The sequence below is a fragment of the Pleurodeles waltl genome, chromosome 3_1, assembly GCF_031143425.1.
Source record: "Pleurodeles waltl isolate 20211129_DDA chromosome 3_1, aPleWal1.hap1.20221129, whole genome shotgun sequence".
Lineage (NCBI taxonomy): Eukaryota > Metazoa > Chordata > Amphibia > Caudata > Salamandridae > Pleurodeles > Pleurodeles waltl.
Genome location: NC_090440.1, coordinates 1,661,979,205 through 1,662,051,293, shown reverse-complemented (window position 1 = coordinate 1,662,051,293; position 72,089 = coordinate 1,661,979,205).

Here is a 72,089-nt window from a genome sequence, read left to right as displayed (position 1 = left end):
AGTGGCAGTGTGGGTCTGTCAGAGGATGGGTAAGTGGCTGTGGGTGTGTGAGTGGATGTGTAAGTGAGTATGTGGTGGGTGTGTGGGTGTGTGAGTGCATGTGTTACTGGCTATCCGGGTCCACGGGAAGGGGTGACAGTAGCTGTGTGGGTCTGTGAGTGACTGTATGGGTGTGTACATGGGGGTGTGAGTTGGTGAGTAGGTGTGGGAGTGCCTTTGTGGGTCTGTGAGTGGATGCCTGAGTGGTTTTTTTGGGTCTCTGAGTGGGTGTGTGAGTGGTTGTTTGGGTGTGTGTGAGTGGTGTCCTGGGTCTCTGAGTGGGTGTGTGATGGCTGTATTTATGTGTGACTGGGTGTGTGAGTGGTTGTGGGGGGTGCAAGTGGGTGTGTGAGAGAGTGTGTGAATGGGTCTGTGAGTGGGTGCATTTTGTTTTGATTAGGGTTTGAATCCACAGATCTGCTGCAGATTCACACAAATCCACAAATCCTTACATGCACAATAAAACATTTTTATTGATATCTGTACCCATGAGGGATCCCTCACAGACCCCTCCATCAGTCCCATGGGACAAGGATGATCTATCCTGACTCCTTATATCCTATTTCTACTTTATTCACCCCCACATGGGGAACCGTGCTACTGATTGACAAAATGGTGGCAGCAACTTCTCTCACAGGTTGCAGCCAGCCAATCATGGCAATGTTGTTGGCACGTGGATCCACCGACTGTGAATCTGCTTCGCTAGATTTACATAAATCTTTTTTCTTTCATAACTCCAAAGCTACTGAACAGATTTACACCAAATTACAAAAAGCACTGTTTCTGGGCCAAGATCTAGCTTTCTGACAAATTTGGTGTTATTCCGTCCAGCAGTGCAGGCTATAATCTTGTCTACTATCCCTATGGGAAATTGAATGGAGAAAATGCATTTTGGGGCTCCACTTTTTTGTCGGCTGACCTTGACAAATCACCTAGAAACTTTCTGGACAGCAGCGGAAGTGAGTGGCAAACTAGTCATGTCATGAAAATGTGTCAAACAGCACCAAAGTTAATAGAAAAAAAAACGCTTTTCCTGTAGAAACTAACTTCTAACTTTAACTTACCCAACTACTGGCCAGTAGGTAATATATATACATACACACATATATATGTATATATATATATATATACATGTATATATTCTCACTTAAAAAAACAAAGGTTACAGGGATGTTATAGTTTTTTAAAGAATGTATGTATTTATTGAACATTAAGGTCCTCATTACAACCCTGGTGGGAAATACCGCTTTCCGCCGTGGTGAAGACTGCCAACATACCGTTGCGGCGGCGGAATTGTGCTACAGGTATTACAACTCACAGCTCGGAATCCACCACAACACAGGCACCCACACAAGTCCGCCACACCAAAGGTCAGTGATAAATTGGCGATACCAAAACCCACACCATCATGCCGACAAGAATACGCCCACACCATCACGACCCACGAATCAACGCAGTGGTCTTTCAACCATGGTAATCCCTTGGCGGTACACACCGCCACGCTCTAAATACACACACATTTACAAAGCACAACCACATTGGACAATTCAAAATACACTCACCTGATACACATACACACACTACACCCACATACCCAATCCAATATAAAGCACACCACCCACATCACCCACAAACCCTTACAACCAAAAGTTTGAAAGAAGGCCAGAGAGAGAGATTAGCTAACACAACACCAGCATCCACAGACACACAACACCATCACTTATACAACATCCACGCACCTCAAACAACACACACCAACACATCCCCTCACACATCACAACAAACAGCACCTCCCACATCATGGTACCTCAAAGACATCCCACGTTTTCAGAGGAGAAGCTCAGGGTCATGGTGGAGGAAATCGTCCGGGTAGAGCCACAGCCACAGCAGGGCACAGGTGCAGCAGACATCCATTGCTAGAAAGATGGAGCTATGGCGGAGAATCGTCGACAGGGTCAAAGCAGTGGGACAGCATCCAAGAACACGGGATGACATCAGAAAGAGGTGGAATCACCTACGGGGGAAGGTACATTCCATGGTATCCAGACACCAGATTGCTGTACAGAGGACTGGCGGTGGACCCCCACCTCCTCCCCCACAACTAACAACATGGGAGGAGCAAGTCTTGGCAATACTGCATCCTGAGTGCCTCGCAGGAGTAGCAGGAGGACTGGACTCTGGTAAGGCAAAGCTTTACTACTATATCCCCCACCCTACCTGCATGCCATCACACACTCCCACCCTCACCCTCACACCCATCACCCTAACACCCCACAGATACCCCACTACCACAACCCACACATCCCAAAACCAAGCCCTGCATGTAACACCAATGCATGGACACGCATCACCAAAGCATGTCCAGTAGAGAGACTCACTCATGCCCCAAAATCACCAATCACGCAAGGGCCACAGCAATAATGCAAGCACAGGAGTAGAGGTTAATTCACCCATTCCACAAGATGGCACACACAGATAATAAGATTATGCATTCACACCCCAACAGGACCCATACCCAACGTCACCGGACAGGAGGTGCCAGACATATCCAGTCCTCCCACAGAAGAGGCCCACAGTGATGACAGCAGCTCTGCACGCCTAGATCAAGATGACCAGCCCGGCCCATCAGGGACCTCGGGACAGTCGGTTTCCCTGACACAGTCACAAACCACCACTGAACCTCCCACTCGGGAAACACTGCCACAGCACCCACCCAGCGTGCCCATCCCTATGTCCCCAGGACACGTCAATCAGCAGGGTGTCCACTGCTACAGGGACCCCAGGCAAACCCACAAACACAGGACGGTCAGGGACCTGGGGGCAGGGGGCATATGGTTCAGGGGACAGAGGCACAGGATAACAGGGAAGCTGGGAGGACTGCTGCGTGACAGGGGGAGGACAGGCCCAGGGAACCCACTCTCCACGAGGCACTCTCTAACATCATGGGAGCTTACCACCATTCCCAGGAGACCATGGGCACGGTACTGGCCAAGTTTCAGGAGACCCAGCGGCTGCATGAGGAACACTACCTGGGGATCAGGGAGGACTTGAAGTCCATCAACACCACCCTGGTCACCATTGCAGGGGTGCTGGCAGACCTTGTCAACACCAGGAGGGACACAGTGGCACACCAACGGGCCCCTGACACTAGCGTAGACGATGAACAGCCCTCCACCTCTGCCGGCGCTAGTGGACAGGAGGCACCACCACGGGAACACCAGGCCACCAGCACCCCACCCCCTGCAGAAGGTCCCTGAGATCCAGGAACAAGACAGAGAACATTGCCAAGACCCCCACCAGGAAATAAGACCCCCCTAAATGTCACCCTTCTGTCCCACTTTGACACCCTGTCCAGCTTAAACTGCCATTGCTCCACTTCCTATGCCCCATTGGACAATGCACCTGTGAGACCAAGAGACTGGACTCTGCCATGGACATTCCTCCACCATCACCCCAGCCCATTTCACAACCCCCTCCACCTATTTGCACAGAAATAAACACCCTTAAATCACAAAACAATCTGGAGTCAGTCTGTGCTTTCACAAATATGTCATTGCCAAACCTCTGGAATATAGCAATGTCAATGTACTTGTTCACATACCAATGTAACACAGCTGTAGGCTAGCAGTAAACATAGCAGAGGGCACAAAGTGGGACCCAGATCTGTGAAATGGAAAGGCAAAGTAACAAGTCAGGGTCCATACACTGAGTGAAAATGGCAGACTTATGCTAGCTCCAACAATAGTATGAGATGTGGGAAGCAGTTACATCTTCTTACCTGTGTCTCACTGGAAGTATTGCATGATGATGTTGTTTCAGTTGTCTACATCTTCTTCTTCTGCCTCCTCTTGTTCACTGTCCACAGGCTCCACAGCTACCACAAGACCACCATCTGGCCCATCCACCTGCAGAAAAGGCACCTGGCGTCGCAAAGCCAGGTTGTGCAACATACAGCAGGCCACGATTATCTGGCACACCTTCTTCAGTGAGTAGTATAGGGAGCCACCTGGAGGCACCGGAATCTGGCCTTCAGGAGGCCGAAGGTGCATTCTATATTCCTCCCAGTTCACCCATGTGCCTCATTGTAGCGTTCCTCTGCCCTTGTCCTGGGATTCCTCACTAGGGTCAGTAGCCATGACAGGTTGGGGTAACCAGAGTCACCTGCAAATGTCGAGGGACAACTGTTAGACAGACACTAACCCTTAGGGACAACCCCATACCCAGACACCTATGTCAACTGTGTTGGGACCTTGGGCTCACTTATTAGCCACACACAGTGCCTCTGGAGTTGACCCATCACATAAGGGATGCTGCTATCCCTCAAAATGTAAGTGTCATGCACAGAGCCAGGATACTTGGCATTCACATGGGAGATGTACTGGACTGCCAAACACACCATCTGCACATTCATTGAATGGTAGCTTTTCCGGTTTCTGTACACCTGTTCATTCCTGCGGGGGGACAAATGCCACATGTGTACCACCAATGGCACCAGTGATGTTGGGGATATGTCCAAGGGCATAGAAGCCACCTTTCACTCTGGGCAAATCCTCCACCTGAGGGAAAACGATGGAGCTGCGCATGTGTTTCAGCAGGGCAGACAACACTCTGGACAACAAGTTAGAGAACATTGGCTGGGACCCCTGATGCCATGGTCACTGTTGTTTGAAAAGACCCACTGGCCAGGAAATGGAGTACAGACAGAACCTGCACATGAGGGGGGATTCCTGTGGGTTGGCGGATAGCTGACATCAGGTCTGGCTCCATCTGGGCACACAGTTCCAGGATTGTTGCACGATCAAGTCTGTAAGTGAAAATGATGTGTCTCTCTTCCATTGTTGACCTGTCCACCAGGGGTCTGTACACCGGAGGATGCGCCATCTCATCACCTTCCCCAGCAGACGTGCCCTATGGAGGAGAACAGTGAGCAGAGGGTCATCCAACACTTAGGTATCTCAATGTGTTATTTGCTAAAACATTGGAAATTCGCAATGTGCCTTTATATGTCCATATTCCAGGCCTAAATAGGTGTGACGCAGTTTTTTCCCCTGCCATGTGGCCTCCTGAAATGGCGGCTGCCTGACCTGTAAGGTGGGACAAGGGGAAATGAGGTAACTGCGCTGGCGCAGTGCACCGTCGCGGTAGGCGGGCGAAGAATGCAGCGCAATTCAGCATTGGTTAACATTGGGCCCTATGGGTCCCAGGAGCCAATGACGATGTACGCCGGCGGTGACTGTACTCACCGCCGCGGATGTGGCCGCCATTTTCTAACTGTTCCCTCACTTGATACCTGACCTTCAACAGAAGAGGACCTACACTGCAAGTGCCGCTGTGATCTGTGTCTGGAAGCAACAATGGCTACAGTGTCTGGTGAAAGGGCCCCTGCTTCACTTCGGAGGAGTTGGAGAAACTGGTGGATGGGGTCCTCCCCCAGTACACAGAACTGTACGGTCCTCCAGCCAAACAGGTTAGTACACTGTGAGCATGGTGGATGGGCCATGATTGTATGGAGAGTCATGGATGGAAGAGGGTGGGGAGGGGGACAGGCCAGCATGTCAGGATTGTGTGTGTATGTATGTCTGGGCCAGGGTGGGAGGTGTTTGGCAATGCGTGAGATGAAATGTACGGGATAGAAACATCCATTCTAACTTCACTTTTCCTCTAGGTCAGCGCCCACCAGAAGAAGGGTATTTGGCGTGCCATCGCAAGGACGTCCGGACCCTGGGGGTCTACCATAGAAGGAGCACCCACTGCCATAAAAATGGGAGGACCTGCGCCGCTGGAGCAAGAAGACAGCGGAGTCCCAGCTGGGGATTGCCTCCCAATGTGGAAGGGGTGCCAGTCGCACCATGACACCCCTGATGTACCGGATCCTGGCCTATCCGGAGTTGGATGGGAGCTTGAGGGCATCACAGCAGCCACAAGGGGGTGAGTACACTCTAATTCAGCTGACTCGGTGCGCTTTACGAGGTGTCTGGGTGGGGGAAGAAGGCTGTGGGTTCCCCTAGGCCTGCACGAACTTGGTAGGCTAGGTCCCTTGTTAGGCAGGCTCTGTGGCACCCCAACCCCACTACTGATAATAGCCATCTACACCTAGTCAGGCTCCTGTGGCTTTGAGGTGTGCAGCAATTGGGATTAGGCCTCGTCGTCCCCCATGGGCATGTGAATTTGCTAAGAACTGTTAGTGCATGGCTTTGTGCATAGGGCTGCTCCCTGTGTGTTGTGTCCGCCAACGGTAGTGGTGTTGCATGCACTGAACATGTGTTTCTTCTGTCTTTCCCTCCCCTTTCTGTTTTGTCACCCTGTTCTTGCGTGCATTAGCATCATCTGGCAGAGGAGCAGTGGCACCGGAGCAGGAGGGAGCTGCATCCCACATGGCCCTGGAGGGTGAAGCAACGGAGTCTGAAGCCACCAGTGGGACAGAGGGCGAGGGGAGCTCCACGACGGGGACAGGAGCATACACCAGCAACAGCGACTCCTCCTCTGATGAGGGCTCTCTTGTGGTGGCGGGCACCTCTGTGCCCACTGCATCAACAGGTACAGCCGCCACCCCCCATACCAGCACCATCCTCCCAGAAGCCCCTCAGCGTGTGTCCCGTGCCCGCTCACCCAGAAGGGTGGGCATCTCCTTCGCCCCAGGCACCTCAGGCCCTGCCCCAGTCAGCCCTGCTGCCCTCAGTGAGGAGGCTATTGACCTCCTGAGATCCCTCACTTTTGGGCAATCTACCATTTTAAATGCCATCCAGGGTGTTGAGAGGCATTTGCAAAAAACAAGTGCATACCTGGAGGGCATTCATTCTGGGCAGGCGGCCCAACAGAGATCATTTCAGGCTCTGGCCTCAGCACTGATGGCAACCATTGTCCCTGTGTCCAGGCTCCCCCCTTCAACTTCCTCCACCCAGACCCAATCCCCTTTACCTCAGCCTATCCCAAGCACACCATCAGACCAGCATGCGCACTCATCAACACACAGGAGTGGACATGGCAAACATAAGCACCACACATCCCACAAGCACTCACACAAGCACCATCCCCATGCAGACACAGCAACATCCACTACCTCCACTGTGTCCCCCTCCTCCACGTCCTCCTCCTCCCTCCCAGTCTCGTCTCCACTCACACCTGCATGTACTACATCCTCAGCCACTACCTCCATCACAGCACGCCCATCACCACACACCGCTCACGTGCAATCACCACCCCCACTGCCATTCACACATCCCCATTGTCCTCTCCCAGTCCGTCTGTGAGCCCTCCTCCCAAAGTACACAAACGCAGGCACACACCCACCCAACAGCCATCCACCTCACAACAGCCTCCGGCCCCTGCACCTTCACCCAAATTCAGCAAACGTACACCTCCTACAACCACAACCTCTTCCTCCACTCCCAAACACCCTCCATCTTCCCGTCCCAGTGTGTCTAAAAATCTTTTCTTGGCTAACATTGACCTCTTCCCTACACCTCCCCCCCATCCTTCCCCTAGGGCCAGGCTATTCAGGTCCCAGCCCAGCACCTCAGCCACCAAATCCCCAGGCACAGTGGTGCCAGCAACTGCGGGTTCATCGAGTGCGCCACCCATCAGGGCTGCCAGTGTGCCACCTAGCGAGGCCAAGGACATTCCGCCACCTGCCAAGGTGAAGAAGGTGCCTACATCCCGTAGGGAGAAGCCGTACCTACCACCCCCCAAGGGCTCCTCCAAACCAAAAGGAGACAGTGGCAAGACACCTGCGGAAACATCAAAGGTGAGGAAGGGACACAAGCCGGAGAGCAGGTCAGGACAGGGCACGGTGGCTCCGACTGAGGGACTAGAGTCACCCCTTCTGTCAACCACTACACCAACCTGTATGGCGGCGGATAACACCACCTGCACCGCCACCAGCATGGCCACCTGCACCACCATCAGCACCGCCACCTGTACTGCCACCTGCACTGCCACCTGCACCACCACCTGCACGTCTACAGCCTCAGCAGCAGTCCCCAGCATCTTCCCCAGTGGGCAGTCATCCGAGGCTGCAGGAGACGTCCTGCTGTGTCCCTCAACAGATGCTGACACATGCACCACCGCCAGCACCTCCGCCACAGACACCGCCGCAAGCACCGCCAACAGCCCCATGACGTGCTCAGACAGTGCCAACACATCTCACACAGCTACCATCCCCAGTGGGAAGCCGTCCGAGGCTGGAGGAGACTTCCTGGACCCTGCCCAGCTTCCATGAGGCATGACTCTCATCACTGTTTGCACCTGCAGGTGCCAGGCAAAGCCACAGCAGGGTGGGGTATGTCTCGGCCTCCATGGCGTATCATGCTACCTGTTCCTAGGCAATCTCATGGCACACACACCCATGTGAGGTAATGGGACCAGCCACACTGCATGTGAAGCACTCTGGGCACCAAGCCCCCTCCAGAACCAGTGGAGAGATACATCCACTTCCTCAGTCCTTGGCAGGATGAAGCACTCTGGGCACAAAGCCCCCTCCAGAACCAGTGGAGAGATGCATCCACTTCCTCAGTCCTTGGCAGGATGAAGCACTCTGGGAAAAAAGGCCCCTCCAGAACCAGTGGAGACTGTTAGCCACTTGAGAGACTGTGGATTTGCACTCCCCAGGATAAAGCAGTGGGCAAACCACCCACTGGAAAGACTTGAGAGACTGTGGCTTTGCACTCCCCAGGATAAAGCAGTGGGCAAACCACTCACTGGAAAGACTTGAGAGACTGTGGCTTTGCACTCCTCAGGATAAAGCAGTGGGCAAACCACCCATTTGAAAGACAGGAGAGACTGTGGCTTTGCACTCCCCAGAATAAAGCAGTGGGCAAACCACCCACTGGAAAGACTTGAGAGACTGTGGGGGTCATTCCAACCTCGGCGGTAAAAGGCGCTTACCGCCGGTCAGAAGACCGCCATAACACCGCTGCGGTCGCGGTAACCCGCCACGGTCATTCTGACCTGCAACTGGCAAACCGCCAAAAACCCGACATCCACTAAAGTCCGCCACACCAACGGCCAGCGTAAAACTGGCGATGACCAAACCTCCACCGTCACGCCAACAGAAATACGCCCATGCCATTCCGACCCACGAATCCACGCGGCGGTCTTTCAAACGCGGTATTCCATTGGCGGTACACACCGCCGCGCTCAAATTACACACACCTTTACAAAACACAACCACATTGGACAATTTGAAATACACACACCTGAGACACATACACACAACACTCCCACACACCCAATACACTATAAAACACACACCCACATCACCCACAAACCCCTACGACCAGAAATCAGAGACAAAGCTCAGAGAGAGACAGCACAGAATAGAGAACACCATCACACAGAGGCACACTACACCATCACCCACACAATATCCACGCACAAAACACCACACACCACCACACTCACCACACTCATCAACACATACACCACCCCACACCTCATTCACACCACCCCATGGCACCCCAAAGACACCCCAGGTTTTCAGACGCTGAACTCAGGGTCATGGTGGAGGAAATAGTTTGGGTAGAGCCCCAGCTCTTCGGGACACAGGTGCAGCACACCAGCATTGCCAGGAAGATGGAGCTATGGCAAAGAATAGTGGACAGGGTCAACGCTGTGGGACAGCATCCACGAAATCGGGACGACATCAGGAAGCGGTGGAATGACCTACGGGGGAAGGTGCGTTCCATGGTATCAAGGCACAACATCGCGGTGCAGAAGACTGGCGGCGGACCCCCACCTACTCCCCCAGAATTTACAGCATGGGAGGAGCAAGTCTTGAACATCCTGCATCCTGAGGGCCTCGCAGGAGTAGCTGGAGGAATGGACTCTGGTAAGTTCCATCTTCACTACTTCATCCCCACCACCCCACCTGCATGCCAACTCATACCCCCACCCTCACCCACACCCCCATCACACCTACTCCTTGCAAATGTCTCACCATCACAACCCACCCATCCCAACACCTAGCCCTGCATGCGTCCACAAAGCATGGACACCCATCACCAAAGCATGCCCACTGCACATACCCATCTCCCCCACAAACCACCGTCACAACAGCCCCCACAAGGGTTTACCAGCACTGGGGTACATGGGCACCCACCCATTGCACGATATGGCACACACAGAAGCAATAATCATACTCTTATACCCCTGCAGGACCCGAACGCCACCACACCGCCCAGGAGGGTCCAGATATGTCCATCCCACCCCCAGAAGAGGCCCACAGTGATGACAGCAGCTCTGTCTCCCTGGACCCAGATGACCAGCCCGGCCCATCGGGGACCTCGGGACAGTCGGTTCCCCTCACACAGCCACAGGCCACAGCAGACCTACCCCCCTCTGGGAACACCAGCACAGCACCCACCCAGCGGGCCCATGCCTCTGTCTCCAGGACACGTCAATCAGCGGTGTGTCCACCACTACAGGGCACCCAGGTTAACCCACCACCCCAACAACAACAGGGACCTGGGGGCAGTGGTAGTGGGCACACGGTCCAGGGGACGAAGGCCCAGGAACACAGGGGACCTGGGAGGGCTGCTGTGCGACAGGGGGGGGACAGGCCCAGGGAACCCACTCTCCACGAGGCCCACTCCTCCATCATGGGAGCATACCACCACTCCCAGGAGACGATGGCTACGGTATTGGCCAGGTTCCAGGAGATCCAGGTACTGCAGGAGGAACAGTATTTGGGGTTCAGGGAAGAACTCAGAAACATTACTTCCGCAATGGGGACCATCGTTGTGGCTCTCAACCAGATTGTCAACACATTGCGGGACCATGTGGCACCACAAAGGGCCCCTGTCACTAGCATGGACCAAGAACAGGCTACCACCTCTGCCGGCGCTAGTGGACAGGAGGCCCCCACACAAGAACAACAGGCCACCAGTACCCCCCCCCCTGCAGAAGGAGAACCACCCCGCAAGCGGGGTCTGAGATCAAGGAAGAAGACAGAGTAGGATGCCAAGCACCCCGCCAGGAAAGGATACCACCTGATGTCATCCCACTGTCCCACATTGTCACCCTGTCCAACCTTAAATTGCACCTGCTCCATCCTTCCACAGGCATATGGACAATGCACCTGTGAGACTGAAATTCTGGACTCTGCCATGGACATTCCTCCACCATCACCCATCCCCGATTTTCAACCATGTCCCTAAATTGAGCACTTTAATAAAAACACTTATTGCACAAAAATAATCTGGAGTCTGCCTGTATTTTGAACAAATGTATTAGACATAAACGTGCCAAAATGTCTAGTTACATTGTGATGACAAGATACCACTGTCACACAGCTGTAGTCCATGGGCAAACAAAGCAGAGGTCACGGAGTGGGGCCCACATCTCTGAAATTGGAAGGGAAAGTCACAACTCAGTTAACATACACTGGGGGGAAACTCAGACAGTAGAGAGGCAGGAGACTGTAAGTAAATGTAAAATGCCGTTGTTGATTCTTACCTGTGTGTCATTGAAAATACTGCTGTATCACTGTGTCCCTGTTGTCTGTGTCGTCCTCGTCGTCTTCCTCCTCTTCACTATCCACAGGCTCCACAGCTGCCACAACACCACCCTCTGGACCATCCTCCTGCAGGAAAGGCACCTGGCGTCGCAAAGCCAGGTTGTGAAGCATACAGCAGGCCACGATGATCTGGCACACCTTCTTTGGTGAGTACATTAGGGACCCACCTGTCATATGCAGGCACCTAAATCTGGCCTTCAGGAGGCCGAACGTCCGCTCTATCACCCTCCTAGTCCGCCCATGGGCCTCATTGTACTGTTCCTCTGCCATGGTCCTGGGATTCCTCACTTGGGTTGAGGACAGGTTGGGGTAACCAGAGTCACCAATTAGCCACACACGGTGTCTCTGAAGTAGTCCCATCACGTAAGGGATGCTGCTATTTCGCATGATGTAGGCATCATGCACTGACCCACGGAACTTGGCATTTACATGGGAGATGTACTGGTCAGCCAAACAGACCACCTGGACATTCATCGAATGATAACTTTTTCTGTTCCTGTACACCTGTTCACTCCTGCTGGGGGGTACCAAAGCCACATGTGTCCCATCAATGGCACCAATGATGTTGGGAATATGTCCAAGTGCATAGAAATCAGCCTTCACTGTAGCCAAATCGCCCACCTCAGGGAAAACAATGTAGCTCTGCATGTATTTCATCAGGGCAGACAACACTCTGGACAACACCTTAGAAAACATAGGCTGAGACATCCCTGATGACATGGCCACTGTTGATTGAAATGACCCACTTGCCAAAAAATGGAGTACTGACAGAACCTGCACTAGAGGGGGAATCCCTGTGGGTTGGCGGATCGGTGACATCAGGTCTGCCTCCAGCTGGGCACACAGTTCCTGTATAGTGGCTCGGTCAAGCCTGTATGTCAATATGACATGTCTTTCTTCCATTGTCGACAGGTCCACCAGCGGTCTGTACATGGGAAGATTCCTCCATCTCCTCGCAAGTCCCAGCGGACGGTGCCTAGGAAGGACAACAGCGAGCACAGAGTCAATCAACCCACAGGTACGTTCCCACAGCTTGCACAGTACACGATTCTCTATGCAGTGAATGGCTTGTATGAGTGTCGATGCAAGACCTAGGCATGTGTGACGCAGTAGAAATTAAGCCATGTGGGCCCTTGAAATGGCGGCTGCCTGACCTGTGAAGTGCGACAATGGGATGTGAGGTCAATGCGCTGGCGTGGCACACCGTGGCGGTCGAAGACCGCGGTGCAAAGCCGCATTGGTTAACATTGAACCCTATGGCTTTCAGGAGCCAATGAGGATGTGCGCCGGCGGTCGCGGTACGCACCGCCGCGGTACGCACCGCCGCGGGCGTGACCGCCATTTTCTATCTGCTTAATCACTCGAGACCTGATCTTCCACAGGAGAGGACCTATACTGCAAGTGCTGCTGTGACCTCGGTCTGGAAGAGACAATGGCTGCTGCGACTGGGGAAAGGGCCCCTGCCTTCACTTCTGAAGAATTGGAGAAACTCGTGGATGGGGTCCACCCCCAGTATGCGCTACTCTACGGTCCTCCAGACCAACAGGTAAGTACACTGGGACCATGCTTTGTGGCCAATGCCTGGGTTGAGTGGGGTGAATGAACGATGGTGGGGAGGAGAGCGAATGAGGCATGCATCAAACGACAGATGAGAGCATGTGCCACATGGCAAGGGTGGGGATGGGGGGCCACTCACATCGAGCATGCAGAAAATGATGTTATTCTATTTTCTCCCCCTGTACATGTCACATAGGTCAGCGCCCATCAGAAGATCGACATTTGGCGTGCCATCGCCAAGGACATCCGGACCCTGGGGGTCCACAACAGACGGGGCACCCACTGCCACAAGAGTTGGGAGGACATCCGCCGCGGGAGCAGGAAGACCGCGGAGGGTCTGCTGGGGATGGCCTCCCAACGTAGGAGGGGTGCCACTCGTCAATTGACCCCCCTGATGTCCCGGATCCTGGCGGTGGCCTACCCCGATTTGGATGGGCGCGTGAGGACAACACAGCAGACACAAGGGGGTGAGTACAAGCACATTCAGCTATCTTAGCATGCAGTGTAGGTGTCTGGGTGGGGAAGGAGGGCTCTGGGTATCCCTAGGCCAGGGCGATTTCTGTAGGCTAGTCCCCTCCGTAAGGCATGGCCCTGTGCCCCCGCCCCCCACCTCTGTAGGGTGCCAAGTACAGCTATTCATGGGCCTGTGTCACCTATGTGTGCAGTTGTCGTCCATAGGCTTGTAGGCCAAGTCCCACTGATTGAGTAGTGTACCCCAAGTGCGCAGCGTAGTGCAGGGGGCTTCTGTGTCTGTCCTCTCCGCCAACTGTGCCGCCAATGCAGGCACTCAACATGTCTTTATTTCCCCCCCCCCCCCTTTTTTTGTTGGTCTTCCTGTTCATGTGTGCATTAGCATCATCAGGCGGAGGAGAAGTGGCATCGGAGCACGAGGGAGCTGCATCTCACATGGCCCTGGAGGGCCATGCAACCGAGTCGGAGTTCACCAGTGAGACGGAGGACGAGGGGAGCTCCACAACGGGGACACGTGGAGACACCAGCGACACAGACACGTCCTCGGAAGGGAGCTCCCTTGTGGTGGCGGCAACATCCGTGCCCACCGCAACAACAGGTACAGCCGCCACCCAGCGCACCAGCTCTGCCCTCCCAGCAGCCCCTCAGCGTTCGCCCTGTGCCCGCTCACACAGGCAGGTGGGCGTCTCCTTCGCCCCAGGCACCTCAGGCCCTGCCCCAGTTACCCCTGCTGCCCTCAGTGAGGAGGTCATTGACCTCCTCAGGACACTCATTGTTGGGCAGTCTACCATTTTGAATGCCATCCAGGGTGTAGAAAGGGAGGTGCACCGGAGCAATGCATACCTGGAGGGCATTCATTCGGGTCAGGCTGCCCATCAACGATCGTTCAACGCTCTGGCCTCAGCACTGACGGCAGCCATTGTCCCTGTCTCCTGCCTCCCTCCTCCAACTTCCTCAACCCAGTCCCACTCCCCTGTTTCTCTGCCTATCCCAGACACACCTACAGACCAGCCTGCACACACCTCAACACCCAAGGGAAGCTCATCCAGACATAAGCACCACACACCACACAAGCATTCACACAAGCAACATCCACATGCAGACATGCCAACAGCCACTGCCTCCTCTGTGTCCACCTCCTCCTCGTCTCCCTCCTCCCTCCCTGTGACGTCTCCACTCACACTTGCATGCACAACATCTTCAGCCACTACGTCCATCACCAGCACACCCACCAGAACACTCCGCACACGTGCAGTCACCACCCCCACTGCCATTTACACGTCCCCTGTGTCCTCTCCCAGTGTGTCTGTCACCCCCTCTTCCAAACCACACAAACGCAGGCAGCCACCCACCCAACAGCCATCCACCTCACGACAGCCTCCAGCACAAGCACCTGCACCCAAAGACACCAGACTTGACTCTCCTACAACCACATCCTCTTCCTCCACTCCCATACCCACTACACCTACCCTTCCCACTGCTCCTAAAAGGTTTTTCCTGTCCAAAATTAACCTCTTTCCATCACCTGACCCACCCCCTCCATCTCGTAAGAGTCCAATCAGCACCTCAGCCACCACAACCCCTGGACCTACAAGGACCGTAGTCCAAGGATATTGGAGTCCACCACCTTCAAGGGCAGCTACTTCGGCAAGCAGTAAAGGGACAGCCAGCCCACCCCCTGGGAAAAAATCAAAGAAAGGCAAGGCCCGGCGCGAGAGGCAAGAGACGTCAACCTCCAAAGGCACTACCCTGGCACCGTCAGGAAGTGGGGTGCCACCTGGCACATCGACAAAGGGAGGCAAGGGCCACAGAGGAGCAGGGAAGGATGGCAAGGGCAGCACGCCCGACAAGTCCGGCAGCAGGCGAGCTGCCCAGGAGGGCCCCACCAGCCCCATTCCAGGGGTGAAGGAGGACACCCATGGGCCCGGGACACCAGCACAGGAGGGCCCCGCAAGCGAGAAGACAGATGTGCACGAAGGGCCCGGCAGCCACATGTTGGGTGGCAAGTAAACTCCATATAATGGCCGGATCTGGTGCCCTGGAGACACATGTCAAGAACCGCTGAACAGGGCCCTTCATCTCAAGCACCGCTGAACAGGGCCCTTCATCTCAAGCACCGCTGAACAGGGCTCCGCCGTCTCAAGAACCGCTGAACAGGGCCCTTCAAGTCAAGCACCGCTGAACAGGGCACCGTCGTCTCAAGAACCGCTGAACAGGGCCCTTCAAGTCAAGCACCGCTGAACAGGGCCCTTCAAGTCAAGCACCGCTGAACAGGGCACCGCCGTCTCAAGAACCGCTGAACAGGGCCCTTCATCTCAAGCACCGCTGAAAAGGGCACCGCCGTCTCAAGAACCGCTGAACAGGGCCCTTCAAGTCAAGCACCGCTGAACAGGGCACCGCCGTCTCAAGAACCGCTGAACAGGGCCCTTCAAGTCAAGCACCGCTGAATAGGGCACCGCCGTCTCAAGAACCGCTGAACAGGGCCCTTCAAGTCAAGCACTGCTGAACAGGGCCCTTCAAGTCAAGCACCGCTGAACAGGGCACCGCCGTCTCAAGAACCACTGAACAGGGCCCTTCAAGTCAAGCACCGCTGAGCAGGGCACCGCCGTCTCAAGAACCGCTGAACAGGGCCCTTCAAGTCAAGCACCGCTGAACAGGGCACCGCCGTCTCAAGAACCGCTGAACAGGGCCCTTCAAGTCAAGCACCGCTGAACAGGGCCCTTCAAGTCAAGCACTGCTGAACAGGGCACCGCCATCTCAAGAACCGCTGAACAGGGCCCCTCATCTCAAGCACCGCTCCGCTGGGCCCTTCATCTCAAGCACCGCTCCGCTGGGCCCTTCATCTCAAGCACCGCTCCGCTGGGCCCTTCATCTCAAGCTCTGCTCCGCTGGGCATCGCCATCTCTGCACCGCTCCGCTGGGCCCTTCATCTCAAGCACCGCTCCGCTGGGCACCGCCGTCTCTGCACCGCTCCGCTGGGCCCTTCATCTCAAGCACCACTCCGCTGGGCCCTTCATCTCAAGCACCGCTCCGCTGGGCCCTTCATCTCAAGCACCGCTCCGCTGGGCACTGCCGTCTCTGCACCGCTCCGCTGGGCCCTTCATCTCATGCACCGCTCCGCTGGGCCCTTCATCTCAAGCACCGCTCCGCTGGGCCCTTCATCTCAAGCACCGCTCCGTTGGGCACCGCCGTCTCTGCACCGCTCCGTTGGGCCCTTCATCTCAAGCACCGCTCCGCTGAGCCCTTCATCTCAAGCACCGCTCCGCTGGGCCCTTCATCTCAAACACCGCTCCGCTGGGCCCTTCATCTCAAGCACCGCTGGCCCATTGGCAGAAGGGGCAGGCCTGGGTCTGCGTCGGCCAGGGCTGCACGATGCACTCTGGGCATCATGCCTCCTCCAGTACCAGTGGAGTCTGTAATCCACTTGAGAGACTGTGGCTTTGCACTCCCCAGGATGGCACAGTGGGCAACCCACCCACTGTAGAGACTTGAGAGACTGTGGCTTTGCACTCCCCAGGATGGGACAGTGGCCATGGAGGCCCCTCGTGGATCTGGCGTCGTGGACTCATGTGGCTGAGGTGCCCCCCCTTTCCTTCCCCCTGAGGTGCCTGTAGTTTTGCTATCTGATGCCCCTGCAGTGTTCTCTCCAATGGATTCGGGTCTCCTGTGTGGGCTTTGCCCATGTGTTTAGGCCCATTGGCCCACGTACAATGGCTGAAACCCAATTTGGACAGGACAATTTACATATGTATATATAGTTATAGATGTTCAAAATAATTTTTTACTTAGCCGTACAATATATTTGAATTTCATAATCATTTTATGTTGTCTTTGCATTCTTCTGGGGGGTTTGGGGGTGTCACTCTGAGTTGTTGCTCTGCATTGATGTCTATGTAGTTGTGGGTGAGGGTGAGGGTGGGTGTGTCGCGTATGTGTGTCCCCGTAATTTTTTGCCTCCCCTGTGTCGTAGGTGCAGTACTCACCGTTGTCTTCTGCGCCGGCGTTCGTGCTCCTGGTAGAGGAGCAGGAAGACAATAGCTGGGAGGATGTGTAGTTCTGGTTCCATGCTGTCCAGATTCCTCGTGGAAGGTGTAGAGGTGAGCGTTTTCCGTTCGTAATGTCTGTTTCCGCCGTGTTTTTATCGGCGGGGCTCCCGCCCCGGAAAAGGTGGCGGATTGGTGGGTTGTGATAGGGTGGGCGGTACATTGTCTCCCGCCTGTCTGTTGGTGGTGACCTCCGCGCTGTTTGTTTGTCCCGCCACATCGGTCGGAGTGTTAAAGTGGCGGTCTCTGTTGGCGGTTCCCGCCAGGGTCAGAATTCCATTTTTTTAACCGCCTGCTTTAACACCGACCGCCAGGGTTGGAATGACCCCCTGTGGCTTTTCAGTCCCCAGGATAAAGCAGTGGACAAGCCACCCACTGGAAAGACTTGAGAGACTGTGGCTTTGCACTCCCCAGGATACAGCAATGGGCATGGAGCCCCCTCGTGCAGCAGTGGTGTCGTGCGCTCATCCGGCTGAGGTGCCCCCCGTCCCCCTCCCCCTGAGGTGCCTGTTTAATTTCGATCTGATGCCCCTGCAGTGTTCTTTCTGTTTCGAGTCAGGTATCTTGGGCGGGTTTGCCCATGCATTTTGGGACCACTGGTCCACGGACGATGATTGGAACACTATCCGGACTTGTGTAGTTGGTGTACATATTTGTATATACTAATTTTAGAAGTTGCACTATCTGATTTTTCTTGATTACTCTCGTTACAATCATTTCCTTTTGTCCCTGCGTTCTTCCAGGGGATGAGGGGGTGTATATGTAATGTTGCTGCATGTATTTGTGTGTATGGTGTTGTGGGTGAGGCTGGGGGTGGGGGTATTGCGTGTTTCGTGTGTGTGTCACTCTGTTTTCCCTCTCCCCTCCCCTGTGTTTTAGGTGCAGTACTCACTATGGTCATCAACGGCGTCTATCCTGCTCCTGATACAGAAGGAGGAAGACCAGCATGGGTGGGAATTGTAACTCGGGCTCCATGGCGTCCTGGTTCCTCATTGGGTGTCAAGAGGTGAGTGGTTTCCCTTCTATGTACTGTTTCCGCCGTGCTTTTGATAGCGTTGGTTCCGCCCCGGAAAAGGTAGCGGATAGGCATGTTGTGATACAGTGGGCGGTACTTTGTCCTCCGCCTGTCTGTTGGCGGTGACCACCGCGGTGTTTGTTGCTACCGCCGTGGCGGTCGGAGTGTTAAAGTGGCTGTCTATGTTGGCAGTTTCCACCATGGTCGAGATTCCATTTTTTTTCCCGCCGGCCTGTTGGCAGTATTACCGCTTCTTTAACTTCGACCGCCAGGGTTGTAATGAGGGCCTAAATCAACTGGCTGCCAGGTCAGGTGGTAAACACCAGTATGCATTTACATAAAAGAATAACGATAAATAAATTTGACATGTTTGCCCACGGGGCTGCCTGCCTCATCCGTTAAACCAACATACAACAATAGCTACCTTTTTGCCCACCCCCTCCCACTCCCGTGAGATTCCAATTGGGGTGCCATCATCTTCCATCAATAGATACAAGATTGAGCCGTCCAGGCAGATATCACCTCGCAATCTAGTTTTGTTGTGTTATTCTATTCCTCCCTTTTGAGACTGTTGGGTGATGGATTGCATGACAGTATATTTAAGCAGTATTTTAGTCATCTCCACCCATGCCATTAATATTTCCTATGCTCTTTTGTCCTTTCTGGTCCTTCTCTGATGTACCTCTTCTGCTCTCGCCTTATTCTACCATATCTGACTCCCACAAAGCTCTCGTTGGGACCCTGGCCACCAATCAATGGATGAGACTGCACCATTTTGTGACCACTAGGCCCAACGTCATAAACCGACTGTTCAACTTTTTAGCTGGGTTTCTCTGGAGGATTTCCAGTAGACATTGTTCAATCTCGAATGGGACAGCCCAACTCGTTGCTGCCCTCAGCTGAACAAGTATCTCCCCCCAAATAATGTGTAGATCTGGGCAGTTCCATGACAGGTGAAGAAAGTGAGCATTTCCTACTCCACATTTCGGACAGTTGTGGTCTCGGGAGGGGTATATGGCATACATGTACTTGTGGGTTAAATATGACATATGTGTAAAATGGTATTGAATTAACTTTAAGCAGGTGCACACCACCACTTCCTTAACACCCTTATATATTTTGGTCTATTCCCTTGAGGTTAATTTATGGTTCATGTGTGAGTGCCAGCGACTTTCCAGAGTTAGGGGTTGTAGCGCTCTGTCAGAGTGCAGCGCCCGGTAAAGATGGGCTGTAAGCCAGTGCCCTCCTGACATCTCTCGTAGTGTGACCAGAGTTTGAATGGGTGTGGGTACTTTGGGAAATGTATGCTATAACTGTCTAGCTACTGCAAATTGCTAAAATTGACCTGCATCTTTATTAAACGAACCTTGAGCTTGTTAGAATGTAATAAATCTATCTTCAGGATAGAGATCCAAGATCATAATACAACCACCCTACTGCCACTTGGCCACCGACATTAACTGTTTTATCTGGATATATGGTGATTGGATCCAGATATCCAGATCTGGAGAATAAGGTGCCCTTGTAAAGACTCTCCTGACTGCCATCTCCCATATTCTACCAATTAACTGAATTAGAAGGGGAAATGTGGTGAATATTTGTGTGCTCTTCATCAGGAGTTCCCCTAATTGGTAGATCCCATGTGTTCCCTTCAACAGGTTTCTTTTCCAATTAGGCTCTCAATATAGCCAGTGTACAGCATGCTGTAGTTGGGTGGCTGGATATTACAGCTCAAAGTCTGGGACTTCTAGCCTGTCTTTCTCCCACTGTCTTCGAAGAGTGGCCAAACCCACCCAACAATGCTTGCCATTTTAGAGGAGGTCGACTATTAGGTGGTCTATCTCCCTGAAGACTGAGGTGGTCATTCTGAGTTTGGTGGTCATTACCAAAAACGACCATTAAAGCAGCTGCTGAAAGACCTCAAGTGGTGTGAAGACCGCCGCATTATGAGTCACCCACAGAACACTGCCCAAAATACATCCAAAAAATTACACAGTCGGCCGAAACGATGGCGTGAAGGAGGTGGCTGCACCACCAGCGCCGCCACCCTGAGAACATCCCACCCGCCAAATAAGGATTCACAAATCAGCACTGTGGTCCCAACACAGCGGGGATCCATTGGCGGTCCAAACCGCCACGGGAACAAAAAGGCACCACCACCAGAACAGTGCACCTCATTGGACAATACCATTGCCCAACACCTGAGACACATACACACACCTGTCCACAGCACTACAAAACATACCCCTTACATACCCAGAACCCTTTGGAACCAGAAACACTGACAGAGTGAGTTAGGAGCACACAGAAAGGAGGCAGTGCACTTAGATAACGCAGGCACCATCACACTGAACACGCATCACACAACACACCACTGCACATAAACACCACAGAGCACACACACATACCATTACCCAAATTCACACCAAAAAACAGCACACCGAGCATCCCTGCACAGCATACACCCCCACCCACAACACAGCCACCGTGGCACCATAAAAAAAACCACAATTCACAGACGAGGAGCTGAAGGTAATGGTTGACAAAATTGTCAGAGTGGAGCCGCGACTGTTTGGAGCACAGGTCCAGCAGACATCCATAGCCTGGAAGAACGACTTATGGCAGAGGATAGACATCAGGGTGACTGCAGTGGGGAACCATCCATATACAAGGGAGGACATTAGGAAGAGGTGGAACAACCTACCGGGGAAGGTACGGCCCATAGCTTCCAAGCACCAAATCGCTGTCATGAGGATGGGTGGTGGGCTCCCACCACCTCCCCCAGAATTGTCATTGTGGGAGGAGGAATACCTCATGGACTAGACACTGGTAAGTCAACGGTACTCCTCAGCCAACATGTCCTCATGCACAGCATGTACCCCCACCAACCTCTCACCCCCTCACACCACCCTAAAGTGCACAAGCTCACCATGGACCCAATTCCCACCCTTGCATGCCACAGCACCCTACTGACACCATTCCCTCACAGGCCCACCTAGAGCATGGATACCTCACACTGCAGCAAGTGCCACAACTACCACTTTGCAAAACTCCCTACCCTTGCATGACTGCTACATCCACATCACATCTCTGCAATTTCATGTTAAACCATGTCACTCCCCATCACCAATAAGTATAAGGAATGCACATCAGTAAAAGGCAATGACAGTAGCAAGAAAAACATCAACTATTCTCCAAAATAGGCCCATTCCAACATTCCACTGATGGTAACACAAGCAGTGGACTGGTAACTGTCAATGCCATTCCTGCCCTGCAAATCCAGTCAATGATGGCATACAACCATGTGTGTCATTGCTACAATACCATCATCTGACACAATACCTCTAATTACACAGGTCTCCCAAGTGCTGCCACACAGCAGAGAAGCCCAGTGACAGAAAGCCCGGGCCTGGAAGCAGATCCAATAGGGGAGGACTCCCCTGGAAGTCTGGATCTGGACTACGTACCTGGCCCATTAGACACCAGTGGTCAGTTCACCACCAACAGCCTCACCCTGCCCAGAACTCAAACCACCTCCTCTGTGGAAGCCAATGCACAACAGAGCCCACCTTCCCATATCAGTGTCCCAAGGTCACATCAAACATCAGTGTTCCCCACAGGACAGGGGCAGGAGTCGAAGGTGCAAACTCAAGACAATGGCAGTCACGTTGTCAGTGGGAGGGGGCACACTGCAACAGGGGCACCGGCACAGGGGGCAAGGGCCAGTGGGAGGGCAATATTGGGCCAAGGGACGAGGCAAGTACAGGACACGACTGCCCAGGAGGCCATCACCATAGTCCTGGGAGCGTACCAGCAAAACCACAACAAGATGGGCCAGATAATCACCACCTTGCAGGACACCCAAAGGCTGCAGGGGGAATACCACCAGGAGGCCATGTAGCAGTGGCAGGCACTCAATGCCACCATGGTCTCCATATTAGGGGAGTTCAAGGAATTGAACAATATTCTGCAGACATCCTCCACCCAACAGCAGGCCCCATCCAGTAGTCAGGCAACACCACTGCCAACAACATCAGCACCTGCTACTGGAATGAAGGCCCAGCAGGAGGACCCACAGGCCACCAGCACCACTACCCTTGCAGCTGAGGGACCCCCCGTGAAAGAGGTCACCTATCCAGACATCCTGCAGGACCTGAGGCCAAGACCAGTCCCCCCATCAGGAAGTGATCCCTCTTCTCTGAACTGTCACCCTTGTGTGCCACTGTTACACACTTTTGGCTGTCCAAAACCAAGTTCACATCATACCGGTCAAATGGTACAGAACCTGTGAGACAAACAGCTGTACCGCCCACTCTGATCAGCACTCAGACCATTACCCCACTCCTCTGGACTGTGATGTCATACACTTAAACACAATTTAACACAAGTCATGGTGCACGTCTCTTCATTGTATGTAGTGGCAATCCTGTTTCCAAGCAGCAAATATATACAGGTCGGCACCACAACAATGTTGAAGTGACAGATGTAGTGGGCCTCCCCAGCAGGTGTGTAAGTACATCCAAATCATAATGATCTCCAGTGTCAGCGATGGCAACAGACAATACAGTAATCAGCATGCAGAAGGAGATGTGTCCTGAAGAGGGAACATGAAATGGAAACAGGCACAATGTTGTAAGGCATGTGAACCAATTCATACATCCAGAGCATTTGAACACATACACAGGATGATTAGCCCAGCAGCTATGATACCATAATGTTAAGTGTTAAGGCCTGCATAGGCACTCACACATGTGTGGGACAGGAAAGATATAACAAAGGTAACATCCTCTATTGTTCACCTCCCTGAGTAGTCAGGAACAGGTACTTGCCACACAGCAGCTTACATTGAAGCATGATATACCTACACAACAGGACAAGACTGATAAGTCTCCCTAACATTTCCACAAACAGGCAGACTGAAGACCCTAAACCTTTGGTACAACTATAAGGCTGTACTGCAATGGCACCAGCATTCCACACATGTCCTTAGCAGCAGTGCATTTCCACTACCCCTCACGGTAAGTCATCTACCTTTCAGGGTCGGAAAGCAAGATCAAATGCTGTAGTCCCCACACACACCTTGATGCATGCAAATACTGGCTACAGACTGGCTTCAGCAATAAATCTTCCATGTGCAGATGACATGCAGTTCACACTTACCTGTACATCATTGACAGTAGTGACGAATCATGTCAGTCCTGTTGTCATGTGCCTACTCCTCGTCTGCTTCCCCCTCAGCATTAGAGTCACCAGCCCCAAACACTGCTCCAGCATCAATGGCCCCCTCCTCCAACACTGGGATGTGCCTTCTGAGGGCCAGAGTATGGATCATGCAGCATGCAACAATGATCTTGCAGACTTTCCCTGGTCAGTACTGCCGGGCACCACCGGACACATGGAGGCAACGAAATCTAGCTTTCAAGAGATCGAAAGTCCGATGAATCACTTGCCTCGTCTGGCCATGTGCCTCATTGTACCTGTTCTCCCCTCCTGTAGTCGGATGTCTCACAGGCGTCAGGAGCGAGAGCAGGTCAGGGTATCCAGAGTCACCTGTGTGGAAAAGGGAACATGACTATAGGTAACAATGCTAGGTAGAGTGCTGACTGTGTGTGGAGGGGTACAAACGTCTGACATGGAGAGCAGTACACGTGCCCATGAGCAACGCCCTTTCTCCCTGTAGCTGTGACATCATTGCAGGGACACTGCTGTTCCTCAGGATGTTGGAATCATGTCCTGATCCTGGGAATTTAGCATTTACATGTGTTATGTACTTGTCTGCAAGACACCACTCGTAAATTGAGCGAATATGTACTCTTCCGGTTTCTGTAGACCTGTTAATTTGTCCTCGGAGGTACCAAGGTGATGTGAGTCCCATCAATGGCCCCAATTACATGTGAGACATTTGATATGTTGTAGAAGGCTGCTTTTACAGTGGGCAATTCAGGGCATTGTAGGAACCTAATGCATCTGTGCACATACTTGAGTAGGGCAACCAGAACATCCTGCAACACCTTACTGAACTGGGGCTGTGAAAACCCTGCAGCCAGTCCCACTGCAACCTGAAAAGATCCACTCATCAGAAAATGCAGGACTGACAACACTTGGACTGTTGGAGGAATGGCATGGGGATTTCTCATACCTGGCAAGAGGTCTGGCTTCAACTGGGTGACCAGTTCCCTGATGTACAAACAGTTAAGTCGATAGGTCAGGATGATGTGGCGCTTTTCCATGGTATCAAGATCTACGAGTGGCCGGTAAACTGGTGTATTCCTCATCACTCCATTGTGGTGATATCTGTGTTGGGACATAAGCAACAATTTGGGAACCTCTCACAATGTAGGGCACCAAGTATGACATACGACAGTCACGTCATTTTATTCATGCAAGTTGGCTGTCATGTTGTGGGAAGACACATCACTCCACACTCCATTCCTAACCAGATGATGTCACATAATCCATGTGACAATTGACGTATACAGGACATGTACACATACACCTTCCATGTGTTCCACTATACGGATCATATATGCTGACAACTGTAGTGACAACTGTGGTGATGTCACCAGACACTCACTACATGTGCCATTATCCACAATGTGTGACCTAATGTATCTGTTTGTGATGACATGCCAGTAATTATGCAGTGTGAACCCATGGACCCAGGACATTCATGTTACAGACTAATATGGCATCAGCCTGTCCGGCATGCATTGGACAGCTGGAAGTGACCTTGTTCCACTTGGGGAAGTCGTCATGGCGGAAGGCGGTCTGAACCGCAGTGCAACTCCTCATTGGTTAACATTGACATCTTTGGGAGACTGGGACCAATGACGATCACCACCGGCGGTGACGGTCATGACCTCCTCGGTTGAAACCGCCTTTGTGTGGTCCAGCTCACTTGACTTCTGGCATTCGGGCAAGAAAGACCTCCACTTTGTGTGCTGCTGTGTCCTGTATCTTGGATCAACGATGGCACGCACTGCAGGGGATAGGGTCCAAGACTTCACTACAGAGGAACTGGAGAAAATGGTGGAACGGGGTCCTACCCCTGTATTGGCAGTTGTACGGTGCCCCGGGGCAACAGGTCAGTACAACGTCCTTTGTCCCACATGTTGGGTGGTGTTTGACGATATATGTGTGTGCACCTTGACATGCCAGGACTGATCAGCTATTTTGCATGCACATAATATGTGTGGGATGTTGGCAGTGTGCAAGGTCCGTGTTTGTTGTGTGTTGCCAAAGGTTACAGCTGTATTGGTATTATTTACATCATGTCCCCCATTTTTCGGAATGTTTCCCATGCAGGTCAGCGCCCACCAAAAAAAAGGTTTATGGAGAGCCATTGACAAGGAAGTGTGGACCCTGGGGGTCCATAGCCGGAGGAGCACCCACTGCAGGAAGCGGTGGGAGGACCTGAGATGCTGGGCTCAGAAGACCACAGAGGCCCAGCTGGGGACGGCCTCTAAACGTGGGAGAGGTGCCATTGGACCCTGACACCCCTAATGGTCCGCATACTGGGGGTGGCCTGCCCAGAGTTGGATTGGCGCTTGAAGGCAGCACAGCAGCCACAAGGGGGTAAGTGTTGACTGTTAGGTGACTTCTACATAGTTGGGAAGTGTGACCCTCACTGGACTTGGTATGTACGTGGTCAGATGAGATTTAGGGAATTAGAGTCCTGATTGTCACACCAATCATGTAGGAGTGTGTCACGTTAGCTATGTTGAGCCATGCAGGAAAAGAAGTGGTGGTACTGTGACACACATTCACCTGTATGTATGGGTCGCTCAAGTATGCTATCATGTCACTGGCTGCATCCTCCATCTCTGCGTGTACTGTAGTAGTACAAGGTGGTCATATTGGCACTGTTTATGGGTAATGACAGGCATGTTCCGTGAAGACTGCTATTGCTTCACTTGCTACATCAATGTACCTCTGTACCACATTTACTCCACACATTCCTGTCAGTTAGTTGACTCTGTCCCTCTGAGCTCAGATTTGTATCATCCCGTAATGGATGTCATGTGGTTGGGTATGTTCCTGGGATGGATTGTTGGATCAGTCATTCATGCAGTTGATAGGCATGTAGGGGTCTTCATTCAGGTGTTTGGGCTGCGGGGTTGAGGTGATCTCTGATGAGTTTGGGTATCGCTTGCATGACTCAATTGTAAGTTATTGCATAATGGTCTCTTGTTTGCCCGGCAGGGGCTGTTTTATGTATTGCTTGTGTATGAAGTGGATGTGTGGGTTATCACCATTTACTTCCATTCTGTTTCTCCCACCCTTCTTCTCTTTCTCCACCTCTGTCTATGTGTGTATTAGCATCATCTGGCGAAGGAGGAAGGGCATCGGCAAGTGGGAATGCAGCAGCCCATGGGACCCAGGAGGCTGGCACCATTGAAGCCGAGGGGACCAGTGGGATGGAGGGCGTTGGGAGCACCACAGGGGATACTGGAGCAACCAACACATCTGATACAGATTCCTCCTCCATGTGTGGACTTCCTTGATTGTTGGTTGTACGTGATGTGTCACCTGTGTCATTGTTTGGATGTGTGTTCACTGCTATTGATTGTGTGTCATTGCTACATACAGTTTATGGTGTGTGTATATGTGTGGTATTGCGCAATGTGTATGTCTATGCCTGCGTTAAGGTGTTTGTGGTCTAGTTGTCGTTGTGTGGTTATGGGGTGTGTTGGTCATTTTTGTGTGCATTGTGCTGTATGTTTGGTACGTATTCGCTTAGCTTTGTGTGTGTATTGGGTACTTGGCATTGACGTATATTGTGTGTGCCTGTGTGTGGCCTTCACTGTCTGTGCGAGGAATGGGTGTTCTGTGTGGGAGTGTATCACTGCCATTTCCTCCCCTCTGTGCTAGGCGTACTTACGGTTGTCGTCTTCGTCATTGTCGGTGGCCCAGAAGGTGTATGGTGAGATACAATGCTGGAAAGACTAGCAGTTCGTTTGCCATGGCGGCTGCGGAGGCATCTCTGTGCCTGGAGGTGGGCCTCTCTTTTTGTTCTTTCTGTTTCCGCCAGATTTAACATAGCAGCCAGCTCGCCCCGGATATCCTGGTGGTGTGGGACATTGGCTTCCGCCAGCATGAAGTTGGCTTCCGCCGCCGGATACTGCTCGGCGGTGGTGGCGGTGCTGGCGGTAAGTTGTCTATGTTGCATTGGGTTCACAGCCTTACTCGTTATATGGCGGTCTGCACCTCTACCCTGGCAGCAGTCATAACATTGCCACAGGTGTGGCGGTCAGGTTACCGCCAAACTCAGAATGTGGGCTTTCTTAAAAGGAACTTTGCATTACGTACAGACATTGTGGTAAAACTACCATTTTCAACAGAGCTAAATGTAATGTGTTCCAAAACAGTTTGGAGAGTTTTAGCTTCGTAATCACCGACCCAAGGTTGAGGCCGTACAATTGGTTTTCATCATGGGTAATGTGCAGGCCTAAGTATTAAACCTCATCTGTTTTCCATGGGAGGCCCTCCAATGTGCCGCTCACTGATACCAGACTAACCAAGTTGCCCAATGGGAATAGAACCGACTTCTTTACATTGATCTTAAGCCCTGAAAATTCCCAGAATTCATGCATTATCTTTAATAGTACTGGGACCAAAATATCCAGGCATGTCAGGTTTATCATACTGTCATCTGCATATAGAGAAACTATTTGTGCTGTAGTTCCCACTTTAATGCCCTACCCTGTCAGGGCATGCCTGAGTCTGCAGGGTAATGGCTCCAAAGCGATGGCACATATAACCATGGGAATGGGGGACATCCCTGTCTCGTGCCGCTTTGGAAGACAAATTCATCCGAGACATAACGTCCCATTCGGACTTTCACCCATGGGTGAGTATGCAATAATTTAACTTAGTTGATATATGGGGAACCAAGCCCTGCTTTCTCCAGGACCCTCCACACATACTCCCAGTGTAGTGAGTCAAAAGAGTGTTCCATGTCTAAGAAGGCTAGCATGTAGCTTCCCTCCAGTACTTTAGGATCATGGTTCATGTGGGCCAGCCGACGCAAGTTCTTCAAGGTGTTCCTCTCAGGGATAAACCCCAACTGATCTTCCTGGATCAACATTTAGCATCTAAGTGGGATGATAGGATCCTGTCTCCAGCTGATCCCTCCCCGATTTTGGTATCAGGAAAACTAAGCCTCACCCATTGAGCTAGGGGCTTCTTGCCTTTTGTAAGCCTCTGCATATATGTCCACTATATGTCCACTTATCTAATAGAATAGTTATGAAATGTTTATAAAATTCAGAGGATAGACCATTGCTGCCAGGTGCTTTGGCCGTTTTTATTGTTTGAAATGCTTGATCCAGATCTTGATTGTTTATGGGGGCCCCATAATGTCTTCTGTTCACCCCAAGACAAAGATAGCAATGGGAGTTGATTTATATAACTTCCTAGGTCCTCGTTTTCACCTGGAAGCCGTGGTTGTGTACATACTGCTCTCAAGTGTGCTGTGAAAACCTCATTGATTGTTGGGTATGTCGCACATAACCCTTGTCATCCTTTATAGAGAGGATGGTTAGAGGCGTGCATTCTGATCTAATCAGTCGGATCAATAATCCTCCCTCTTTGTCCTCCTCACAATGCCAACACTGACTAGCCTTCTTTCTATCATGTTTTTCTAGTTGGTCCTACAACTCACACAACTTATGTTTTTGTCTGTCTAAGGCTGGAGCAAAAGAGGCATCATCAATGAGTTGGTTTTCCAGACTCTGTAGTTCAACCTCTTGTTTGGCTAGGTCTTGCTCCAATGTACGTTGCACCCCGACATTAGTGGTGATACACAGCCCCCATATGACCACCTTCATGGTGTCCCACTTGGTGTCCCTGGTCCCTGCCGATCCCCAGTTGACTTTAAAATATTGAGTCAGAGACGTGGCAACCATGCTGCGGAGTACTGAATCTGAGAGGGATTCAGCGGTCAGCCTTCAAAGTGGCACCTTGGGTGGCTATCTATGGAGGGAGTAGGTTAACAGAAGTGGGTAGTGAGCTGAGATGTATTGTGCCAGGTATTGGATGTAAGCTACTCAAGAGGCAGCCAACACGTGTAAAAAAATAATCTAGCTGGCTGTGGGTGTCTGTGGCTGTGGTATAACACAAATAGGTACGAGTGTGGGGGTGTTGATGTCACCACATATCTAAGAGTCCCAGGCTGTATATGATTTGATGGAATGCTGTTGTGACGAGGGGTTTAAGATCCTCCCGAGAGGGGGTACCTGTCTATGGCCCCATCTATCACACAATTAGAATCTCCAGTAAGAATAATTTCAGCAGCAGGAATGACTTGGGCAGTCCGGATCACCGACCCCAGGATCTCCATTTTCAGTGTTGGGTGTGTAAATATTGATAAAGCATAATGTGTGGGCATCTAACGTCCCCTTCAGGATAGTGTACTGGCCGTCTGAGTGTGTGGCAGTCCTAGTGGAGTGAAACACGATCCCTAGAGCTATCCAGATTAGTGTACCTCGACCACAACCTGAGTAAGATGTGGCTACTTCCTTTCCTCGCCACCTTTTCTGCAATGCCTTAGTGCAATCTCTCTACAGGTGTGCCTCTTGAAGACATGCATCTCAGGTAGCTTATTACCCTATGACATTTTACCAGGTTCCCCACACCTCGCACATTCCATGTCACAAATTTATAGTGTGATACTAATGTCGTCCCAGCCATATTGAGAAATCCTGTTGTCTGCACCAGTCTCTGTGATGGCAACCCACTGATACCCTCCTTATTTTGGAAGCTCCCCTGTCATTAATGGAGAAGTTCTCCTCTAAGGATGCTGAAAGTTGGCTCAATGGGGTAGAGGGTTCTGTGCTTTAATGGGAACTCCCTCCTCGTGTAGTGTCCCATCTTCAGCCAAAACAATGCGGTCCACGGTGTGTGGCTGGAGAATCTCCTGGTGTTGCGAGTGCAGCTTTCGTTGGCCACGAAGCCTCTGTTTGCTCTTACGCCAGGGACCTCGCCACTCGTGGAACTGTCCACCACCATCCAGACCCAAGGAGTCCAGCCAATCAGGAGCATTTTGGGGGGTTTCGAAAGAAGTGAGCTTTTCCCTCGTATTGGACTCACCGTCACTCTGGGATAATCAGGCTATATTTGAGGCTGTGGTCTTTCATTCTTCGGGACCCACCTGGTGTAATCTGGAAAGATTTGTTTGGCAGTGCCTATATAATTGGGGTGGGGGGTGAGTTTGGACGTATTGGAGGATATGGACCCTTTCTCAATGATTAAACAATCTTGCAATCATTGCACATAGTGGGGCCCCCGGCTTTGGTTCCTGGCCCAGCGATCTGTGAGCTCTTTCCAGGGAAAACAATTTTGACAGTCGGACTGAGGGCACTGCAGTTTGGATCTATTCACCCATGAAGAATTCTGCAGAGGGACCCTCTACACGCTCCGGGAATCCTAGAAAGCCAAGATTATTTTACTAGGAGTGACCCTCCCCGTCCCCCAGGAGGTCTTTGAATTGTGTTGTAGTGCATTTAGGGCCCTCCACTGTGGTTTGCAAGTCCTAAATGGTAGTCTTAAATGTAGCAAGGTCACCTTCCATGGTAGTGACCCTGTCCACTACTTTTCAAAGATCAAAGCGCAGATGGTAAATGTCCATTACCATTGAATCCATTTTTGTTTTGAGTGCCTCTCGTGTTCCATGAATTGCTGCAGGGAGGCTTGCGTAGTGTCACAGCTCTCCCGATGATGGAGAGTCTTTTGTCACCTTAGCGGGCATGTCCGGCCCTGAACTGTATATTCAACAATTTGATTAGCTTGTGAGTCCCGTGTGTGTTTGTCCTTGACCATCGTTAATGCCAGTTTTTGAGTCTAGGCATCAGAGCTTAGTGGCCAAGACTGGACGCAGGTATGTCCGGACCTCTGGACATTCAAGGTGTCCGTTGAGTGCTCCCACTGAACTCCCCCTGGGGCTCTGTTGTCCAGGGAGGAGGCCCAGGGAACAAAGCTAGTCCAAAGAAGTGGTCTCACGATGAACCAAGCAGGGCTCCACAGCCGCAACGATTCCCCCCAGTGATGTTCATCTGGGTTATGCTGGTGTATTTGGACCCACAGCAGGGCTATAGTGCAGGTGAGGAGATGCTCAGATGACACTTGTGCATTGAGTTTATGAGGACTGGGGCTGTTCCTTTTTTCAAGAGGGCCCAGTGGTAAGTACCACCGTTTCTCCATGCATCAATGGTCTTGGGCCCCTTCTAGGTCCAGCAACGCAGGTTAGGCCCCCCCGGGACCAGCTTTTAGCCCTCCTCGGCTGACGCCCCCAATCCAGTGACCCCCCCGACAGCGTGCTCATGTACTGACAGTATGTGAAGAAAGGGCAGCGGTGTGGGGGATCCACGATGTGACCAGTCTCTCCCAGGATCGGGCACATCCTCCAGGCAAGGCGGGGGTCCCTCACTAAACAGCTGCTGTCCAGGATTCGGCCAAGGCAGTACCTCGCTGTAAAATAAAGGCTGTGTCCCCATGAGTAGGCCCTGCCAGCTCAGCACTCGATCACAAGTCTGCAGTGTTCAGGCTGCTTGCCTCCTCCACCGCCTGCACTACTGTGCGGCCTCTGCTTCCACTGTGCTGTCTTACTGGGACAAGGTCCGCTGTGGATCCCGCCTCATGTGGGGCCACCGCCTCCTCCTGCAAGCTGGCACCCCTGACCCTGGTAGCTGACCTCTCTCACTCAACTACCCTTGTCTCACTCACTCCACCTCGTGGGTGTTGCAGTCAAGTTAGGCATTTGCAGGCTCGGTGCCGTTTCTGAGGTGTGTCCGAGTGGTGTCTGGAGCTCATTTAGGCAGGATTGTCATTTGGGTGTGCAGGATTATGAAATAATATTTTACTCAGGCCGGAGCCCCAGCAAGACATGTCTATACGGCCTTCTTGTTCAGCCACGCCCCCTCAGTCATTATAGCTAGGCTCACATTTTAAATGTACAAACCGTAGAAATTCAGCAATTATAGTTAGTTATTTCAAGTAACTAGAACTCGTGCCCTAAGGTAACTATAACTTGCCCCCGCCATGCACAGTTTTCTCATCAGTAACATTCCTGCAAATGTTACAGTGATATTATCAATGATGTTATCAAACATATCATGATTGTTGCAATATCTGTGTTAACTAGCAGTGCATGGCGAGGGCTCGGCCTACCCTACAGCACTCTTGAGGTGCTTCTTTGTTTAGTGATGATGTCATCATATTCCTGTGCATCAAGAATGACCCTCCAAAATGAGTGGTGAACTTGCTGTAGGTCCTTTTAGTAAGCTGTTCATCTTCCTGGGACAATGGGGGGAAGACGTTGCATATCACTAATGTATGTTGGGTGCGGCCAAATGGGCGGGACTTATAAGCCATATTACATACTTGTAGTTTTTAAATAAGATAACCTGATCTCAACAGCAGATGAGAAGAATGACCCACTTGTCACAGTCACCACATGAGATATTGTGCTCAAACAAAGCAAGGATGCAAACACCTCCTTCAAGGTTTACAGATAGCTTTTCATTGGTGAAATGCATAGAAAACACACTTTCTTTTCAAAGTTAGAATGATTAGTACTTTACACAAGTGGAGCTTCAATATAAATGATTCCCGTTAAGGTTTAATTTCTGTGAAGTAACCTTTGTGCCAGAATGAAACCTGCACTGTGTATTTATCTGCCATAAATACGCAGGGCAGAATTAATTTTGTTTTTTTAATTTATCGGGGGCCACAGGAGGAGCCTCAAGGCCACCGCGGTCCCAGCTGGCTCCCCGTTTCCTGCGGAGCTGGCATTGCTCCCGAAGGCAGGGAACTGCTAGAATTGCAACTCCCTGTTTGTGGGAGCAATACTTTCATCTCTTTCCCTGCCCACAGACTGCCCGCATGTCTGCGGGCAGGGAAAGAGATGAAAACTCCACTTCCAGCAAGCATTTTTATAGCTCCTGCTTGCTGGAAGGGAAGTGTTTGCTTTTGCTTGGCACAGCGGATGTACACCAAATAACAAAAAGCATGCTTTTTGGACCAAAAGCTATCTTTTTGCCAAGTTTGGTGTAATTCCGTCTATTGGTTCGGGCTGGAGGCATGTTCAAAATCCCTATGGGAATTAACATTAGACAGGCATGATTTTTACCCCCCTTTTTCTTGGCCTCCGCTTTACAGATAACCCCAAAACTTTCCATGCACAAGAAGACCCAATTACACTTTTTAAAATATTTCATGAAGATTCAACAAACGCCAAAGTTATAGACAAGTCAAAAAAACGCTTACCATAACTAACTACTGGCAACCAGCAGGTTTCATATATATACATATATATACATAATATAGGCATGTAAAAAACGCTTTTTCCATCCTAATTATAACTACCTAGTGGTGACTGCCACTAGGTTTATATATATATATATATATATATATATATATATATTCAAAAAACAAAGGAGAACTCTGGGAAGTTCCCAAATTTAGGTGGAGAGCAGCTCTAGTAAGGAGCACTCTGCAACACCAGTGACACTCTAGATTTACTCACCTCAAATGTCTGCTTATCTAGCAAAGTTTTTAAGCATAGGATCAGCACAGTGCTATCCACGCCCAGCTAGATAATGACAAAGGTGGTCATTACAACCCTGGCGGACGGTGTTAAAGCGGCGGTAAGACCGCCAACAGGCCGGCGGTAAAAATTTTGGAATTACGACCGTGGTGGAAACCGCCAATAAAGACAGCCACTTTAACACTCCGACCGCCACGGCGGCACAAACAAACACCGCGGCGGTAACCGCCAACAGACAGGCGGAGGACAAAGTACCGCCCACAGTATTACAACAGTCCAATTCGCCACCTTTTCCGGGGCGGATTCACCGCAGATAAAAACACGGTGGAAGCAGGCATTTCGAATGAAAAACGCTCACCTCTACACACTCCACGAGGAAGGAGGACACCATGGAGCCGGAACTCCATATTCTTCCTGCGATAGTCTTCCTGCTCCTGTACCAGGAGCACCAACGCCGGCGGCAAAGACCACGGTGAGTACTGCACCTACGACACAGGGGAGGGGGGAGGGAAAAAACAGGGACACACACACGCAACACCCCCACTCCCCCACACCCACTACCACACACACACCAATGCATATCTATACATTACAGTTACACCCCCCAACCCACCCGGAAGAATGCAAAGACAAAAGGAAATGAGTGTAACCATTGTAATATATCAAAATTCAGTAAGCAAAAATATACATATATACACTATTAACAAAATATACACCACGATTAATAGTTCAGGTATTGCACCATTTATAGTCCGTGGACCACTGGGCCCAAAATGCATGGGTGAGGCCCACACACGATACCAGATCAAAACAGAGAGAACACTGCTGGGGCATCAGATAGAAATACAACAGGCACCTCAGGGGGAAGGGAAGGGGGGGCACCTCAGCCAGATGAGTGCACGACGCCAAATCCACAAGGGGACTCCATGCCCATTGATGTATCCTGGGGAGTGCAAAGCCACAGTCTCTCAAGTCTCTACAGTGGGTGGTTTGCCCACTGTACCATCCTGGGGAGTGCAAAGCCACAGTCTCTCAAGTGGATAACAGTCTCCACTGGTTCTGGAGGGGGACTGGTGCCCAGAGAGCTTCATCCTGTGCAGGACAGACGTAGTGGATGCATGTCTCCACTGGTTCTGGAGGGGGACTGGTGCCCAGAGTGCTTCATCCTGTGCAGGACAGACGGAGTGGATGCATGTCTCCACTGGTTCTGGAGGGGGACTGGTGCCCAGAGTGCTTCATCCTGTGCAGGACAGACGGAGTGGATGCATGTCTCCACTGGTTCTGGAGGGGGACTGGTGCCCAGAGTACTTCATCCTGTGCAGGACAGATGGAGTGGATGCATGTCTCCACTGGTTCTGGAGTGGGACTGGTGCCCAGAGTGCTTCATCCTGTGCAGGACAGACGTAGTGGATGCATGTCTCCACTGGTTCTGGAGGGGGACTGGTGCCCAGAGTGCATCACTCACCCCGTGACGGTCCCTGTTGCGTAAGTGCCCCTGCCACTCATGGGCTTGCGGTGCTTGACTTGGCGGTGCTTGCCCTGTTCAGCGGTGCTTGCCCTGTTCAGCGGTGCTTGACTTTGTGGTTCTTGCCCTGTTCAGCGGCGCGTGCCCTGTTCAGCGGTGCTTGACTTGGCGGTGCTTGCCCTGTTCAGCGGTCCTTGCCCTGTTCAGCGGTGCTTGACTTGGTGGTCCTTGCCCTGTTCAGCGGTGCTTGACTTGGCGGTGCTTGCCCTGTTCAGCGGTGCTTGCCCTGTTCAGCGGTGCTTGACTTGGTGGTCCTTGCCCTGTTCAGCGGTGCTTGCCCTGTTCAGCGGTGCTTGACTTGGCGGTGCTTGCCCTGTTCAGCGGTGCTTGCCCTGTTCAGCGGTGCTTGACTTGGCGGTCCTTGCCCTGTTCAGCGGTCCTTGCCCTGTTCAGCGGTGCTTGACTTGGCGGTGCTTGCTCTGTTCAGCGGTGCTTGCCCTGTTCAGCGGTGCTTGACCGCCCTGTTCAGCGGTGCTTGACCGCCCTGTTCAGCTGTGCTTGACCGCCCTGTTCAGCGGTGCTTGCCCTGTTCAGCGGTGCTTGACTTGGCGGTCCTTGCCCTGTTCAGCGGTGCTTGCCCTGTTCAGCGGTGCTTGACTTGGTGGTGCTTGCCCTGTTCAGCGGTGCTTGACTTGGCGGTCCTACGCCCTGTTCAGCGGTCCTTGCCCTGTTCAGCGGTGCTTGACTTGGCGGTCCTTGCCCTGTTCAGCGGTCCTTGCCCTGTTCAGTGGTGCTTTACTTGGCGGTGCTTGCCCTGTTCAGCGGTGCTTGACTTGGCGGTTGAGGCTGAGGCCTTCATTGGTCAGCTGGGCTGTGGCTGGCGGGGTCCTCCTGGGAAGCTGGGCTGTGGCTGGCGGGGCCCTCCTGGGCAGCTGGGCTGTGGCTGGCGGGGCCCTCCTGGGCAGTTGGGCTGTGGCTGGCGGGGCCCTCCTGGGCAGCTGGGCTGTGGCTGGCGGGGTCCTTCTGGGCAGCTGGGCTGTGGCTGGCGGTGGCCTCCTGGCCAGCGACGATGGGGCTGGCGGTGGCCTCCTGGCCAGCGGGGATGATGGCGGTCTTCTCTGCCGTGCTGCTCCTCCCAGACTTTCCGGGTTTCTTCTGCCCCTTCCCCACCTTGGGAGGAGTCACAGCTGAGTCAACACTCCCCCTGGGACCCCTGTGAGCGGCTTGGCTGGCTGGAGTCTTCCCCCTCTCCCGCCGGGCACTGGCCAACTTCTGGTGCTTCACAGGGGGGGGACTGGCTGTGCTGTGGCTCCGTGCCACACTGGCTGGCCTGGTGGCCGGTGCACTCCACATTACGTGTGACAACAGGCACCACCCGGAGATTTTGTGGCTGAGATGCTAGTTCAGGACCTATGAGTTGGACGGGGGGGTGGTAAATAGGTTAAGGGTGGACAGGAAAAGTTGTTTGGAGACACTGGGACGGGTAGCTGGAGGGGGTTTGGGAGTGGAGGAAGAGGTGGTGGTTGTAGGAGGTGTAAGTTTTGTGGCTTTGGTTGCAGGTGCATGCGCTGGAGGCTGTTGTGAGGTGGATGTATGTTGGGTGGGTGTGTGCCTGCGTTTGTATATCTTGGGAGGGGGCGTCACAGACACACTGGGAGAGGACACAGGGGACGTGTGAATGGTAGTGGGGGTGGTGAGTGCACGTGAGCGGGGTGTGGTGGTGGGTGTGCTGGTGCGGGACGTAGTGGCTGTAGTTGTAGTGCATGCAGGTGTGAGTGTAGACGAGACGAGGAGGGAGGAGGGAGACGAGGAGGAGGGGGACACAGTGGAGGCAGTGGATGTTGGTGTGTCTGTACGCGTGTGATGCTTGCATGAGTGCCTGTGGGATGTGTGGTGCTTATGTTTGCCTGAGCTTCCCTTGTGTGGTGAGGTGTGTGCAGGCTGGTCTGATGGTGTGCTTGGGATAGGCAGAGGTACAGGGGATTGGGTCTGGGTGGAGGAATTGGAGGGGGGAGGCTAGACACAGGGACAATGGCTGCCATCAGTGCTGAGGCCAGAGTTTGAAGGGTTCGATGAAGGGCAGCCTGAATGCGCTCCAGGAATGCATTGGTTTGTTGCAACTCCCTTTCTACACCCTGGATGGCATTCAAAATGGTAGACTGCCCAACAGTGAGGGACCTGAGGAGGTCAATGGCCTCCTCACTGAGGGCAGCAGAGGTGACAGGGGCAGGGGCTGAGGTGCCTGGGGCGAAGGTGACGCCCACCCTCCTGGGTGAGCGGGCACGGGGCGATGGCTGGGGGGCTGCTGGGAGGGCGGTGCTGGTAGGGGGGGGTGAAGGCTGTACCTGTAGTAGTGGGGGGCAGAGATGTTGCCGCCACCTCAAGGGAGCTCCCATCAGAGGACGAGTCCGTGTCGCTGGTTGCAGCTCCTGTCCCCGCCGTGGTGCTCCCCTCGCCCTCCATCCCACTGGTGTATTCAGAGTCCGTAGTGTGGCCCTCCATGGCCATGTGGGATGCAGCTCCCTCGTGCTCCGGTGCCACTTCTCCTCCGCCTGATGATGCTAATGTACACAAGAACAGGGAGACCACAAAAAGGGTGGGGGCGAAACAGCAGAAAGACATGTTAAGTGCATGGCTTACCGCTACCGTTGGCGGACAAGACAGACACAGCAGCCCCCTGCACTACGCCGCAGTCTTGGGCTCTACTGTGCAATTCCTGGGAAATGGCCTACAAGGCTATGGACGACATATGCACAAATAGATGACAAAGGTGCATGAATAGCTGTACTTGGCACTCTACAGAGGTGGGGTATCAAGTGATTCAACAGATAGAAAATGGCGGTCACGTCCGCGGCGGTCACGTCCGCGGCGGTGCGTACCATCACCGCCGGCGTACATTGTCATTGGCTCCTGGAACCCATAGGGTCCAATGTTAACCAATGCAGCATTGCGCTGCGGTCTTCGACCGCCTACCGCGACAGTGTACAACGCCAGCGCAGTTACCTCACATCCCATTGTCCCACTTTACAGGTCAGGCAGCTTCCATTTCAGGGGCCCACATGGCCTGATTACCAACTGCATCACACATACCTAGGCCTACTCTCAACACACATACAGACCAGAGTTTGTGTATGAATGGTGTTCTATGTAGACTGTATGTACATACCGCTGAGTTGTTTGACTCTGTGCTCCCTGTTGTCCTTCATAGGCACCGTCCGTTGGGACATGTGAGGAGATGGCGGAATCCTCCGGTGTACCGACCACTGGTGAGCCTGTCGACAATGGAGGAGCGACATTTGATAATCACCTACAGGTTTGACCGTGCCACAATCCAGGAACTGTGTACCCAGTTGGAGCCAGACCTGATGTCAGCAATCCGCCATCCCACAGGAATCCCCCCTCAAGTGCAGGTGCTATCAGTGCTCCATTTCCTTGCAAGTGGGTCTTTTCAAACAACTGTGGCCATGGCATCAGGGATGTCCCAGCCTATGTTTTCCAACGTATTGTCCAGAGTGTAGTCTGCCCTGCTGAAACACATGCAGAGCTACATCGTTTTCCCTCAGATGGAGGACTTGCCTACAGTGAAAGGTGATTTCTATGCCCTTGGACATATCCCCAACATCATAGGTGCCATTGATGGGACCTATGTGGCTTTGGTCCCCCCCCACAGGAGTGAACAGGTGTACAGGAACCGGAAGAGTTATCATTCCATGAATGTACAGATGGTATGTTTGGCGACCAGTACATCTCCCATGTGAATGCCATGTTCCCTGGCTCTGTGCATGACGCCTACATCATGCGGAATAGCAGCATCCCTTATGTGATGGGTCAACCCCAGCGGCACCTTGTTTGTCGATTTGGTGACTGGTTACCCCAACCTGTCATGGCTACTGACCCCAGTGAGGAATCCCAGGACAAGGGCAGAGGAACGCTACAATGAGGCCCATGGGCAGACTAGGAGGGTGATCGAACGCACCTTCGGCCTCCTGAAGGCCAGGTTACAGTGCCTCCATATGACAGGTGGATCCCTATTCTACTCACCAAAGAAGGTGTGCCAGATCATCGTGGCCTGCTGTATGCTTCATTACTTGGCTTTGCGGCGACAGGTGCCTTTTCTGCAGGATGATGGTCCAGATGGCGGTGTTGTGGCAGCTGTGGAGCCTGTGGACAGTGATGAGGAGGAAGCAGAGGAAGAAGACATGGACAACAAGGACTCAGTCATCCAGCAATATTTCCAGTGAAACACAGGTGAGAATACATTCCTGCCTACTACATGTACTTTTACGCTTCTACCTCTGTCCTATCTGTTGATTTCACCCAGTGTATGGTCACTGAGTTGTCACTTTCCCTTACGGTTTCACAGGTGTGGGTCCCAACGTCTGTCATCTGCTTAGATTCCTCATGGACTAGAGTTGTGTGACATAGGTATGTTGACATTACTATTTCCTGAGAATTTTGTCACTGTAATTGCAAATACACTATTTCGAAATCACAGACAGACTCCAGATCTTTTGGTGCTATAGGTGTGTTTATTTAACTACAAAATATTGGAGGGGGAAGTTAAATGGTGAGGGGTGATGGCGGAGGAGTGTCCATGGCAGAGTCCAGTCTATTAGTCTCACAGGTGCATTGCCCATATGGGCATAGGAAGTGGAGCTGGGGCATTTTCAATATGGACAGGGTGACAAAGTGGGACAGTGGGATGACAATCAGGGTGGTCTCATTTCTTGGCGGGGGTCTTGGCATCGTGCTCTGTCTTGTTCCTGGATCTCAGGGACCGTTTGCGTGGTGGTTCTCCGTCTGCAGGGGGTGGGGTGCTGGTGTGGTGGTGCCTCCTATCCACTAGCGCCGGCAGAGGTGGTGGGCAGTTCATCGTCCATGCTAGTGTCAGGGGCCCCTTGTAGTGCCATAGTGTCCCTCCTGGTGTTGAGTATTTCCTTCAGCACCCCTACGATGGAGCCCAGGGCGGAGCTGATGGTTCTGAGTTCCTCCCTGAAGCCCAAATACTGTTCCTTCTGCATGCGCTGGGTCTCCTGAAACTTGGCCAGTACCGTTGCCATCGTCTCCTGGGAGTGGTGGTAAGCTCCCATGATGGAGGGCAGGGCCTCGTGGAGAGTGGGTTTCCTTGGCCTGTCCGCCCCCTGTCGCACGGCATCCCTCCCAGTTCCCCTGTGTTCCTGGGCCTCTGTCCCCTGGACCGTGTGCCCACTGCCACTGCCCTCAGGTCCCTGTTGTTGTTGGGGTGGTGGGTTATCCTGGGTTCCCTGTAGTGGTGGACACACAGCTGATTGACGTGTCCCGGGGACGGAGGCATGGGCCCGCTGGGTGGGTGCTGTGCTGGTGTTTCCAGAGGGTGGAAGGTCTGTGGTGGCCTGTGCCTGTGTGAGGGGAACCGACTGTCCCGAGGCCCACGATGGTCCGGGCTGGTCATCTAGATCCAGTTGGACAGAGCTGCTGTCATCACTGTGGGCCTCTTCTGTGGGTGGAGTGGAGATGTCTGGACCCTCCTGTCTGGTGACGTTGAGTAGTGGTCCTGCAGGGGTGTAAAGGCATGATTATTGCATCTGTGTGCGTCATGGTGTGCAATCGGTTGGTGAGCGTGTACCCCAGTGCTTGCATTCCTGTGTGGGAGCTTGTGTGATGATGGTTTAGGGGGGTGTACGGGTATGTGCAGTGGGCATGCTTTAGTGATGGGTGTCCATGCGTTGGTGTTGCATGCAGGGCTTGGTGTTGGGATGGGTGGTTTGTGATATTGGTACATTTGTGAGGAGTTGGAGTGATAGGGGTGGGGGCGAGGGCGGGGGTATGTGATAGCATGCAGGTAGGGTGGGGGATATAGTAGTTAAAGGTTTGACTTACCAGACTCTATTCCTCCACCAACTCCTGCGAGGCCCTCAGGATGCAGAATCGCCAAGACCTGCTCCTCCCATGTTGTTAGTTGTGGGTGAGGAGGTGGGGGTCCGCCGCCAGTCCGTTGAACCGCCTGGTGGTGTCTTGAGACCACGGAACGCACCTTCCCCCATAGGTCGTTCCACCTCTTCCTGATGCTGTCCCGATTTCTTGGGTGTTGTCCCACTGCGTTGACCCTGTCGACTATTCTTCGCCATAGCTCCATCTTCCTTGCAATTGAGGTGTGCTGCACCTGTGATCCAAATAGCTGTGGCTCTACCCGGACGATTTCCTCCACCATGACCCTGAGCTCCTCCTCTGAAAACCTGGGGTGTCTTTGCCGTGCCATGGGGTGGCTTAGGTGATGTGTGGGGTGGTGTGTGTGGTGTTAAGTGTGGTGAAATGTAGTGGTGTGTGGTGTTTTGTGCGTGGAAGTTGTGTGGGTGGTGGTGTTGTGTGCCTGTGGATGATAGTTTGTGGATGGTGGTGTCCCTCTCTGGCCTTCTCTCTGTAATATCAGTCGTAGGGGTTTGTAGGTGATGTGGGTGTGTGTTTTATATTGTAATGGGTGTGTGGGAGTGATGTGTGTATGTGTATCAGGTGTGGGTATTTTGAATTGTCCAATGTGGCTGTGTTTTGTATGTGTGTGTGGATTCGTGTGTCGTGATAGTGTGGGCATATTTCTGTTGGCGTGGCGGTGGAGGTTTTGTTTTCGCCAGTTTATCACTGACCTTTGATGTGGTGGACTTGTGTGGGTGTCTGAATTTTGTCGGATTCCGAGATGTGGGTAATAATAGCTGTGGCGGTTTTCCGCGGCCGTGGCGGTATGTTGGCTGTCTTCTGCACGGCAGTAAGCAGCTTTTACCGCCAATGTTGTAATGACCACCAAAGTCTTTTGCCATTTGTAAAGCAAAATCTTTAAGCATAGGATTGACACAGTGCCATCCTCGCCGAGCTGTAAAATGACAAATATATATATAATCTCAACTAACTATAACTCGTGCCCTAAGGTTACTATAACTCGCACCATCACCATGCATTGGTAATTACCAACAAATTCTGGCACTTGTGACATCTTTGATTACATCTATGATAATAGCAGTGAAATATTTGCAGTAAACTTTTTGACAAAAAAAAGTGCATACCTTAGGGCACAAGTTATAATTAGTTTAGATAACTCTAAATGGCAAATTTCTAAGATTTTGAACGTTTAAAATGTTAGCCGAACTATGACGTCCCTGTAACCTTGGTTTTTCCACCGAATTTCTGTTTTTTTAAATTCTATTTCCTACCTATAACGTCCCTGTAAAATTTGTTTTTTTCAGTGAATGTCAATGTTTTATTTAAATTTATAGTAATTTTCATTACTATATGTCAATTTCAATCCAACCACCACTGTGCACGCCATTGGTTGGCCAAAGGGCCTGATCTGCAGCCAGGCCCTGTAACCAACCCACTATAAGCACCCAACCTTACACAGTGCACGGCCTTCACTCATGTGCTCCAGAGGTTGCTCGCAAGAGCTGGCCTGCAGCCAGACCCTGCAGCCAACCTCCCTAACCACCCAACCCCATGCTACGCATTGCCCTTTGGCCATGCATGGCAGTGGTTGTCCACAGCCACTCTGGGTTTGACAGTAGGTGTGAGAGGGTGTATCTGGGGGTGAGAGTGGCTGTCAGATTGTCTGTCTGGATGTGAGAGTGCGTACATCAGTGTTTTAGTTATTGCATCACTGTGTGAGCAGGTCTTTGAGTGGATGTATGACTCCTGGTGGCCTGCCACTCTTGGAGCCGCTCCGACTCCCACCAACTACACATGCAACCTAGGATTCATCTTGGACGCTTCATTATCCATGACCCCGCAAGTCAAGGCCATCTCCTCCTCCTGCTTCAACACCCTCCGTATGCTCCTAAACATCTACAAATGGATACCCATCGAAACCAGAAGAACAGTCACCCAAGCCCTCGTAAGCAGCAAACTGGACTACGGCAATGCCCTCTACGCAGGAACCACGGGCAAACTCCAGAAGAGGCTGCAAAACATCCAGAACGCCTCCTCACCCCTCATCCTGGACATCCCCGCTACTGCCACATCACAGACCATCTGAGAAACCTGCACTGGCTCCCAGTCAACAAGTGAATCATCTTCAAACTCCTCACCCATGCTCACAAAGCTCTGCTCAACACCGGACCAGAATACCTCAATAGACGGCTCTTCTTCTACATCTCGATCCGGCATCTAGGCTCCGCCGCCCTCGCAACTGTCCCACGCATCCGCAGAACTACAACTGGTGGTAGATCATTTTCACACCTCGCCGCCAAAACATGGAACCCACCCACCTGCGCCAGACCAAAGACCTCCTTACCTTCAGGAAACTTCTCAGGACATGGCTGTTTGAGCAATAGCAGCACCTCCCCTCTTGCCCCCCCCCCCCCTCCTCGGTGCCTTGAGACCCTCATGGGTGAGTAGTGCACTTTACAAATTCCTGATTGATTGATTGATGTATGAGGGTGTCAGTGGGTCTGTGAGTGGGTGTGTAATGGTCTGAATGGGTGTGTCAGTGGGTGCGTAACTATCTGGGCCGGTCTGAGTGGGTGCATGAGGGTCTGACTGGGGCTCTGAATGAGTGCATGGGGGTCTGAGTGGGTCCGTGAGTGTGTGTGTGTGCGACTGAGTCGGTCTGTGAGTGGGTGCATGAGTACCTGAGTGGATCTGTGAGTGGGTGTGTAAGTGGCTAAGTGAGTGTATGGGTCAGAGAATTCATTGAAAGCCAGACAGGGAGACAGAAAGAAAGTGAGAGGGAGAGAGATAAAGTTGTTTAGGCTTTGATGTCTGGTATATGTAGAATGAGATGTTTGCATGCAATTTAAAATAAAAAAAAGTATTTATTTATTTTTTAAATATAATGTTTTTTATTTTAAAAAAAAATTGGTAATGAGTCCAGCTAGACTTGAACCCCTAAAGCTCAGTGTGAAGGTCTGTGACCATTGGGGTTTTCTTTTTGCCCATTTTAGGCTTTCTAGGACCGCGAGGGCACCCTCAAGGGCTCCCCCATGGTCCCTATTTATTAATTTGTGTAATTTTTTTTATAAAAAAAAAAATGAATGAAAAAGCCCTTACGGGCACTCTTCCCCTACAGTGCCATTGCTTCAGCAAGCATGGAGCTGCTTTGAAAGCTGAAGCATTTCATCCCTATACCCTGGACATGTGCAGGGGACAGAGATGAATCCTTTGGATTTTGACCGCTGGACCTGCTTTACAGGTCCCTCTGTCAAAACCTGAAGTGTTTGCTGTGGCTTGGATGCAGTGCTGCAGCCAGGCCACAGCAAACAGCCATGTCCCGGCAGTGGGCATCATGGGACATAGCAGGAGCCAGCCCTGAGGTGTGGCAGGTCCCGAGGGCCATGAGTGTCTCCAACAGGGGGGCTGTGCACCCCACCCCAATGAGAATAGCCCCAGTAGGTGGTGGTCCCAGGGGCTTGAAGGTAGCATAGGAACCCCCTTTCTTTTTTTGAACATTTGCCCGGGGCAGCGGGAAGGGGCCAGGGAGGCCCCCCTCATTTATTACCAAATGCCCCCGGGACTTAGCCCGCCTGGCCGCTTTATGATAATGGATTGCGCGAGACCACGCTTTTTTAATTTTTTTTAATTTACAGCAGATCCAATATTAAAATAAGAAACATGTTTTTATAGCCCTGGTGGTGGGGTCTCTCAGGGACCCCACCACCAGGGCTAAGGGGTCAGGGTGACTCTACCCTGCCCCCTTTTATTTTCTTTTGTCTTTTTTTCTGGGACTCGGCTGAAGCCAAGTGCCAAGATGGCTATCAACACTTTCTTGCTAAAGTGTTGCCAGACAATCAGATATTATCATGGGGACAGTTGGATATGCCTCCCTGTATATATTTTGTGGGCTTGAATTTCTATGAAACTACTGAACAGATTCCCACCAAATCACAAAAAGCATGATCTGCGTCATAGAATCTAGCTTCGTACCAACTTTGGTGTAATTCCATTCAGTGGTTCAGGCTGTAGGAGTGTCCAAAGGTCCTATGAAAAAATGAATGGGGAATATGTGTTTTGGGACCCCCCTTTTTCTCGGCCCCTGCTTGACAGATCACGCCAAAACTTTCAAGACAGAAGCTGAACTTTGCAAAGTATAAGTTTTGAAAATGTTATGAAGATTTGTTAAGCGGAGCCAAAGTTATAGGCAGAAAAAAAAACCTCTTTCTATAGAAACTAAATGCTAAATATAACTACCTAGTGGTGACCGCCACTGGGTTTATATATACATATGTATGGACGGATGTGACCCCACCATGCACAGTTTTGTGATCAATGTTGTTTCAAGTGTTGCGTGATGTTATCGATGATAGGGCATGTCATTAGTGATGTAATATGGGAAGTATTTAGCACTGCACAGCAAGAGCCCAAGGGCAATGGATAGACAATATGATTATATGGCTATGATACTTTGATGATTTATTTTGTATTTGGAACAGCCAAGAGTATGGGCTCTGAATCAGAATGCTTTGAAACCAATATTCACCATGAACTATAATAGAGAGGCTGTGGAATTAATATATCTTAAATACATATACTGTCAAAAACAAGATTCTAGTGACAGACCTTTTCAGGAAGGACACAGAAGGACATTCTATCCTACATGCATCACGTAATCAACCACCCACTTTTAGGTTGAGTATACCTTATAGTGAGTTTTTCCAGGCAAACTGAAATTGCAGTACAGAGGAGGGTTATTGTGAAACTAAGAATGCAATGATCTCAAGATTCATTTTCTTTTTTTTTTTTTTATTATTTTTAATTTGGAAAGGAATCATACAGCAAAAACATTCTTGAATCATTTCACACTGGATAAATGAAATTCTGAACCAAGAGAGAAAAACATCAGGAGATGAGTACCACCTGACTAAATAATGAAAAACACAACAGTCCGACTAATCCAAACGGGGAGGAATATCCAGTTATTTAAAAAAGTTGAAGAAGGATAGTCTGGTTTTACTTTTGAACATTAATCATTATGAGCCCGAATCCAGTCCTGAAATGGCCCCCATATTGCTTTCCCTCTCCTCCTAGCATGTTTCCCCTTGCGTTCATATAATGCCATCTCCAAATGGTATACAGAGAGCAATCTAGCCAACCATTGCTGCCAAGACGGGGGTCGTACATTCAACCATGCGGATGATATACATATTCGATAGACTGCCATAGCCACAAAGATAAATGCTCTATGTGGACCACCCGCTTCTCCAGCGACCCCTAAAACCATAGTCTCAGGGGTAAGAACAAGATCATATCCCATAACCTCATTCAAAACAGATTGAATACCCACTCACAACCCCATTAGCTCCCCACATGTAGCCATCATGTGTACAATATCTGTTCCATACGTCCCACATCTTGGACAGTTTATTCCTGATAGACTCCCCCATTTGACGATATGAGCTGGAGTATGATATAGGTCGAACAAGGTCTTATAATGTTGTGCTTGCAGGAAAGAAGATAATAGAGTAGTGTATCCCAGCTCTAATGACCTCATAAAGTTCTTACTTCCATCCACCAGCTTCTCCCTCCACCTTTCCTTATTCTTCTCTAAATCATCAGGCTGTTCCGCCAAAAGTAATGGGTAAACTGACCTAATTGCTATATTGGGATTAGCCAGGATGTCGTTCAACACTTGATTACTTCTAAATCCCTGCACACCCCCTGTTTTCCTTGCAAGAAAATCCCGTACCTGTAAGTATTTAAAAAAATCCCTTCGCTCTAAGCCGTACTGCACCTGTAGATCCCTGAACGCCTTAATCCCCAAGTTATCAAAAAAAATTCCTTACCTCACTATACCTAAAGAGGCCCAGCTTGCCATACACTTATCCTTGAATATTTCGGGAACCAATGGATTCTTCTCAATCATAGTATAATAATTATATCTACCAAGTCCTTTCTTCTTATACCATGATCACCAACACTTTTAAGCCGCTTCCAAAACCTTATATCGAGTTTTCTTATAATATCCAGGCTCATGATATGTTGCCAAACACCCATTGGCTACTGCTCCTATCTGCAACTCGTATATGTTAGGGCAATCCTCTTCCACAATCCTTTCTTTCTTAGGACCCCATAATGGGCGCATATACTAAAAAGCTGCTGCCATTTGATATAATTTTATATTCGGTAAGGACCACCACCCCCCTTTCTAGAGAGAGAGACATAAATTTGCTTGCTCTTCTACACTTACCATATGCCCAGATAAATCTCATAACCCCTCTGTCTATCTCTTTAAATCTAAGGTTAGCAAAACTCAATGGTACAGCACGAAACAGATACAGCAGCTTAGGAAGGAGAATCATTTTCACCATATTGCACCTCCCCATAATAGTCAGATGTAAATTATTCCATCTGCACATATCTTTTCTGGCTTTCACAAGTATGTGATCCAAATTCAAATTAACAATTTCTTCTGCTTTTGGTGTGATATTTATACCTAAATATACTGCGTGATCCACCCTCTGTGTTTCCTGGGTGTTTGTATATTGATTGGCCAATAACTGCGTTTTAGCTCTATTCAGCAGGTATCCAGGAAAATCTTCCAAATTTCATCGTCACCTCTTCAACCTCTCTCAGTGCCAAGTCAGTGGTGGGTGTTAATATAGCTATGTCATCTGCGTAAGCTAGAACTTTTGTATCCCATCCCTGCCTATGTATCGGTGGAATCTTACTATTTTCTTCCAACTGTCTAAGCAGGGGGTCTATATATAAAGCAAACAGGAGGGGAGAACATGGGCATCCCTGCCTGGTACCTCTCCTGACCTGGATACTCTCAGATTGTCCTCCCATTAATTGGATTTTCACTGCAGGTGATCTGTATAGAGCCTTCACTGCTACAATAAATTTCTTCCCTAAACCGTAATACTCCATTACATACCACAAGTAATTCTAGTTCACCCGGTCAAATGCCTTCTCTGCGTCTAATAAAGCGACTGCCATAGGTTCCTCTGCTACTTCCGTAGCGTCAAAGAGTGCAAGGACTCTCTGAATATGGTTGGTAGTATCCCTTCCTGGGACAAACCCATGCTGCCTAGGGGAGACTAACTTCCTAATCACCAGAGATAATCGAGCGGCCAGTATCTTTGAATATATTTTAACATCGCTGTTGATTAGTGTAATCGGCCGGTATGAGGCCGGATTTAACGGGTCTTTCCCTTTCTTCAAAAACATTACCATATTGGCCATATCCCATGATGGGGGGGTTTCCCCTCAATTCTGTACCTGAATAAATAACTCTACCATTACCGGGAGTAATACTGCTCTGAAAGTTTTATAAAATTCTAAGGGGATCGAGTCAGGACCCGTAGCTTTTCCGGTGGCAAGATCGTTCATTGCCGTATCAATTTCCGAGATATCTATCTGCTCCCCCATGTATAGATTATCACCCTCCGATAGCTTATCGGCCTTAATGGGGTATAAGAACTCCAACATTTCTTCCTCCAGATAAACAGATGTATCATTATATAGTTCCATGTAATATCTATGAAATACCTTTCTGATTTCATCCACTTCTGATACTATCTGTCCTTGCCAATCTTTAATCTCTCTAATGACCCCGGATGCTGTCTTCTGGCTTGCCCGTATCGCTAGCAAGCGCCCGTTTTTTTCTCCATACTCATACCTTTGTGAGCGCTGTGCTAAATATTTTTCCGCTAATCTTTGGGCCATAGCCTCGTTAATTGCTGCTTTAACTATAGCGACTTCCTCCTGAGCCCTCTTTTTATCCGCCCCAGTTTCTATAGCTATGACCAATTGCCTTTCTGCTGCCCTCAGCTTGATTTGGGAGTCTTTTATTCTGCCTTGGGTGTCTTTCTGCCTTTTAATACTAAAACTCAACGTTTCACCTCTAATTCCTGCTTTCAAGGTATCCCAGACTATCTCTACTGAGGCTGACCCCTGTTGAACCCCAAGAATTCAACTATCCACTTTCTCATATGCTCACAATATTCTGGGTCCTTGAGGAGTCCTCTTTCAAATGTCCATCTCCTGGCCTTTGGTTCTAGCCATCCAATTCTAAATCGAATACTAGGGGGTTATGATCTGATATAATCCGTGGGTATGACTCAATCCTACCCCGCTTTAAAAGTAGAGGAGAGATCAAAAAATAATCGAGTCGTGCCAATTTCGCATGAGGGGCGGAATAATAAGTATATCCAGGGTCTGATTTATGTAATTTCACCCAGGCATCCACTAATCCTAATTCTTTCTGAATGGTGACCATTGCCTTGTATACCTGAGGGATCTCAAGATTCAAACTCTCTAAACTCTAATAAGGCATTGGAATTAGCAAGTACACAAGCGGACTAAGTGGACAGAGAAGAATCTCTATTTAGGATGACTACTCTGAGAACCACGAACGAAAATGAACCCATTTGCTTCATCACTAAGGTTACACAGATATCATATAGACTAAAACAGATGCTACAGAATGGATGGGACATTTCGTCCAATTACCCAATCTTAAAAATTAAGGTGGGTACACATCCCTTTGTGACCTTTCCAAAGGGATATTGATTTAAATGACCTATTAGTCCACAGTTTCTTGATACCTAAAAAGTCCATTTTGTTGAAATAGGTTGAGGGTTTTAAATGTTGTGGCCAGTGTAAAGCATGTAAATACAGTGTGAAAACAAGAGGTAATACTAGCACGCATACACAAAAAATGGCGGATAACAAAGCATATTACATGCAAGAAGGATTTTGGTGTGTGTGTGACTAGATGTCCATGTGACAAGTGGTGTGTTGGCTCAATCACTTTTCCAGTTAAAAAACATATTCTACAGCACTGGCAAGCACTAATCAATAATGGTCAGAGCTGCAGTACAGCAAATTATTTTAATGAGAATCATGGGGGAGATTGGAGGAAAGCCACATTTTTTGTTCTTGACTCAGTGCCTAAACATCCCAGAGGTGGGTCAAGAGAAGCATCCTTCCATAGATTGGAATCCAGGTTTATCCTGGAGCTGGGTGCACATCACCAGCAGGGATGAATACAGATGAAGAACTGTTTACACACTTATAATCAGAGGGACTAAATGTAATTTGACCAGATGTCCCACACCGGTGCAAAAAAGTTTGATCTATAATGTCATTTTTAAGTAAGTGACTTTATGGGTGTAAGATGACTCAAGAGTAGGACACATTGGCCCTCATTCTGACCTTGGCAGGCGGCGGATGCCGCCCGCCAAAGTCCCGCCGTCAGGTTACCGTTCCGCGGTCGAAAGACCGCGGCGGTAATTCTGACTTTCCCGCTGGGCTGGCGAAGGCGACCGCCCGCCAGCCCAGCGGGAAAGAGGCTTCCACGATGAAGCCGGCTCGGAATCGAGCCGGCGGAGTGGAAGCTGTGCGACGGGTGCAGTTGCACCCGTCGCGTATTTCACTGTCTGCGCAGCAGACAGTGAAATACATTTAGGGGCCCTCTTACGGGGGCCCCTGCAATGCCCATGCCAGTGGCAATGCCCAGGGGCCCCGCGACCCCCCCTACCGCCATCCGGATCCCGGCGGTCAGACCGCCGGGATCTGGATGGCGGTAGGGGGGCTCGGAATCCCCTCGGCGGCGCAGCAAGCTGCGCCGCCTTGGAGGATTCAATGGGGCGGCGGTACACTGGCGGGAGCCCGCCAGTGTTGCCGGTCCGACCGCGGCTTTACCGCCGCGGTCGGAATCCCCATTGGAGCACCGCCGGCCTGTCGGCGGTGCTCCCGCGGTCCTCCGCCCTGGCGGTCTTTGACCGCCAGGGTCAGAATGACCGCCATTGTGTCCTGAACTATAGACTTTGTTATGGACATTTTATTTTTCCTTATTTCTTCTTTTTGTTTTTTACAGATGAAGTGGGGTATATGTAAGCATGTATATCTTGTTGCAGTGAGTTCAATATTAAGTAAAAATAATGCTAAATTATTCTTGGTGAGCATTGGTCAATTGAAATGGATTGCAATACAAAATAGCGTGACTACCCAGTATATATCATGACAATGGAGCTATGATCAAAGTGGAACATTTTTTTATGGCATAAAGTGATCAATTTCAGGTAAAAGTAATGTGAGAATGATGATTGGTCAGAATGGCTACTTAGGCCCTACAAAATATCATGACAATCCCTGAAATGGCAATATTCGATGTATCATAGTTTGTGCAACCTGACTGAACTATCGACTGTTATTCAATGGTTGATGCGGTTATTGAAAGACAGTTAAATTAATTGAAAGAATTGTTCATAAAATGTCAATTGAGTCAATGGTAGTGAGGTCTGTGGTTACAATGTGATTACTAAATTAGTTAATGCAAAATGGGAACCTAGAGTATAAATACAGAAGCCAAAAGTATTATCAAGACAACAAAACTAGGACATCATGTCTGTGGCCCCTATTTTTCATTCAGCTCCATCTTTATCTTTTGGCAACACTGTGAGGTTAAAACTACAAACGCAAGAAGTACTTATTACAGTTGAGTTCTGATGTCACAATGCTTGTTACGAGAGCCACCAGCTAAGGTGAAAGGCAGGTCACAGGTCGTAATTAAAGCTGCAGTTTAAAAAAGTGAAAGTGAGACATGGCTTTTCCTTCTTCTACTCTGTTTTTCTGCTTTTCTAGATGACCAATGAAAAGCAGAAAGGAGATATTTTTGGCAAAATGTTTATTTTTTCCATGCCTTAGGTAATTATAGAAAAGATAGAATCTCTTTGCAAGTTTCTTCACATTTTGCGCCCTAGCTCTATTTTTAAACTGACTTGTATTGAACTGATTCTAATACCTTTTTATAACAAATATCTTACTGCCTTGGCATGTTTAATTGTTCACTAGAGGTTGTACTTTTACTCTTCGTGTTTGCAAACCTGCTGTCCCTTAGCTATGAAAGAGCAAAAAACCAAGGTTTTAAGTGATTTGTGGGAAATGTGTTACTGTGACCATGTATTGTATGGAATAAATTACCCCTGCTGCACATTATAAGGATATTCCAAGTCACCTTTAAGTTGCATGACCTTATAAATCAAATAAGCCTTCGGCCTTGTTCCGCTATTTGGCCACAAAACTTCTTGACAACTTGCAATATCCTCATATTATATGGCGGGGGTTCTTTATCCCATATATTCATTCGCTCACACTGCCTCCTAGTTCTGTCTCTGCCTCACCAGTAACTAGTTGTGGGGCCAACTTATACTCATTTTTTTTCTTTATGTGCCCACCATATGCTTTTGAGATGCAAATAAAAGTCCTAGCCTACTACCCATTATGTAACATATTCAAAACATGCGCTTAGCAGTCATTACACAGGTGTTATTTACCATGTCCTAGCACTAAAGAAACATTAGAAATTGATTGGTATGTTATAATAATGATTTCAACATGTGCCACTGCTTATAATAATGGTCATAATCTTTCAAATAGGCCATCCAAAACACGCTAATGACATGCAAAAAAGTTGTTGAAGCGAAGCTGGTATAGATGGCTCTCCAATGGAGCAACAACAAGCATGTGTTTAGTTCCCAGACTTTTTAGACTCATTTCTCCCTCCTTTTCTTTCCATTTGCTGCTCTTTGTTTTCAGAAGCTGCAGGTTTCCAGGCTTGCCCTTGGGAAGGGTGCATGGCGTTAGATACAGTATTCAATTGGTCCTCTATGGAGTTTTCCATAGTGGCACACTCTCCCCTGAGAAATGAGCATTTTTTTGCTCTGTAGGAAAATATTTTCACCAGGAAGAAACTCCACCTGCACCCCATGCGTCCCCCCCACACACACACACCAAGTCTGGGGCGGGGGGATCTATTCACCATTCCACTCTGCAAATGGACTCAAGCCTTCAAGTCGGCCCTTGGCTGGTTTAAAAATCCTGCAGTTTCTGGGGTGGGAATAGAAATGAGAGGAGTTTGTGAATGATCATAAACATAGCTGTTAGTGGATGTTTAGAGGGGTCAAGGCTAACCACTTCTTGGAAAACCTAACTTCCACTGAGCAGAATTTATATGTGCGGAGAACTCCTCATGTCAGAGATCTCTGCACTGGCAACTGTGTTCCTTTTGTGAATCCCTGGCAGGATAAAAACATTTAAATGCAGTCGAAATGTATGCTTCCGACTGTATTTTACCATTGTAAATAGTGGCGGACGGCAGCTTTAGGAGGGAGGCGGGCGGGCGGGAAGCACACACACACACACACTCATTCTTTCACACACAGACACGCATGCACGCAAGCACATCCAGTAACAACACTCATAACATTTAAACATGCACGCACGCACGCACGCACCAAACATTCATTTTAAAAGTTCACACACACTCATTCTTTCACACACACGCACGCACATCCTTTAGCAACACTCATAACATTCAAACGTGCACGCACGCATCAAACATTCATTTTAAGCTATCACACACACACTTACTTTCAGCCTCGAGGTCCCAGGAGGGTTGGGACTGCTACCTTCCCTCAATGACTGACCTTAGGTCAACCAAAGAGGGAAGGCAGCAGTCCCAGCCTCGTCACAGAGTGGGATGGGGTCAGTGAGACTGCTGACCCCACTCCACTCTGTGACGAAGTTTCACTGATTGACACTCGCCCTGGGTGCTTCAGGGCTTAAACCTGAAGTGCCCAGGTAAAGTCAATGGGTTACACTTTCCTCCTCACTCAGGGAGGGGTCCTAGAGGCACCTCTGCTGAGCCGAGGCGGTCACACCCATAGCAGCTGTGACCTCCTCAGCCCAGCAAAGTTCAGCTCAGGCACCCAGGAGTCTTCTCAAATTACATATGTCTCACTCCTGGCTGTCTGAGCTGAAAATGAAGAGTGTCTGTCAGGCTGACCTTTGTTCAACCTAACAGACACTCTTCATGAGGGGCAAAAGGTGGGGGGGGGGGGTGGCCCCTCCACCCTAAAGGACAGGCCTCGCCTGATTGTAAATAAGGGCCAAAGACTTTAGCCTAAAAGCATGCTTCTTAACTTTCACAGTGCAGCAAGTAACTAAAGGTGGATCTCAGTGGTAGCTCGCTTTCCAATACCCGCTGCAGCGCCTCTAATGAAGCCTTTTTCGCTCTATGATATGAATCCATTAGGCGCTGAGAATCTTGAGCAGGTAAAATATTATGTTTATCTTGCCCTTCTCTGAGGTACTCTCTGTCATCATAGATGTCTGTCGAAAATGTTTAGAGAGCATCATTCGAAGGTTAGATTTATATCGAACATAACATGGAAATATTCTAATAGCAGTAATTTGCTGCTTTAATCATACTTTCGGGATTAATGGACATTTTTTATGACTCTTATTTCCATAAAGACTATGAAGCCTATTTAACTCTCATCAGAGGATTTTTATGTGCATATTTCTGTTTGAGCTATATATACACATGAGCATGTTTTTCATACCAAATGCAAAAACAACAAATGTGAATCATAACAGGCTAATTTAGTCATATTTTCGATAAATAGGACGTCCTATGAAGATCTAACATGGAGTTAATAAAATCAGATGGAAACTGATGCTTTATTGAGCATGTTATCGCTGATTTTACCTCGTTCATTATGCCCCACCACCTTGCTGTCGGTGAGTTGCAATTTGGGGGTGGGGGTGTTTTGGGGTGCTATGAGGTGGGAGTGCGACGGATTGACAAATATTGCTACTTGGTCGCACAAGTGCATGACAAGCACATCAAGCATTTGCAAAACCAATAGATTTGGCTTTACTGGGCTAATGCGTGCAGCTTTAGGCAGTGCTTGAAATACAAAAATAGAAGTGCAGGTACTCTGTGTTAGAGTATCTGCTTGTTTCTGAGAAATGTCGGTACTTTCGAATGAAAAGTATTACGTTTTTCTTGAGAACTGCAAGTAGTTTCTTCTCAAAATTAAAAAGTTCTGGTACCGGCCCATTTAAAGCACTGGCTTTAGGTCATTTGAGTGAGACACTGGGGGAAGTTAGATGGAGCTGAGAGAAAGGGCTATCGTGGTGAAGTAGCCTCTCACGCCTTACAATGCAAGCCCTTGAATGAAAGGATACAACCCAAAAGCATAAGGGGAGAGATGACTAATCTACTGGCTTGAGCCACGAGATGAATGATTAAATGTCAAGGAAATTGCTGAAGAGACTGATCGAAAAAGCCAATGGTTGAAAAGAGAGGACTCAAAGCGCCTTCATGGATATTATTAGCAGTAGATAGGTTTGAAAGCTGTGATGCCAAAGCCCAGAACTAAAAACGATATTTACATGGACTAACTTGTGCACTGATCGGGTGGTCCATATGTTTTTGTAGATCTTATTCAGTCCTCAATGCACTTTGGCAAATGTATAATTCTTTTGAATGAAAATGACCGAGTTTATGAAATTGCTATATTTTAAAGCTACTGTAAAAGAAGGAATGAAATCTGCCTTAAATTTACAAATTGCCCTGTTATTCTTGGGGTAAACAGACCCCCAGCCAGACATGCTTTACGTTTAACATTAATTTGGAGTATTCTGTATTCCAAAAAGGTGCCGCATTGACTTGCCACACAATTACATATAAGGAATCTCTGCACAAAAGGTGCCTCCGGAAGCAAATATCTTGCCCATTTGCCTCCCAAAGTCTTCACACCATCAATGTATTGTTCAATGTCTTCTCTAGTTGAGAATGAGGGTGCCCCATCTCTCCTAGGTTCTCATAATTCTTCCTACAGTCCATCTTGTCTTCTGGGGTCTCAATCATGTCCAGCTTTCTCTATTAGCATCACACAGTCATATATAAAACAGAATACGATTTACAAGATACTGAAACTCAATCCTGTAAACCGAAAATGTACAGTTATTAAAATACATTATCTCATCCAATTTGAAATTCGAAATATTTAATGGAAGAAATAATGATTATGTGATAACTACTGCATTCTACATGGTTTGGACAGGGACAGCAAATAGGCCCAGGCAAGAAAATAAATGTGGCCTCATCAGTGAATTAGGGAGCAAAAATATGTGCCCATATTTGAAAGCTGGGGCAATTAATGAATTTAAACAATCGCTTTATGCGAGCTTTGTAAGGTATGCACGGATTTGAGCTTGCAGCGAGCAATGTTTGTTTTAATTTCAGTGAAATCAATAAAGATAAAAAAAAACTTCCGGGCAGACCTTAAAACAGACCCATAAACATCCGAAAAACGGCACACACACTGACCTGATAGACCAGCCCGTCGACCACCGTCCCATTGCTCACTAGGCCAGCCCGACCATTTAATCTATTTAATCTGGAAAGAATGGTGCGAAATTGTTGTTAGCTGTGTAATCTGTGTATTCAAGAAGATGATGCATAATGTGTCAATGTATTGGCCAGCCGTTCACGTTTCAAAGTGTTAATTCTAAAACACAGAAATTACCTGAAAAGAAAAAAGAAATAACAATAACAATGAAAAAGATGTGAAATGGCAGTTAAAAACGAAACAGTTTTAGTTGGTCCAAGCGATCTTGGACCACTGCCTGTTCTGAAAAAACCTTTATGCCCACATTTCCGAATTGCTTTGCGACCGGTTTCGCGGTCACAAAGCAATTCTGCATTGCGATGGGAGTCGCAAATAGGAAGGGAACACCCCTTCCTATTTGCAAGTCGCATTCACAAATTGCGAGTCGGTACCGACTCGCAATTTGTGAATGAGCATCGCGTTAGGCTGTTTGCAAGGTGCAAACTGCGATTTTCGCAGTTTGCACCATCCTAACGGCTTCCTACATCTGGCCCCAGATTCGGTACTGACATTTCACATGGCTTGACATGGAGCAAGAGAGTGTAAAGGTGTTTGTAAAGAAATCACACGCATTCCCCCTTTTAAGGAGAACCGGGGACCCTTGTAGCTATCCGAAATTCCCCCTACACTGGAAATGTATTTATTTAGTTAAAGTTGATGTGAGTACATTTTAACAAATTAAAATAATAAAACTTCTAAGAGGGTTTTCTAGAGTTAGGCAGATGTGGAAAATTGTTCAAAAAATGGCAGTTCACCCTACTAGTTAGAGCTTATACCCACTTGTGCACTCTAAATAGGGTGAAAAGGACGGCCATCTTTTTTTGGCAGTGATCCCGCATTCACCAAATTCTAAATAAACCTTTAGTAAGTGGCAGCAACAGCTGTATTGGGGCTGAGCACGTTTAATGACAGCTTACTTACACTTTGGTGTGCTGCTTTAAACAGCCAAAACATTACAAATGAATTGGACAACAAGGAGCACTTTTAAACCTTGACTTAAGCCACTTTCTGGAACGGAAGTACTTTCATTCTATTGTTCTCACCCTTTGCTTAATAATAAAATAGATTTTTCACAGAAGGATTGTGTTAAAGGGGTTCCTCTGCTGAGGTGAGCAGCTGGCTGATTGTTGGACAGGGGCTTTTGAGTATTAAATATATTTGTAGTATTGACTGGCACAAGTGTGATTAGCATGCTCATTTACCTAAGTGCCATAAATAATGAAACACTCATCAAATAACTGCAGGCTTTCAACAGATCTTAATTTGGCATGACTTCGTGTTCTGTCTCTTTACTTCCACCAGCACTCAGGATGCTCCTTCCATGGACTAAACAGTCACGTCTCGCAATTTCATGCTGGGACAGTCAGTAGCAGCCTTACTCTGTGGCTGGTCTGATGGTTACACTGTAGTTATAGCACATCTAACATCCAGTAGATGACCTTCCAATCATCATTTATCACCAGAATCCAGGTTGCAACAGTTCTACAATTTCCCAAGCCTGTCTTGGGAACATTTCCTTTCTGTGTCACTCCAAACAAGTTTGAAACAAATGTATACAATCTTAGTCCATGTTTCTGCTCTATAACATTTTCAAGGGCAAATGGGTACAACATTCCACACTTTAACAATTAATTTATTACAAAAGGACTTTGCTTCTCATGGGAATGAAATCTTAAAGAAGACTTCACATTATGAAAAAAAAAAATGTAATACCTTTCCATGTCTGCAAAATGCAAGCTCTGTAGGCCACAATTATGCTAACACAAAAATCATGACATTACAATTAATATATTTTAATAAAACACATATAAAATATGAACTAATAAATTTAGCATTAGTAAGGCCTCATTAATATGAATAATACACTTCAAGTTAAAGGAAAAGCTTTGTCATTGCATTTCATTAAGTATAACAGAGAACTCAATTTCTCTCACTTGCACATATTTATAAAGTTATTGATCTTTCATAAATCACAAGATATTCACTATTGTTTCTATATATACTGTTAGTTTAGAGTCTAAATTACATTTTGAAATCATCGTTAATCTTCTAACCTGTGATTTAATTAAAAAGGAACCTAACAACAGCTCTCTATACCCATCTGATTTTATCTTGGCATTGGAGAGGGGGTGTGACCTGCATGATTATTTCACTCTTTTCACATGTTTGTGTATCTGTATTCTTCTGAGATATTAGAAGAGTTAACCAGCAGCTACTGAAAGCATTAAATGTATATTATTTTTTCACTTAGACTTAGCTCACTATGAAAGCTATGTAAGATGAACAGAAGTTGGGAGTTAACGTATTATTATGAAGTGAAAAATAGGCAATACATTTCTGTAGTTTCTCTCACACGAATGTTCTATATGCATTCCAAATATTTGATGAAAATCGTTAACCATACCTAAAATACTGCACTGTCTAAAAGATGCTTTATTGATATACAACCTGAAAATAACAGCCTAAAAAACTGCTGTAAAAGACTGAGGCCCTCATTACAACCCTGGTGGTCGGTGATAAAATGGCGGTAATACTGCCAACAGGCCAGCGGCAATAAATATGAAATTATGACCACGGCGGAAACTGCTCAGACAGACAGCCACTTTAACACACTGACCGCCAGGGCGAAATCAACAGGCACCACGGCGCTAACCGCCTACAGCCAGGTGGAAGTCAATGTTTCGCCCACTGTATTAAGACACACCAATCCGCCACCTTTTCCGGGGCAGTACCAACGACATCAAAAGCCTGGCAGAAACACTGCACAGAAGGGAAACGACTCACCTCTGGAGACTCAAGGAAGAACCATGCTGCCATGGAGCCCGAGTTGCATGTGCTCCCCATGTTCTTCTACCTTTTGCTCCACTATGAACACCAAAGCCGGCGAAGACGACCATGGTGAGTACTGCCACCTAGCACACAGGGGAGGGGAAGAGGAAAAAGAGAGTGACACACACACGCAACACCCCCACCCCAACACCATACAAACACGAAGATGCAATAACATTACATATGCACCCCGTAACCCTCAGGAATAATGCAAGGACAAAATGAATTGATTAAAGTGAGTGTAATAAGATAAAATAGTATAAATACGTGCCTCCAAATCAACACGTATATACATATTTACAAATGTAGGGACACTGCCCAGTCCTCAATGTCTGTCGGCCACAGGGCCACATTACATAGTCCAAGGCTCCACCTCACTCCTGCAACAACATGGAGAGAACACTGCAGGGGCATCAGTTCACAAATAGCCAGGCACCTCAGGGGGACGGGGAATGGGGGGACACCTCAGCCGGAAGATGGTACAATGCCACTGGTTCTGGAGGGACCAACATGCCCATTACTCTGTCCTGGTGAGTGCAAGGCCACAGTCTATCAAGTGGGTGACTTGCCCACTGGCTCTGGAGGGGGCAACATGCCCCGTGCTTGATCCTGGGGAGTGCAAGGCCACAGTCTCTCAAGTGGGTGACTTGCCCACTGGCTCTGGAGGGGGAACATGCCCTGTGCTTGATCCTGGGGAGTGCAAGGCCACAGTCTCTCAAGTGGGTGACTTGCGCACTGGCTCGGGAGGGGGCAACATGCCCTGTGCCTGGTCCTGGGGAGAGCAAGGCCACAGTCCCTCAAGTGGATGGCTTCCTCCACTGGTTCTGGAGGGGGCATTGTGCCAAGTGATCTTCATCCTGTGGAGGATGGGGTGAGTGGATGTCTTCTCCACTGGTTTTTGAGGGGGCATTGTGCCTGTTGAGCTTCATCCTGTGGAGGATGGGGTGAGTGGATGGCTTCTCCACTGGTTCTGGAGGGGGCATTGAGCCCTGTGATGCAGATCTTGGGGAGTGCAAGGTCAAAGTCTCTCACCTGAATGTCAGACCCACAGGATTTGCTGGGGCCAGGCCGCACAAAAGCCCATGGAGGCAGGACTACACACTGTCCGTTGGCGGTGATGGCTGCTCAATGGTGGCAGTGGTGGTGCTGGTGGCGGTGCTGGCAGTAGTGGTTGGAGGCTCCAGCCCATCCGCTGCAACCTCGGACGGCTGCCCACTGGGGCTGCTGCTGCTGGCAGTGGTGCTGGTGGCGGTACTGGTGGCAGTGCAGGTGGCGGTGCTGGCAGTGGTGAGGGGGCTCCTGTTGAAGGTCAGGCAGCAAATGAGGAATTAGATAGAAAATGGTGGTGACGTCCACAGTGGTGCATACTGTCACCGCCGGCGTACATCATCATTGGCCACTGTTCCCCATAGGGCCCAATGTTAACCAATGAGGAGTTGCATGCCGGTTCTCGGCCGCCTCCTGCAACGGCGCACAACGTCAGCGGAATGACCTAATTTCCACCTGTCCCGCCATACAGGACAGGCGGACGCCATTTCGGGTGCGGGGGGTCAGGTCATGAATCCTAACTGCGTCACAGTACACAAATGCACCATTTGGACATCTCCAACAAAATACTGTTGCAATCACAACACACACTGAACTGTAGTGGTTGGAATGTAAAGATAATGACCAGCTGCTCCCTATTTTACCCCATAGTTTGCAACTGCTGCAGAGGAATCAGAGATGGAGACAGCACCCCGTGTACAGACCCCTGGTGGACTTGGCAACAATGGAGGACAGGCACATTATCCCCAGCTATAGACTTGACAGAGCCACATTCACGGAGCTGTGAGCCCAACTGGAGCCTGACCTAATCTCTGCTATCCGTCACCTCACCGGGATCCCCCCTCTTGTGCAAGTGCTACCAGTGCTCCATTTCCTGGCACTTGGCTCCTTCCAAATGACAGTGGGCTTGGCAGCAGGAATGTCTCAACCAATGTTCTCAATAGTGCTGACCAGAGTGTTGTCTGCCCTGATTAAACACATGTGCAGCTACATCATTTTCCCCCATGTGGCGGATTTGGCCACAGTGAAAGCTGATTTCTATGCAATGGGACATATCATAACATTATTGGGGCTGTTGATGGAATACATATTGCATCAGTCCCCCCGGCGAAATGAAAAGGTGTTCAGAAATCGAAAGAGCTTTCACTCCATGAATGCGGAGATGGTGTGCTTGGTGGACCAGTACATCTCCCACGTCAATGCAAAGTATCCTGGGTCTGTGCATGATGCCTATATCCTGAGGAATAGCAGCATCCCAAATGTGATGGCTCAACTCCAGAGGGACCGGGTGTGACTGATAGGTGAGCCCTGGTTCCCACCCAGTATATGTTGGTGTATGGGTATGGTGTGGGCCCTAAGGGTTAGTGTGTGGCTAACAGTTGTCCCTCGATATTTGCAAGTGACTCTGGTTACCCCAACCTCTCATGGCTACTGACCCTTGTGAGGAATCCCAGGACAAGGGCAGAGGAACGTTACAATGAGGCACATGGGCGAACAAGAAGAATTATAGAGAGGACCGTTGGCCTCCTGAAGGCCAGGTTTCATTGCCTCGATCTAACAGGTGGATCCCTGTGCTACTCACCCAAGAAGGTCTGCCAGGTCATCATGGCATGCTGTATGTTGCACAACCTTGCCTTACGTCGCCAGGTGTCTTTTCTGCAGGAGGAGGAAGCCGGAGATGGCCGTGTGGCAGCAGTGGACCCTGTGGACAGTGAAGATGAGGAGACAGAGGATGGGATGAGGACAACAGAAGTGCAATTATTTGTCAGTACTTCCAATGACACACAGGTAAGACAGGTAAGACATTTAATTGACAGCTTTGTATTTGACATTGTCACTGACAGGCTGTGAATTCCCACTTCTATGGCCACTCACTGTACCCTTTGACATCTCTATTTGCAGATATTGGTGGCCCACTGTCGTTCCTGGTGTGTTCACTGCAGCCAACTACATGTCTTTCCTATTTATACATTTCTGTACAGTTGAATTGCAATGTTTAAACCTTGATAAACAAATACATACTTAAATCATTTGACATACTCCATACTTGTATTTTTTCAAAGGGTGTTTATTGAAGTGCTAAGAAGTAAAGGGGGAAGTGCAATGGGCTGGGGTGATGATGGAGGAAAGTCCACTATAGTGTCCAGTCTATTTGTATCACAGGTGCATTGTCCAAGGGGGCTTAGGAAGGGGAGCATTGGTAGTTCAAGGTGGACAGGTGGGCAGAGTGACAGAGTGGGACACAAGGGTGACAATCAGGAGAGTCTTATTTCCTGGCGGGGGTCTTGGCAATAGTATTTGGCTTCTGCCTGGATCCCAGGGAACATTTGCGGGGTGATTCTCCTTCTGCAGGGAGAGGGGTGCTGGTGGCCTGTTGTTTCTGTGGCGGGGCCTCCTGTCCACTAGCGGCAGCGGAGGTGGAGGGCTGTTCGTCGGTTTGGCTAGTGTCAGGGACCCAGTGGTGTGCCACTGTCTCCCTTATAGTGTTGCCCATGTCTGCCAGTATCCCTGCAATGGAGACGAGGGTGGTGTTGATGTCCTTCAAGTCCTCCCTGAACCCCAGGTACTGTCCCTCCTGCAGACTCATGTTCTCCTGCAATGTGGCCAGTATCTGGCCCAGCGTATCCTGGAAATGTTGGCATGCTCCCAGGATCGCAGTGAGTGCCTCCTGGAGAGTCGGTTCCCTGGGCCTGTCATCCCCCTGTCACACAGCTGTCCTCTCAGCTTCCCTGTTGTCCTATGCCTCTGTTTCCTGAACAGTGTGCCCTCTGCCACTGACCCCAGTTCCCTGATCATCCTGTGTTTGTGGGGTTGCCTGGGGTCCCTGTAGTGGTGGACACACTGCTGATTGATGTGTCCTGGGGACAGAGGTATAGGCCCGCTGGGTGGGCACTGTGGTGGTGTTTCCTGAGGGGGAGGCTTTGTGGTGGTGTGAGACTGTGCCTGGGTAACCGAGTGTCCGCAGATCCCTGATGGGCCAGGTTGGTCATCCAGATCCAGCCTACCAGAACTGCTGTCATCACTGTGGGCCTCTTCTGTTGCTGGCACCTCTTCTCCGGTGACATTGGCTGGGATACCTCTGGGGATGTAATTGCAGTGTTATTGTTTCTGTGTGTGACATGTTGTACATGGGTGTGTTGCCCTCTATGGTTGTTATTGCCCTGGCAGATTTGCCTTGTGTAAGTTATTATTTGGTGGGCTAGGTGATTCTCTCCAGTGTGCATGCAGTGGTGATAGGTGTCCATGCAGGTCAGTGAGGGGGTGTCAATGCATTGGTGTTACATGTAGGGCTTGTTATTACGATGAGTGGGTTGTGATGGTGGGGTATGTGGGAGGAGGTGGAGTGATGGGAGTGAGGGTAATGGTGGGGGTTTGTGATGGCATGCAGATAGGGGGTGATAGTAATAGAGATTTGACTTACCAGAGTCCAGCCCCCTCCTACTCCTGCCAGGCCCTCAAGATGCATAATTGCCAAGACTTGCTCCTCCCATGTTGTAAGTTGTGGGAGAGGAGGTGGAGGTCCACCGCCAGTCCTCTGTACTGCAAGCTGGTGTATTGCTGCCACGGAACGCACCTTCCCCCGTAGGTTGTTCCACTTCTTCCTGATGTCATCCCTTGTTCTGGGGTGCTGGCCCATGGCGTTGACCCTATCCACGATTTTCTGCCATAGCTCCATCTCCTAGCAATGGATCTCTGCTGCACCTGTGATCCAAATAGCTATGGCTCTACCCGGATAATTTCCTCCTCTGAGAACCTGGGTTGTTGTTGTGGTGCCATGGGTGTGATGTGAGTGGTGTGTGTGAGGGTGTGATGTGTTGGGGTGTGTGATGTAAGGTGTGTGAGTGGTGTATAGGTGATGGCGTTATGTGGCTCTGGTTGTGTGTATCTCTCTCTGTTGGAAATTGTTTGTAGTGGTAAAGGGTTGTGGGTAATGTGGGTGTGTGTTTTATAGTGGTGTGGGTGTGGTGTGTGTATGGGTGTCAGGTGTGTGTAGTTTGAATTGTCCAATGTGGTGTTGTTTTGTGTGTGTGTGTGTAATTTGAGCGTGGCAGTATGTACCGCCAATGGTTTACCGCAGTTGAATGTCTGCCATGGGTCAGAATGTGATGGGCGTTGTTCTGTTGGTGTAACTGTGTGGGTTTTGCTACCCCCAGTTTATCACTGACCTTTGGGCTGGCGGACTTGTGTGTGTGGCTGTATAGTGATGGATTGGTATGTGTGTGTCATAATATGGTTGGCGGTTATCCGCCGCGGCGGGGTTATGTTGGCCGCAGTCAGCATGCGGTAAGTGGGATTTACTGCCAATGTCATAATAAGGGCCTGAATTATTAATCAGGAGGGATAAAAACCCAACTCAAATTATAATCACACTCCTTGTCAGGGTAAATCCTTGACGTTACTAAATTGACCTGAGCTCAACCCTCTGGCAGATATGCCACAGAACAGACACGTTTAACTTAAGGGAATGTCTAAAGTATTTATGCAGTACTCAAACATGAGTAAAATGAAAGCAGAAGAAAACACCAAAATCAATTTATAAAAATAGAGAATATTTCACTAAATGTAATGACACCAATCCAGACAGTAGAACTGGAGTTATGATTTTTTTAATTGCACCAAAAAAACATCATCCATGGTCATCTGGTTGTGTGAGACAGGGGTCAAAGGTAGGTTTTACAGTCAACTGCAATGGAATGTGGGTTAGATGCAAGAACCAGGTTTGCCCCAGTCAAAAAGTTACCTTCTCACTTTGAAACTCTTATAGATGTCTGTTAGAAATGGGGTCTTTGGTTGGCAGTCAGGTTATCCCCTGTCCAAGAAAGGACCCTTACTCTTGTCAGGGTTAAGGAGAATCACCCTCAGCTAACCCCCGCTCACCCCCTTGGTAGCTTGGCACGAGCAGGCAGGCTCAACTTCAGGGTGCTAGGTGTAAAGTATTTGTACCAACACACACAGTAACTTACAGAAAACACTACAGAATAGCACAACACAGGTTTAGAAAGATAGGAACTATTTATCTAAACAAAACAAGACCAAAACGACAAAAATCCACAATATACAAGTCAAGTTATCAATTAAAAACCAAAAAGGTTCTTCATGTAATTTTAAACACAACACTAACACTGTTAGCGTAGAAATGTACCTGGGTGCATCAAAAATAACCCCACACGGGCGAGTGTGTGTCAAAAAGTGCTTGCGATGCGTCAGTCTCACTCACGAGCGAGACCGTGCGTTGTTTCTCCTTCAGTCGAGTTGGTGTGCGTCGTTTCTTCTCTCTGCAGGAGAGCGATGCAGCGATTCAAACCACACTCTCTGGTCCAGGCAGGCCATGTGTCGTTTTTACACGCCCAGCGTTGTTTGCGTTGGGAATCCTGCTGCATGATGATCCAAAAACCAAGCAGCGCGGGTTGCAATCTCACCAGCCTCCGTCAGCGATGCTACATGTCGTTTCTCTAGCTGCCTGCGTCGATCTTCCAGCCGTTCTGCAGATGAGCATCGATTTTCAGCTGTGAAACCGGCAGCGCATAGATTTTTCAGCTGAGGATCGGAATTGTGTAAATCTTTTCCCCGCACGACGGTCGGTGTGTGGATTTCTCACTCTTGGGCAGCCAGCTGCTCCTTTCAGAGTCCCAGGAGCTGGATGGGCACCACTTGGCAGAGTAGGAGTCTCAGCAGAGGCTCCAGGTGCTAGAAAAGTGAAGTCTTTGCTGACCCTGAGACCTCAAACAACAGGAGGCAAGCTCGAAATTAAGCCCTTGGAGAGTTCTTTACAAGAAGGAAGGCACACAAAGTCCGGTCTTTGTCCTCTAGCACAGGCAGAAGCAGCAACTGCAGGATAGCTCCACAAAGCACAGGCAGGGCAGTTCTTCTTCCTCAGCTCTTCAGCTCTTCTCCAGGCAGAGGTTCCTCTTGGTTTCCAGAAGTGTTCTAAAGTCTGTGGTTTTGAGTGCCCTTCTTATTACCATTTTGCCCTTTGAAGTAGGCTTACTTCAAAGGAAAGTCTCTCTTGTTTGTGAAGTCCTGCCTTGTCCAGGCCAGGCCCCAGACACACACCACGGGGTAGGAGACTGCATTGTGTGAGGGCAGGCACAACCCTTTCAGGTGCGAGTGACCACTCTTCCCCTCCCTCCTAGCACAGATGGCTCATCAGGAAATGCAGACTACAACCAGCTCTCTTTGTGTCACTATCTAGTGAGAGGTGCAACCAGCCCAACTGTCAAACTGACCCAGACAGGGAGTCCACAAACAGGCAGAGTCACAGAAATGGTATAAGCAAGAAAATGCTCACTTTCTAAAAGTGGCATTTTCAAACACACAATCTTAAAATCAACTTTACTAAAAGATGTATCTTTAAATTGTGAGCTCAGAGATCCCAAACTCCAAATGTCTATTCGCTCCCAAAGGGAATCTACACTTTAATCACATTTAAAGGTAGCCCCCATGTTAACCTATGAGAGGGACAGGCCTTGCAACAACGAAAAACAAATTTAGCAGTATTTTACTGTCAGGACATATAAAACACATTACTATATGCCCTTCCTTAACCACAAACTGCACCCTGTCCTTGGGCCTACCTAGGGCCTACCTTAGGGGTGCCTTACATGTTTGAAAAGGGACGGTTTAGGCCTGGAAAGTGCGTACACTTGCCAAGTCAAATTTACAGTTTACAACTGCACCCACAGACACTGCAGTGGCAGGGCTGAGCCATGTTTACAGAGCTACTAATGTGGGTGGCACAACCAGTGCTGCAGGCCCACTAGTAGCATTTGATTTACAGGCCCTGGGCACCTCTAGTCCACTGTACTAGGGACTTACTAGTAAATCAAATATGCCAATCATGGATGAATCAATTACATATACATTTTGTATAGGAGCACTTGCACTTTAGCACTGGTTAGCAGTGGTAAAGTGCCCAGAGTAACAAAAACTGCAAAATCAGAGTCCAGCACACATCAACAACCTGGTAAACAGAGGCAAAATGTTAAGGGAGACCACACCAAGGATGAAAAGTCTAACAATGTCCATCTTTACTGGAACCGGACAGTAGAATTGGAGCTGAGGAGAGACTTGACGTTGGAAGATTTCTGCATCGGGACAGAGTGTGGTGAAGCTGTTGGTTTAAGTGGTGCGGGAGCCAAAACCCAACAATCAACTTAACCCCAATGTTCAATCACCCTAATATTTACCCAAGTAATTTGACTCTGAAATCTTCAGTTGATCTAGTGGCTAGAGACTACACTCCCCTCTAGGTATAAAACAATTTGTAAGAGTTAAGCAGAATAACATATTAGACACATGAAGACTGAGGGCCTGATTACGAGTTTAGTGGTCCATGGCAGTGGCAGTCCAACAGTCATCATGTTGGCAGTCGGACCACAGCATTACGATGCATGCTATTCCAAAGACGAAAGACTACCGTAGACCCACAAGCACTGCCAGGCAGGGTAGACCGTGGTCGCAGAGACTTAGGCTAATGAGGCTTTTGGAGGACGGACCTCTAGTGTTTCCAGCGGATATATTATGATGTTGCTTCCCGCTGACTTGACGATGGCAGTCCAACCACCATGTCTCAGCTGGCGGAAATGGAGGCACAGAAGGCAGGAACTTAACTGTAGGCAACTTTACATATCCTGGGCTGCCATGGAGCCAAGCCTTCACGTCCTGCCACGGCTGCTGCTGATAAAAGGAGCCCAAACTCAATGCCACCATGGACCCTACCAACGGAAACACCGCACACCTACCCATGTCCCCAAACCCAACAGCAAATTGATGCGCAGCCATGAAACCTGGTATGCAGGCTGTGTTCCATGGACCAAGTATAATTTTGTGTGTCCCGGTTCACAGATTTAGACAACGTATGACCCAATCACAACCTCATGATGCCCCATTTGCGCAGGTCGCTGATATTGCACTGCCACACTCCACAAAACCAGACATCTCTGCACATCCCAGTTTCAGGGACAGAGAAGTGAACATAACGTTGTGTCACACAACAGCAACAAAACATCAATATGATACCTACTTATTGAACTGACACCCTCACATTGCTCACATGCCATGGCCTGTTGTGATATTGAAGACAAATATGCATGGATGTGTCCTGTAACCCAAACACCCCTTCCATGCAACATCCATATAATGAATCCAAACATACCACCTACATTGCAAGAGAATGTAAGGTAAAAGGGATGCACAATATATTGTGAGAAAAATATCCAAAGCTCACAATGTAAACAATACCTGTAGAATAGGGATGGTAGCTTCAGGGGGACCGCAAGAAGAATTCTGTCCAGGGACACATTTCACTTTGCACATGCCCCTAAAACACTATTTGCACAGGAACTGGGCCTTTATGTATTTCAGGGACAACCAATAGTCTAACCAAGTGCCATGCCTATGTGCCAAATGTGTAAGTGCAAGTCAATAAAGCAAATACAACAGCAACAGCATGGGTCACATATGTAGGTGAAGTAGTTGGAAGGTACACACATGAAAATGGACATAGGGTCAGTCAAATGTATAGGAAGGTAGCACAATTGAATGCCCTCCATGTATGGACAAACAAAACTCTAGTTTGTACACATGATACAAATGTCCAATTTACATCAGGGGACAAATGTAACCCAATAGATGTTGACTTTGGTCAAGCCATGATGAAATGCTTACCATATCAAACAAACAATGCAATGACACCCTGTGAGAAAGTAGCCTCTTTCTAGCCTTGTTACCCCCCCACCTTTGGCCTGTTTGTGAGTATATGTCAGGGTGTTTTCACTGTCTCACTGGGATCCTGCTAGCCAGTGCCCAGTGCTCATAGTGAAAACCCTATGTTGTCAGTATGTTTGTTATGTGTCACTGGGACCCTGCTAGCCAGGACCCCAGTGCTTATAAGTTTGTGGCCTATAAGTATGTGTTCCCTGTGTGATGCCTAACTGTCTCGCTGAGGCTCTGCTAACCAGAACCTCAGTGGTTATGCTCTGTCTGCTTTCCAAATTGTCACTAACAGGCTAGTGACCAATTTCACCAATTCACATTGTCATACTGGTACACCCATATAATTCCCTAGTATATGGTACTAAGGTACCCAGGGTATAGGGGTTCCAGGAGATCCCTATGGGCTGCAGCAATTCTTTTGCCACCCATAGGGAGATCTGACAATTCTTACACTGGCCTGCCAGTGCAGCCTGAGTGAAATAACGTCCACGTTATTTCACAGCCATTTACCACTGCACTTAAGTAACTTACAAGTCACCTATATGTCTAACCTTCACCTGGTGAAGGTTGGGTGCAAAGTTACTTAGTGTGTGGGCACCCTGGCACTAGCCAAGGTGCCCCCACATCGTTCAGGTCAAATTCCCCGGACTTTGTGAGTGCGGGGACACCATTACACGCGTGCACTATACATAGGTCACTACCTATGTATAGCGTCACAATGGTAACTCCGAACATGGCCATGTTACATGTCTAAGATCATGGAATTGTCACCCCAATGCCATTTTGGCATTGGGGAGACAATTCCATGTTCCCCCGAGTCTCTAGCAAAGAACCCGGGTACTGCGAAACTGCCTTTTCAGGGTTTGCACTGCAGCTGCTGCTGCCAACCCCTCAGACAGGTTTCTGCCCCCACGGGGTCCAGGCAGCCCTGGCCCAGGAAGGCAGAACAAAGGATTTCCTCTGAGAGAGTGTGTGACACCCTCTCCCTTTGGAAATAGGTGTGAAGGCTGGGGAGGAGTAGCCTCCCCCAGCCTCTGGAAATGCTTTGATGGGCACAGATGCTGCCCATCTCTGCATGAGCCAGTCTGCACCAGTTCAGGGATCCCCCAGCCCTGCTCTGGCTCGAAACTGGACAATGGAAAGGAGAGTGACCACTCCCCTGACCTGCACCTCCCAGAAGAGGTGCCCAGAGCTCCTCCAGTGTGCCCCAGACCTCGGCCATCTTGGAAACAGAGGTGTTGCTGGCACACTGGACTGCTCTTAGTGGCCAGTGCCAGCAGGTGACGTCAGACACTCCTTCTGATAGGCTCTTACCTCTCTTAGTAGCCAATCCTCCTTCTTAGGTAGCCAAACTTCCTTTTCTGGCTATTTAGGGTCTCTGCTTTGGGGAATTCCTCAGATACCGAATGCAAGAACTCACCAGAGTTCCTCTGCATCTCCCTCTGCACCTTCTGCCAAAGGATCGACCACTGACTGCTCAGGACGCCTGCAAAACCACAACAAAGTAGAAAAGACGACTACTAGCAACCTTGTATCGCTCATCCTGCCGGCTGTCTCGACTGTTTCCAGGTGGTGCATGCTCTGGGGGTAGCCTGCCTCCTTTCTGCACCAGGAGCTCTGAAGAAATCTCCCGTGGGTCGACGGAATCTTCTCCCTGCAACCGCAGGCAACAAAAGACTGCATCACCGGTCCTCTTGGTCCCCTCTCAGCACGACGAGCGTGATCCCTGGAACTCAGCAACTCTGTCCAAGTGACTCCCACAGATCAGTGACTCTTCAGTCCAAGTTTGGAGGAGGTAAGTCCTTGCCTCCTCACGCTAGACTGCATTGCTGGGTACCGCGTGATTTGCAGCTGCTCCGGCTCCTGTGCACTCTTCCAGGATTTCCTTCGTGCACAGCCAAGCTTGGGTCCCCGACACTCTAACCTGCAGTGCACAACCTTCTGAGTTGTCCTCCGGCGTCATGGGACTCCCTTTTGTGACTTCAGGTGGACTCCAGTTCACTCCTCTTCTAAGTGCCAGTTCCGGTACTTCTGTGGGTGCTGCCTGCTTCTGTGAGGGCTTCCTGACTTGCTGGGCACCTCCTCTGTCTCCTCATCCAAGTGGTGACATCCTGGTCCCTCCTGGGCCACCGCAGCACCCAAAAACCCTAACCGCGACACTTGCAGCTACCAAGGCTTGTTTGCGGTCTTTCTGCGTGGGAACACCTTTGCAAGCTTCTTCACGACGTGGGACATCCATCCTCCAAAGGGGAAGTTCCTAGTCCTCTTCGTTCTTGCAAAACACCAAGTTTCTTCCATCCAGTGGCAGCTTCCTTGCACCCTCAGCTGGCATTTCCTGGGCTCCTGCCCACTCTCGACACTGTTGCGACTCTTGGACTTGGTCCCCTTGTCTTACAGGTACTCAGGTCCGGAAATCCACTGTTGTTGCATTGCTGGTGTTGGTTTTCCTTGCAGAATCCCTCTATCACGACTTCTGTGCACTCTGGGGGTTGTAGGTGCACTTTACACCTACCTTACAGGGTCGTGGGGTGGGCTATGTTTCTAGCCCTCACTGTTTTCTTACAGTCCCAGCTAACCCTCTACAAGCTCACATAGGTTTGGGGTCCATTCGTGGTTCGCATTCCACTTTTGGAGTATATGGTTTGTGTTGCCCCATGTGCTCCTATTGCAACCTATTGTAACTTTACACTGCTTGCATTACTTTCTTTTGCT